Raw genomic sequence first — 72,089 nt, 5'->3', positions numbered from 1 at the left:
TCAAGTGGTTGTAGCTGGTGGCGGAGGGGGAGGCTGCGGTGGAGAATTTGGAATCTTTGAGAAAGAACGGTATTGCAGCCGAACCTTTTCTCCACTTTCAATAATATTTACCAGATACCTAAATAAAATAAAAAACCAAATAAAAAAAATAATCAATTGATCAATTTGCACCATTGATTTTAACCAAACAAATCTGTATGATATACTAACCAGCCATTAAGAGATTGTGAAGTTATGATGGCTTCTTTCCCAACAAATTTATCCGGTGTCCTCCGGTTTCCCTGCACCACCACATTAATAGTTTTAATTTGAGAAGCTATTAATACTGTTCCAATGATGTAAATTGTTTTTATAGATTTTAAAATAGAATGGCATAAATAGAATAAATATGAAACTTGCCATGCGTTGTGGGCGGCTAGGCGCCATGGTGGGTTATGGCGCCCCCAAGAGCCCCCCCCCCCCCCCCCCCCCGGCGGTGTTATGGACCAATTTGGGGTCCCCGGCGCGACGGTGATTGCGCCCCCTTGGTTGCGGTTTTCAACAAGGAAGGATTGTATAATGATTGAAAGAGGATTATGGGGCTTTATACCATTACACCATATTTTGTCATAAAGCCCCTTGCTGGCGTGGCCGACACATGTCGCGTAACGCCCCACAAGAGGGGTTATGACTACACATGGTCTTAACATTTAGTGATTATTCTAAAGTATGAGGGACTATGAAGAAAAAGATTACTAAATAATAACAAAGTCTTATAATTGTTTCATTTAGGTTTTTCAATTTAAACTACGAAAAATTTCACAATTATATGACAATATTAAAACTTGATTGAATTTGTTAGTCAGAAAAAAATATATATATGAGTGGATTTATGGAAACAATATTGAAAAATGGTTACTGTGTCATAATAGTCTCTCTTTTAAAAATTTTAACATCTCTAAAACAGTAGTAATTAGAAACATCATACCTTGATAAGAACTTTCTCGTTTACTGAAAACGGATACTGTACACATCTTTGGGACCCATTTTCAGGAGTAGCGTCCCCATTTATCTAATTTGTTCACACAATGTTGTTTGTTAGCATCGCAATCACTGTTTAATTCTTAATATATATTTTTAGACAAATCATAACTACGAAATATTGTTTCGATGAGTTTTGGGCCCAACCCACCAGAAGTGTAAGTCGGCTTGGGCCAGTTTTGGGCTCAAACCGAGTCAGAAACCGAAAATTTGGGTATTTGGTTTTTGAAAACTGTCCAGGTTGGTTTTTTGGCTTTACAATGGGTTTCATTTGGTTTTGATTTTTTTCCGCTTTAACATTTGGGCTAGGAAACTTTGGGCCTAAACTTTTTTGTTAACTAATAAATTAATTGATTATTAGTTTATTACAAATTTTAACCTAAAACTTTTAGGCTACATATCTAACACCATTTATTCATTTCTTATAAATTACTTAAAATCAGTTTTTTCAGTTTTTTTTTGTCCAGCTTGGTTGCAATCGGTTTAGTTCGGCTTGTTGCTGATAGCAAAACCAGACCAAAAAATTGGTTTACTAAAAAAACCGAAGCATCGGTTTTGATTGGGTTCGGTTAATGTGGTTTGGTTACGTTGGTTAAACTGGTTATGATGGTTCAGTTATTTCGGTTCCGTGCACACCCCTACAGCCAGCCATTGAGACATACCCAGCGGTCACCAACTTCTCTTCTTTGTTTCCTCATAGCAGCATTGTGAAAAAGCCTTCGGTCATCGTCGCGTTTAACCGCTGCTGCTGCAGCTCTTAAAGCTGTTAAAAAATAATCAAAATTAAAAAACTAGACCCATTTTCATATAAACATTTTCATTGAAGGGGTAAGAAAGAACGGAAGTGAAAAATGTATGTTACCATGATTAGGTATTAAAGATGTAGTCCCAACTTCAGCATCGCATGCGCTACATCTTCCCTGTAATGTAAAGGATGTAAATCCTTTTTGGAAATCATCTTATTCTCGTAAAAGAGGTTATTAATTTCAAATTCAGACATTTTTGCATGAATGAAATCATAACACATATTTTGTATCTGTGGTTAATGTCAAATATATAAAGAAGTATCATTTCACATACCGTCTCTATGACCCTCTTGAGCATCATGCCACCAAATGAATGCCCACATGGAGCAAACATAGCATCTTCAAGAAAAGCACCACTAAATAATATATAAACCGCATTAGAATCGTTTCTATTTTATAAAAAAGTAGTTGTAACAAGCATTTGTTGATTTGTTGATAATAGCATTATTGATCATGTGCATACACAAGCTTAATATAAGAACGCCCATATTTAAGAAAAAAAAAGAACTAATTTACTATAAAAAAGAGCAAAAATGATAAGTGAGCTTACGACAATGAATCAGAGAGAACACTTCTTAATGATGGCTCTTTATTAGAATTTTTCCAGCCCGTCTGCAATGCAGTATCCACTGTAAGACTTTTACTTTTTAACAGCTCAATAATCTTGAATAAAAACAAATAATTAAAAACTATGCATACTAGAAGATTTTTCACATAAACTTTTACTAGAAAAAATGCTTATCTGTTACAAAATTACGAAAATTGGCAGCAAACTAGTTCATTAAAATAATTATATTGGCTTACAAAAGCATTATCAGAGCCGTTACACGGTACATCCTCGTCAGCAGAAAGATCATCCATAAACTGGCTAACAGAAATTGGTACATAGCTTTGAGGGATCACGTGGCCAGCTGTTCTAATTGGAGAACAATCTAATATAGCATTACTTTGTGGCATAAGCCTAAATGCTAATGATGATCTACAAAATATTAGTTACCAGTTACTCAAAAGATTAAAATAACAATCTATATGAAAAAAATCGTATTACGAGTATATAACTTTGATATACCTCCCAGAACTAGAACTGGTGGGAGTGTAATCGGTTGCAGCCCTATATGAAGCAGCTGGACGAAGGCCTGCAGTGGCATGACTGAGTGCCTTCCCTGTTAATAATAAAAGATCCCCAGGAGCAGAACCATAATCTGCTAGGTACCAACGACCATTGGGATCACGAACCTAAATAAAAGAAACAAAATAACTACAAGATATGATTCAAAGAACGACAGTTCATTATTTAATCTTACAAAAGATACAAAAGTCTACCGAAAATGAACTTTACAAGCCCATAGTAAAGTTGAAATTGGATGATGAAAATTTACCTGAAGACCAGGTGCGTCTGAACAAATTAATGTTAATAATCCCTTTTCACTTTCACTATTTGATGTTATGTTGCCACCACCAATGGCGCCTTTTCCCTTTTGCAATGGCGCGTGCAAGTAGGATGCAACAAGTACCGATGATGATGCCTCGTTAGCAGGTAGCGGGTTGTCATCAAGTAAATGGTTAAAAGCACTGAAATTTAGTGTAAATTTAAACATATCTTAGTAAAACATATGGGCACCAAAAGAAAGATAAATAAAAAATAAAAAGAGTATTAGCATTTTAAGTGCAATAAAAAAAAATAGTTACTCGCTTCTTAAACGAAGATGTCTAGCAATGGCATTTAAAGCAGCACGCGCAGCCTTTCCCATGCATCTGAAAACATCTGCCATACATGGTGGGGATGAATCCATGTCTTCTAAAGCCCTGTCACATATCACTTATAATATCATCCAAATGCGCCAAATACATACAGTTGAACGACTAAAAAAACATTTATAACTAATACAAAACATGAACAAAGCCATGTTCTTTAACCATTATCAGACATTCATAAAACAGGGTTTGTGTATAAAACATATTCATTCCTGAAATGTTACTAATAAAGATGCAGCGGGCAATAATTTGCATTAGCAGGATCAATGACTACCCATAGAAATACTAACCTTTTGATTCAATTAACATCAAAGTTAGTTATAACGGCATTAATAACAGCATCTGTATACTATAAACAAACATCTATATGAAAAGTTTGCAGGCATTTTCTTAGATCATCTAGACTTATATTATTCAGATAAAACCTCATTTATGTCATTATACGTGTATCCTATTATGTGGGCTCTTTTATGATGCAGCAGGCAATAATGTGCATTAGCAGGATCAATGACTACCAATAGAAACAAAGTTAGTTAAAACTTAAAACATATATCAGCAAAAGTGCACATATACTATAAACAATCCTTTATATGACAGCAACAGTAATACTTCCACTCTTATCAAAATCCATACCAACTTATATAGTTTGCAGGCATTTGTCTTATATCTATGTTTATACTACATTCATTCCTAAAATGCTACTAATAAATATGCAACAGGCAATAATGTACATTAGCAGGATCAGTGACTAGTTGACTACCAATACAGGTTAAATAATATTCCTACATCAGAAACTATGATCAACGAAGACCGAAAACACATACCGTCCTGCTCTATACTTATAAAATCCATTACTACCCCCATTCTGAGCCCTAGTTCTAAAATACAACCTCCCTGACTCCAATCCACACTTCATTAAACTCCCATCCTCAAACCCTAACTCAATCACCACCGCGTTATGCCTCGTAAGCGAACCGGACAACGCCTCCACCGCTCGCGTATAACACTCCGTCGCCACTCCGTCGTAAGGTACCAAATCCGATAACCTAACTCTCGCCACCGGAGACGAACTAGGTACGATCACCGCCGGCTCTCCGGTAGGATGCGCGGCGGATATCGGCGTCACGAATTGATGCTTCTGTTGCATATGATTATTATTATTATTAGCTCCGCTGGTGGTTGTTGATGGAGAATTGATTGGAATTGATGAAGCAGATGAGATTGAAGGTGTGTGATTATGATTATGGTGATGTATCATGATGATATTAAATCATTAATTGTGTTAATTTGGTGGTTTGAGAGGTTAATTGAAGGATTTGGGGATGAATTGAGTGAAATTAGGGTTTTTGTTTACAGTGGTGACACAGGAGAAAGAAACCAAATGAAAAACTAAACGGGCAAACGGAAACCGCGACAAACAGAAAACTAGAATGAGGAAGTCACGTTCTTAATGACCCGGCGAGTCGTTGTTAGCCGTGTTTAGTTAAAACAAAAACTCACGAGTGGTTGCCATCTTGTGGAATCGCGACCCTTCTTTTCTTACACTGCATTCTTGGGTTTAAAATACAAGAAAAAGAAATGATAAGATTGAATAAGGGAAGAAAGGAAAAGAAATTATATACTTAAAACACATTCTCGAGTTAAAATAAAAGAAAAGAAAGTGTTAATTACATTTTTGAGTTAGATAGGAAGTAAGGGTTTATAGAAATCGGGTCTACCCGAAATTAGCCGAGAACCGGACCGAAAATTAGCCGAAACCGAACCGATATCACACACTCAGGTTGATCTTCGGTCCTTATATTTCACACAATTCGGGTTTGGGTCGGTCCTCGGTTATGGACCGAGGATAACCGACGTAATCAAGGCAGGATTCCATATATAGCATTTATGTGCTAGACCCACCGTTTTGACTTTTGACCAATTATTCTGAATATATCTTCAATTGGGCTTATCGGAGAAAGAGTTTATAGCCTATAGTTCTAGAAAATGATGAATCACTATCACTATATAATATATAAGTTATATAATATTGCATAGATATACAGAGATAGAGAAGAGAGGCATCATTTAAAAAATTACACACAATTACAATGGTTTTCCGGTCATACATTTCATCAAACAACCGGTATGCATTTGTCAAAAACATTTTAAATTTGTTAAATTAGTTCAGTAGAGCCTTAATATCATAATTTCAAACAAGAATAGTCATAAATTGAAGGAAGCATGGTTAAATTTCAACTTTTGCAATTGAGGATCAAAATACCTGCAACTCCGACATGGTTAACGGTGGTGGTTGTAGCAGTGTTTGGATTGCATCTTCGGTCTCGGTTCTTCAACCGATACCCGAATAGTGGAGACCGAGATTAACCGATACCCGTAATAAACTTCATGTCCTGTCTTCGGTCCTTCATATTCCTTATCCTCCGGGTTCGGTCCGGGTCAGGTATTTCACGGGTCGGGTCATATCAAAATGCTCACCCCTAATAGGAAGAAAAAGATAGGAAAAAAAATTGTAACTTTACAATTATGCCCTCATTTTTGAGTTAGATGAGAAGGAAAAGATGGGTAAATTAGTAGTATATAAAGTTTCCTTCACAATCAGGCCATATTTGACAGGAAAGTTTTGGAGGAAAAAAAGCCTAATTTTTCTTTCCATTCTCTTTCTTTTCTTTTAATAAAAAAAACTCAAGAATGAAACAAGAAAAATTTTCCTATTTTTTCTTTTCCAAACCCCTAAATAAAAAATTCAAGAATACAGTGTTAGTGAATTGCTCATTGAATGAGCATTCTCAATATTATGCCTTGAAGAGGACTCGAACCTCCACGTTTTTTAGCACAAAATTTTGAGTCTCGCATGCCTACCATTTCACCACAAAGGTCCATGAGGATATCTATCTAGTGTGATGTATGGAATAGTGGAGTGTTAGTCTTTCTATTGATCGGACTTTTACCCAAAACCTAACCCGAAAAACACATACCCAAACCCGAACTAACCCGACCCGAAAAACCCGAACCCAAACCGAAGTAATTCGGGTTGGTTCTCGGATTTGATTTATAAGTTTCAGGTCAATCCGAAAAACCCGAATAAACTTTTAGTTTTTAGTTTTGAAATTAAGTATATTTTTAGGTATAACATGTTTAGTATTAGTCACTAAAGTTAACAGAATCTCTGAGCCATTGTTATTCCAACTATTATGGATCGATTGCTTATTGTTAATTTATGTTTCTATTTATTACTAATAGCAACCGTAATCGAACAACCAAGTTGTTGATTGAAGATGATTATGGTTCGAGTTAGTTACTTAGTTTTACTCTTCTTTTGAATTGTTTTATGACTTTATCAAGTTATGTTGGTTTATTATTTGATTATTGTAACATCCGTATTTTGAGAATTAATAAATAACGGAAAGTTTTATTATTATCGGTGTGTCGTTAGTTTGGTTGTGTGCGTGTTTGTATTTGGATAAGATTGGAATGGAGGTGGATGGTGGGGCCCATGGCTCCCTATATAAGGCCATCCCCCATCCTTTTATTATTTCTTTACACAACACACACACACTAGAAAACACACACTTTCTCTCTAGCATTTCGGATTCGGATCCAAGCAAAAGTGAGGAAGATTTTGGTGTTCAAGTGCCTTCGAATAGCAAGAACACGTCCAGATCCTCGTATTGTCCGGATCTGAACTCGAACCCGAAGCAAAAGGTAGGTTTCGGTTTAAATGGTTAAGTTTTATGGTTAGAATAGGCATGCAAACAGATATAATGGTAGATCGGGTTGTGAAATGTAAGAAAAATATAAACTTGGTAAGTTATAACCTCTTGGGTGCACTTTAAGGTAAAAAGGTGGCGTTTGGACTATGAGAGATGGGTTCAGGATCAGGTGCATGGGGTCAGAATGTGTCAAAAGTTGAGAAAGAGTAAAAATCAGGTCCTGAGGAGGAGCCACGAAGTAAAATGGCTTTAAAATGGTAAAAACGAAGAAAGGATGGCATTTCGCTTCGCTCAGCCATGAGAAGCGAAACAGGCATTTCGCTTCGCTCAGCCTTGAGAAGCGAAACAGGTTATGCGAAGCGAAATTCTATGCGAAATTCCTCCCATGCGAAATTGTTTAAGTTGTTATTAAAATGTGACCCGATTAATTTTCTGATGCGTTTTTGTTAAAGGACTGTTAATGAAAATAAATTTTTTCTGAGCTGACCTGGCAGCTCAACCCCAGCCAGGGGCTCTGCCCCTTGGACCCTGCTAGGGGCTGCTGCCCCCGGACCCCGCTACCAAGGGCGCTGCCCCCGGACCCCCGTTAGTTGAGGGTCTCATTCAACTAGATGTAAGAAGTATAAGTGATAGATAATTGATACCCCTTGTTATACAGTTAGCCGTGCGCAGCTAAGGAAGGGCATTACACTTAACTCAGAGAGAAACAGGACCCAGGTGAGTTTCTAGCCCCATTTATGTGTTATATTTTGGGGCTGTGTGCATATTCAATGTGATTAGTTAATACACTTACCTTAAGTGGTAAGTGTATGCCGTATGAATGTTTATAAATATACCTAATTAGTGTAGAAAGAGTTAAACGTATGTGTGAAGAGGTATATGAGAACAGATATAGCTAATGAAAGAAAGGTATGTACGATATGTGTAGTGTATGAATAGTATGTATGATATGTAGAGTTGAAGAATAAAGGGTTGCCTACCCTAATAATATAGGCGAAGAATGAAAGGGTTGCAGACCCTAATAATATCTGCGAAGGTTATAGGGCGAAAGGCTCTTTAAAACGTAGAACGATATGTACGTATGAAATAACTAAAGTAAGAAGAAGTATGAATGTATGGAAGTAAGAACGTAAGAGCGAATGTAATATGTGTCTTCGGATATATATATATATATATATATATATATATAAATGTGTAAGAATGAGAATGAGATGTATGTTACCTGCTTAATTAAGAACTCACTCAGCGTAGCTGACTTTTAGTATGCACGCAGGCAAATAGGTTGAGGCAGCTGGCTTGAGGAGGGACACATGGCATGAGCTAAAGAGACTGGTATCTATGAAGAAGTGTTATGACTATCTTATATTATGTCTATGAAAGGATATTTTGTATGTTAAGACAAGATTCGATGTTTTGTAATGTAATGTATGAAGTTTTTAAACTATTCCGCAAAAGTTTTAATTAACTCTGATTTTAGAACTGTGTTTATGAGTAAATCCAACGCCAAGGTAGGGTTTCCGGGATCGGGGCCTTACAATTATTTGCTTTACGAGCAAAGAAGAATATTTTGTTTTAATTTTGGCGTTGAAGTTTTTAAAAAACAAAATTTTGTTTCATTTTCTAGGATACTCGAAACCCGATTAACCCAACCCGAAAAAAACTGAACCCGAATTACTCGAACCCGAAAAACCCATGAGAAATTTGGGTTGGGTTTCGGGTTAAGATTTAACCTAAAGAACACCCCTACCGGCCATTGTAGCACGTGTGTCGCCCAGGGCATGATGACTTGACGCCATCCTCACCTTCCATTGGCTTATCACCGGCAGTTTGTTCAAGGTTCCAAACTCAATGATAGCAACTAAACACAAGGGTTGCACTCGTTGTCGGACGTGTTCCCAAAGGCACCCCTCTCTTTCAAGAGATGTATCAGTGAAAACAAGAGCGACACACCCAAATGAACAAAAGGAAACTGAAATGAACAAATGAAAACCACAGCAAACAAGAGAAGGTTGTAAGGGAATCACCTTCTTAATCATCTCATGAGTCGTTGTTAGCCGTGTTTAGCATAAATAAAAGCCCATGAGTCGCTGTTAGTCGTGTTTAGTGGAAATAAAAGCCCACGAGTCGTTGTAGCCGCGTTTAGTGGAATAAAAGGCCACGACTCGCTGTTAGCCGCGTTTAGTGGAAATAAAATCCCACGAGTAGGTGTCGGCTCCGTTTAAGTGAAAACAAGATCGACACGTCCAAACGAAAACCACAACGAACAAGTGAAAATTAGGAGGGAATCACCTCTTTAATCATCCCATGAGTCGATGTTAGTCGCTTTTTGTGGAAACATAAGCCCATGAGTCGTTGCCAACTCCTTTTCAGTGAAAACAAGAGAGACACGCCTAGACGAACAAATGGAAACCGAAACCGCAACAAACAAGAAAAAATTAGGAGGAAATCTATAAGGCCCCTGAACCCGGGTGCCCTACTTTAGCGTTGGATTTACTCATAAACGTGGTTTGCTATAGCGAAAGTCTATACCAATCATAGCAAAAATTTAAAGCATTTATAAAACAACTTCTTTCCATATCTATTCTTCAATATGGATAGCCTCGTATGCGTCTCAAGCTTGCCACGTCGTCAATAATACCTGCATGCATACTGAAAGTCAGCTACACGCTGAGTGAGTTCTAACATTCTTTCTTTTCATAAAATTTCGAGTTATAATTAAATCACATTCTTTTCATACGCAACATAACACTCGTCTATAACTAGTCCCGTACGTACTTGCTCGTAGTCGAGCCTTCTATTCTTACTCGTTACCGAACTATATCCCATTAAGGGGATTTGCCATCCTAACTTGTTGCGCGTGCATGACACCCGAAGGCTCTACGCACGAACATGCAATCATTCATTCACATCAATATACATATTGTCATTCTACACAGGTATTTGATAGGACTTGTCCCCTACATTCTTTCTGTTCTATCCACTGACTTTTATCCGTACAAATAGTATCCATAGCTGGACCATACATTCACACAATGTATATCTATGCATTTGAAATATCATACCATGCAATTGTATACCTACACACATAAGTAATACCTACTGTACTTAGTTTCCATAATTGGACCACCTATTCATTGTATCCATAACTGGGCCAGCCATTCATTGTATCTATAACTGGACCACCTATTCGTTGTATCCATAACTGGACCAACCATTCATTGTATCCATAACTGGACCACCTATTCGTTGTATCCATAACTGACCACCTAATCATTGTATCCATAACTGGACCACCTCACCATAGTATCCATAACTAGACCATATTATACATATTATTCTAATCAAGCGATTCGTTGTATCTATAACTAGACCACATTACTATCACAACATGTGCCCGAACACAATATAGGCTTTTAGTCCTTTATTATGCTCATGCATGTGCTTTATCGTCCATACACTCTACACAAGCATTAGTAGGGCTTGGTCCCTAACTCTTTCGATTCTATCAACTATCATTCAAAGATTCAAATATATATTAACAAATTAATATATAAACACGTTCTTACCAGATATATATATCGTTAACTAAAGTTGCATATATCTTATTCTTTCACATATGAGTATGCATACAGCCCCAAAAACAGTTAAAGGAAAAAGGGGGCTAGAACTCACCTGTAGACGATTCCTTTCTGATTTAATCGTAATGCCTTTCTTCAACTGAGTTCGACTAACTGTTAATAACGTATACATATTAATCCTCTACATTTGTTTATTATTTTCTTAAGCTAACGGGGTTAACTGTTAAGTTAACCGAACCGAACATATATCCTTCTTAAACCGAGCGTATTAGTTTAATGTACTTCACCTCTTTTTATTAATGAACCGACTTCCTTAATTTGTATGCTTAAGGATCTTTATTATTGTCATATATACACACACACACACACACACACACACACAAGTTAACATTCGTTTGCGAATTCCTTTCTTAGTGAGTTGGTTGCTCAGTTCTCCTTCTAATCGTATTCTTTGTTGAAGGCGGGTTACGGGTTCTAAACGAGTCGGGTCTCGGTTTCGATTCGCGTTCGTTTTAATTGGGTTTGGGGTCTCACTTAACCTTTTATTATATTCCTTTTTATTATTATTATTATTATTATTATTATTATTATTATTTAAAGTCTATTGATCAATTTACTAAATTGCCCCTCACCTATCTCCCTATTTAAACCGTACCCAAAACCCACCCCCCTCCTCCCCACCTTCCCTTCTCTCTCTTCCCTTTTAACTTACGCCACCACCGCCACCCCTCTATCCCAACTCCGGCTACACCTCCGTCGCCACTGCAGCTCTATTCCGGTGACCATCTCGACGAGGAACAGAGAGAAAGGAGGCTATCTTCACAAGATTCCATTCGCGAAAAAGGATTCGCACGTGATTTTATTCGCATCGGTTTTTCGCATGAAAGTTCGCTTAGAGTTTCGCATCGGGTTTCGCATGCCGGGATTCGCACGGGACGCGAAATCCACGGGCTTCGAACGGGATGCGAAATCCACGGGATTCGCGTCTGTGATCTAGGTTCAGGTCTGGTTCGCCGTTCCGCTTGGGTTCAGGTCCTGGTTTGGATCTGATTCAGTTTGGTCGTGCCTCGGGTTTCCGGTTCCGCATGAACTCCGGCCACCGGAGAGTGCTCAGCAAACATACGGACAGGGTATAGGCTTTTCGGGTCCGATGGTTCGAGCCTCAACACTGTAGATCTGGTTCGGGTTTGTTTAAACATTCGGGTTTCGTCTGCTGAACTGTTTGGGGTTCGGGTCTCGCGGAAACCCGTAACACCATATTATCGTTATTCTTTGTATTTTTGCCAATCTCATGTTATTGTTATTATTAGTAAATTTGAAGCTCGTTTATATCGGTTCGTTTATGTCGGTTTGACTCGGTTTACGTGATAATAATCTTAACAAGAAATGACACGAAATGAATATAATAGTTGCCTTCTTCGGTGTGGTAGAATACATGTTGGATGAATGATAAATGAACTAGATTTGGAATGTTTGGGTAGAAGGTTTTTGTGTGAGTATGGGTATGATAATGATTGGGAGATAATAATGGAATGAAGAGGATAAGGATCGAATTAGGGTTTAAATAGGCAAGCCCAAAAGCTTTTAGACCCATGTTTATTTTCAACTCCAAATACAATCTCCTAATTTTATATATTCTCTTCAAATTATTTAATTAATTAAATGCGTAACGCGATATTTAATTAAACGAAAACATATTTCATCTATTTCGTCATTCGTAAAATAAGGACGTTACAAAATTGCCTCGTTAATCATCCTGCGAGTTACTGTTAACAGCGTTTAGTGGAAACAAAAGTCCACGAGTCGCTGCCAGCTCCGTTTCAGTGAAACAAGAGCAACACACCTAAACGAACAAATGGAAACCACAACAAACAAGAGAAAAAAACAGATGGAGGGAATCGCCTCGCTTATCATCCCCTGAGTAATTGTTAGCCACGTTTAGTGAAAATAAAAGCCCACGAGTGACTCCTTACTCCGTTTCAATGAAAACAGAAGCGACACGCCCTAACGAACAAATGGACACCCAAACGAACAAATGAAACCACAACAAACAGAATGAGGGAATCACCTCTGTAATCATCCCACGAGTCGATGTTAGCCGTGTTTAGTGAAAAAAAAATCCCACGAGTCCCTACCAGCTCCATTTCAATGAAAACAATAACAAAACGACCAAACGAACAAATGGAAACCCCAATGAACAAATGAAAACCACAACAAACTGAACGATAGAATCACCCCTGTAATCATCCTACGAGTCGATGTTAGCCATGTTTAGTGGAAACAAAAAGTCAAAAGAGTCGTTGCCAGCTTCGTTTCAGGGAAAACAAGATCGACACGTCCAAACGAACAAATGGAAACCTAAACGAACAAATGAAAACCACAACAAACACGAGAAAACTAAAAGGAGGGTATAACCTCTGTAATCATCCCACGGGTTGATGTTAGTTGTGTTGAGTGGAAACAAGATCCCACAAGTCGTTGCTAGCTCTGTTTCAATGCAAACAAGAGCGACGCGCCCAAACGAACAAATGGAAATCCAAACGAACAAACGAAAACCACAACAAACAAGAGAAAGCTAGTAGGAGGGAATCACTTCCGTAATCATCTCACGAGTCGATGTTAGCCGTGCTTAGCGGGAACAAAAGCCAACGAGTCACTGCCATATCCGTTTAAGTGAAAACATGAGCAACACACCCAAACGAACAAATGGAAACACAAACGGGCAAATGAAAACCACAACAAACATGAGAAAACTAGAAGGAGGTTATCACCTCCTTTTTGCAAAACTAATCGTTGTGCATACAACTACCTAATGAATGCTGTTGATTTACTTTCCTTGATTAAGATTAGGGATTGTCATTGCGTAATGCATTCAAGAAGAAAGTGTTGCAAATTGTTTTGGTTGCTTGTTCGAGTTATGATATGCTCGTATTGAGCTTATCTTTTATAATAATTCTGAAAAGATAATTGACGAGGCCAAATAAATAGCTTTCCTTTGGCTCAAAGGTAGATCTAAGAGTTGGAATACAGATTGGGACAGATGGAGGAGGTTTGAATTGTAATTGTCCTGTTTTGGCTTGTGTAAGGTTGGTGAGCCTCTCCCGCTAGCTTCTTGTTAGCTGGATACTTGGTCTCTTTTTGTGTTAACGAAATTCGTTGTTTGAGAAGAAAAAATTATGAACTATTTTGTATGTGTTTTGATGATTCTCTTTTGTGTTGAAGTAGCGCTTTATGTTTTGTACAAGTCTAAATGCCACTTAAAGTAAGCTATCTTGGTATTTGACTCAAGTAACTCTGTTTTCTAGATTTAGATACATATTAGTTTATTAACTCTTTATGGGCATTCTTTTTTTCTTTCTCTATTGTTTAAACTTTATTTACATGATCTTGGAAGGAGTTAATGCAATATACAACTAATCATTATTAAATCTTGGCTGATAACATGAACAAATTGTTATGTGACAACGTGGTTATTTACGTACTTCACATCAATGGGATTCGCATATGCTGTCAACCACGAACCACACGAGGGTTCAAACTTCAAATACACAATGAAGTGAAAGGTAAACATGCTAACAAAGTGAGTGATTTAATGGAGTAAGGCAATTAGTTCAAAATAAAAATGGTATTTCTTAAGAATTGAATGTTGAAGATGTAAGGGGTGTGGCTTCAACAATTTTTTTTGGTGATGGCACGACATATGTTTTGGATTATTGATTTTTTTTTATGTTGTGGTTACTAGGATTGTGTCGTATGTAAGGTTAATGGCATTGAACATTATGAAATTGACATTGATGGTGGAATGTGGTGATTAATCGAAACCCTATTATGTGTGGAATGTAATGATTAATCGAAAATTTCGTTGTTTTTAAAAGGAAAATTAACTCCAGGTTGTTTGTTGTTGATTAAATTGAACTTCATTATGATAATTTGCTCTGCCTTTTGTGTTGCTTATCGTTAAATCTACTTTTAGAAAACCAAAAACAGGTGGAGATTCATTTCAATAATTAAAAGGATGACAAGTGTTAAAAATATTTGCATGTTGATCCAACCCAGACCGTGTATTAAAAATGGCATGTTTTATCCGAGCCCGTGTTAACCAGTTACCTAACCCATTTATAATGGCACCTCAAACCATTACATAGAACTACACACATATATTACTGAAATTCAGCTCATAGTTATTTAATTGATGGATTTGCACTCACAAGTTAAGTTAAAATTGTTTATGCTAAACGTTATGACAAGTTGAAAATTAAAACGAATCAGTGCTCTTAGACATATAAAATAATAAGTTCAAGTTCAGTAATTATATACTAAATATATTGTATTTTTCTAATATAAATTACACATGTAAATAATGTTAAAGTTGGATAATTAGTCATCTATGTAAATTAATCAAAGTTAAACACTAAATATGAACTTACAAGTTAAAAGTAATAAAATGAGAGTATTGTTTTATTTCTAAGTAGCAAGTGATGTCTACAACTTTAAGTTTGTAACGTCAAAATAACTCATTTTAAAAAAGGTTTTTGGTAATGGTATAACGTAATGGATAATGGTGTTCTCATTCAAATGACAAAAATTTAAATTATGTGCTTTTTGTCAATTACAAGATTTGAACCCTCACCATTTGTATAAGAACACCACTATCCAATACCTTATACCACTAGACCAAAGACCGTTGATGTTCTCTTTTTGTTTGTTAATAATTTAAAATACTCATTAGCATTTTTTTTTACAAAAATATCTACTAGGAGTGTGTTTGAAACAAAAAATGTATTAAAAAAAAATACAAAATCGAAAAAACCGAATCGATACAAAAACCAACGGTTTAGTTCTCTGTTCTTATAATAACCAAACTTACAGTAGTTTTGCTTGCGTATATAGCAAAAATCGAAACCGAATAGAACCAAATTTTAATATTATCTATAAAAAAATCGAATATATAACTCAAATAGTTTAGCACATATATATAACACTCAATTAGTTATTAAACAACAAAATAATTTCTTCCCAAATCCATTATTTTATGCCAAATATTCATTTTTCCAACAAAAATTTCAAGCTCAAACACCAAAACTGAAAAAAACGAATTGAACTCAAACAAAAAATATCAAAACCGAACAGTTTTCAAAAGTTAAAAACTGAAGTTTCAATTCGTGGTTCGGGTTTAGCCCAAAACCAACAAAACCCGAACCGTGCACATACCGAACCGAAGAACATAAACAGTTATAGCGTGCAAGTAAAAGCCAGATATTAACAGATTGCGTGACGCAAATTGTGGTTACTGATATCAACGGTTATGATCACTTCACTTCACTTCACACCTTCACCACATATACATATATATATCCTTCTTCCGTTCATTCACCACCGTACTCTCGATTCAGTTCTCCGTTCAGTTTACTGACCTCCGGTAAGCTTCGTTCTCATCATTCTGCTCTAAATTTTGTTTAAATTGATCCTAAATCTGTGTTAATCGATTCTGTTGAGGAAATTTGTGTTAAATCGAATGTTTATAGATGTTAGCGAGTGAATGAATGTGATTAATCGAGAAATTAGGAGTTAGGTTAACTGTGTGAAGGTGCTTAATTGAGAAATTAGGAGTTAGGTTAACTGATTACTTTACATTCTGAAGAAATTGAATGTTTATGGATGTTAGTGAGTGAATGAATGTGCTAATCGAGAAATTAGGAGTTAGGTTAACTGATTACTTTTCATATGTTAGCAAGTGAAAGAATGCGCCTAATCGAGAAATTAAGAGTTAGGTTAATTGATTACTTTTGATTATGAAGAAATTGAATGTTTATGGATGTTAGTGAGTGAATGAATGCGCTTAATCGAGAAATTAGGAGTTAGGTTAATTGATTTACTTTTCATTCTGAAGAAATTGAATGTTTATGGATATTAGTTAGTGAATGAATGTGCTTAATCGAGAAATTAGGAGTTAGTTTAACTGATTACTTTTCATTCTGAAGAAATTGAATGTTTATAGATGTTATAATCGAGAAATCAGGAGTTAGGTTAACTGATTACTTTTCATTCTGAAGAAAATGAATGTTTATAGATGTTATAATCGAGAAATCAGGAGTTAGGTTAACTGATTACTTTTCATTTTGAAGAAGTAGAATGTTTATGGATGTTAGTGAGTGAATGAATGTGCTTAATCGAGAAATTAGGAGGTAGGTTAACTGATTACTTTTCATTCTGAAGAAAATGAATGTTTATAGATGTTATAATCGAGAAATCAGGAGTTAGGTTAGCTGATTAGTTTTTGTATGCTAGCAAGTGAATGAATGTGCTTAATTGAGAACCTAGGAGTTAGGTTAACTGTGTGAATGCACTTAATCAAGAAATTAGGAGTTAGGTTAACTGTGAGAATGCGCTTAATCGAGAAATTAGGAGTTAGGTTAATTGATTCCCTTTTGTTTTGAAGAAATGGAATGTTTATAGATGTTAGCGAGTGAATAAATGTGCTTAATTGAGAAATTAGGAGTTAGGTTAACTGACTATTTTTCATTCTGAAGAAAACGAATGTTTATAGATGTTATAATCGAGAAATCAGGAGTTAGGTTAACTGATTTATTTTTGTGTGTTAGCAAGTGAATGAATGTGCTTAATCGAGAAATTAGGAGTTAGGTTAACTGTGTGAATGTGCTTAATAGAGAAATTAGGAGTTAGGTTAACTGATTATTTTTCATTCTGAAGAAAATGAATGTTTATGGATGTTAGCTAGTGAATGAATGTGCTTAATCGAGAAATTAGTAGTTAGGTTAACTGATTACTTTTCATTCTGAAGAAAATGAATGTTTACAGATGTTATAATCGAGAAATCAGGAGTTAGATTAACTGATTAGCTTTAGTATGCTAGCAAGTGAATGAATGTGCTTAATTGAGAACTTAGGAGTTGGCTACTTTGTGTGAATGCGCTTAATCGAGAAATTAGGAGTTAGGTTAATTGATTACCTTTTGTTTTGAAGGATGGAATGTTTATAGATGTTAGCGAGTGAATGAAGGTGCTTAATTGAGAAATTAGGAGTTAGGTTAACTGATTACTTGTCATTATGAAGCATTTTGAATTTTATAGATGTTATAATCGAGAAATCAGGAGTTAGGTTAACTGATTACTTTTTATTCTGAAGAAATGGAATGTTTAGATGTTGGCGAGTCAATGAAGGTGTTTAATCGAGATATTAGGAGTTAGGTTAGCTGATTACTAATTAGGTTAGCTGATTACTTTTCATTCTGAAGGACTTGGATGTTTATAGTGTATGCTAGCAAGAGAATGAAGGTGTTAAATCGAGAAATTAGGAGTTAGGTTAACTGATTACTTTTCATTATGAAGAAATTGAATGCTTATGGATGTTAGCGAATGAATGAAGGCGCTTAATTGAGAAATTAGGTTGGCTGATTGCTTTTCATTTTGAAGAAATTGAATGTTTATAGTGTATGTTAGCAAGTGAATGAAGGTGCCTAATTAAGAAATAAAGAGTTAGGTTAACTGATTGATTTTAGTTCGGCAGAAATCGAATGTTTATAGTGTATGCTAGCAAGTGAATGAAGGCACATAATCTAGAAATTAGGAGTTAGGTTAACTTATTATTTTTCATTTTGAAGAAGTAGAATGTTTATAGGTGTTAGCAAGTGAATGAAGGTGTCAGGTTAGCTAATTTCTTTTCATTGTGAAGGAACTGGATGCTTATTGATGTTAGCGAGTGAATAAAAGCATTTAATCAGAAATTAGGAGTTAGGTTAACTGATTACTTTTCATTCTGAAGAAATTGAATGTCCATAGATGTTAGCAAGTGAATGAGCATGCTTAATCGAGAAATTAGGAGTTAGGCTACCTGATTACTTACCGCTCAATTGCTATAGGCAAATGCTTGTGTAGATTTTGGATCTGAAAGCTGCTAGGTATGGTGTGAGAATTCGCGATTGTAGGTGGAATTTACGAACTCAAAAAAGTTAGGTTGATTTTGATGTACAGTAGGATAATCGATCACTAAGTTTTCGAAGGTAATTTTTCCTGAGACGTTTATAGTGTGTGTGTGTAGATGGTAGCAAGTTAATGAGGCGCTTAATAAAGAAATTAGGAGTTAGATTAACTGATTACTTAATAAAATACGGTGACTGTTTAATTGCAATAGGCGAATGCTTGTGTTGAGTATGCAGCATATTCTGTGTAGATTTTGGATCTAAAAACTGCTAGCTGTGGTGTGAGAATTCGAGATTGTAGGTGTAATTTATGAAATCAAAACTACTTCTAGGATGAATATGATGTATAATGGGATAATCCATTACTAGGTTTTCGAAGGTAATTTTGCCCTAGAGCATGTGTAAGAATAATAGAATAAAAGTTATGATGAATATATGACCCTGAATGTGGATGTCAATTTTGACTTACATGGTCAAATGTTACGGATTTTGTATCCAAACTTTATATAAAATAGAGACTTTAAACTTTAAAGAGGTTCAAGACTGCTGCTAATAAACATTTTCGCTTTCCAAATGATAATAAAATCACATCAGTTTTGGGATTTGGAAAAGGGTTAATACCTTTTATTCAAATCTTGATATATTGCAGTCCCCAAACTTGTCTAAAATGCGTGTTCATGTGAAAAGAATGTTATAAAATTACTTGATACCACTTAAACATGTCAAATTGGTGAGGTTGATAATTTTGTATCATACAAGTATAAATCAATTAAAATTGATAGGATTGTGTTCTAGGTCAACAAAAGAGTCTACTTGACATCCATGCCAGCAAAATAACCATATACATAACCTCCACAAATGTAACAAGTGTGCCAGTAATCGACTTTTATCATTAATTTCACAAATACCTACAATTTAAGTGAGTTCACGTATTTAAATGTACCAGCGTTGCATTGTCTTTTCTTGCAAAATGAAATAGCATGAAGATAAAAAAAATGTTTAAAAGATAAAAAAAACTAATAGCGGGATTAAAATGATGAATGCTTTTATCACCTTCAAATTTCACCAGAACTTGATGAATAATCCATGATGTTGTTTGCAGAATATGGTAGGTGTTCAGGCCAGTCTTCCTTGTACGTGGTCATTTGGGGGTCATGAGTATGTTTCGAGAGGACATAATCGTAATTTACCATGCTTGAGTGATTCAGGTTTAGGTCCTTCTGGCAGTAAATCAGTAATTTTCCAGAGGCAGTACACTGTACATGGTTCTTGTATAGGTAAACGTTGGCATCATATATGTTCTAGTAAGATGGATGATGATGCAAAAAGAAATGATTCTGATGACAGTGCAAATGAAGACGAGTCTTCTGATAGTGAACCTGAATCAGTAAGTATATATTTTGTTTCAATTTTATAGCCTCTAAGTATAGTTTCACATTATAAAGAGATGGCTGAGATCTTTTGTAACTTTGAGGGCACAAGAATACTATTATCAGGCATTGAATAATATTATTACCTTTTCTTAATAGAGTTTGTTTTATGCACCGTGTTATTTACTTCTGTTCTGTGTTATATGATAGACATAAATGCATACATAGATACTGTATCTTAGCTGCAAAGATTGACCTATAGCTTACAGGTCAACAATGAACTCCTCAGAGAGAATCTAGAAAGACTTATCGGTGCAGACGATTCTGCTTTTTCTGGTATTGATTTGGCAACACTTATTAGGAAGAAATACGGACGATCCTATGATGTTCAACTTATAAAGAAGGTACAAGCTGTATTTGCAATCTTTCTTTAGTTCTAGGATTTGATATTTATCATTCTTATTCCATCACACTTGAAGTTCCTACTAAAACCTTCAAGGGGGTGAAGCAGTGGTAAGTAGGCCTGTAAACAAACCGAACGATGTTCGTGTTTGTTTGTTTACCTTTTAACCAAACAAACGATAAAACACGAACGAGGTTTTCTTGTTCATGTTCACTGAAAGTATAAATGTACGACTCTCACACATAAATGAACGAACATAATTGAGCTAAAAAGTTATTGGAACTAGACAAAATTGTAATGGGCGTAAAAAAATTAGATGAATATATTAATGAACTTAAACAAACGTAAGCTAACAAACATAAATGAACGTAAATGAACAAACGTAACCGAACATTCACGAACATAAATGAACGAACGAGGCATGTATGTTTGTTCTTTTAACTAAATGAACATAAGATTTTGTTCATTTTCGTTCGTTTATTAAACGGTTCACTGAGCGTTCTGATGGTTTACATGCCTGGTGGTAAGCGCCTGTGCCCCTCTAGCATAGGTCTTAGGTTTGAATACTGGTTTTCTGCTTTTAACCCCCTTAGCAAGGTATTGGTTGGTCCCGTGATTGCACGGTGTTTACCCATAGGGTTCTCACGGTTACATAAAAAGAAACTTATTGCTTCAATATGGTGCAGGATTTCATGGGTAAAAATCTACTTGCAATGAATGTCATGTGGAAGTACATGGAGCAGGTAAGCTATATCTTTTGATTGAAGTTTATGGCTGCAAACATTGAGCTCGGATATTTTGTTTATTAATTTGCGTCACAGAGATCCTTTCCTCTGACTGAAGAAGAGTACTTGTTGAGGCTTGATGACGTGGCAAATACATTGAAATGCTGGGGAGCGGTCTCTCATATTCGAAACAGCCTGGAAAAAGTGAAAGAACGGCCTCGAATTGGAAAGGTACGTTTATTTCCTATGTCATGTGTGTGGCTCAAAATGGGCTGGATCGGGCCACCCTGCCAACACTGTTTTTGTCTTTGTGAATATAAGATTACAAAAACTATATTATCATATTAATAGTATAAGTACATTTAAAAAAAGATTTAAAGTATTAGGCAGTTATTGACCGCTTAACCATTTTTTTCCATTTTTCTTTTAGCTAATTTTGCATTTTGACCCGTTATCACAATACAACCCAAATTGAGCGACTTACTCTTAATTGGGTTTTAAGAGCCGAAACCGCCATCTCGAGGGCAAAGCTATTAGCTACTACAGCGAATATTTTGTTTATAGATATATTTTTAACTAAACTGATTTTTAATTGATAGACTATTTTATAGATTTTAAAATAGTCTTAAATGAACTAATTTTAAATATATTACATAAAAAACCAAAAAAATCAATTTTATATTAAAAAGGTAAATGTAAAGTTGCAAACTTTATTTATCAAAAAGCCTCGCTTTAAAGGCCCTAAATCTCTTGAAACGGCCCAGGCTGTATATAGTTGTTTCAGTTTTGATAAATTCTGATTATGTAAGGATTTACATATAAATTGGTCTTATATAATCACACAATCATTACTAGTTTCACTATACCGAAACGATTGTTTTCAACTTGCAAACACAATGGCAGACACCCGTTAACATTTTAATTCACCATTTTATGCGTGCGCCACACAACATAAAAAGCCTTGTCATCGTGCAGGCGGTCAGCATCTTTATAGACATGGATGAATCAGGAGGGCGCACAAATGAATGGATATACAAGTAGATAACATGTTAAATAAGTCATACATGAATCTAGCGATCCCGAAAGCCAGAAGTATAAAAGGTAACCAAGGGATGATGTTTATATATTTTCCTCAACATCTTTCTAGGTTTCAAAATTTAAAGGTAAAAAGCAACGAGATTATGTCATATTCTTTGTAACTAATATATGGTCTCTCGTGTTCAATCTAAGTGTTTGTGCGGTTGTCACGAGTTTGATAATAGTACCTATTTCCGCAATACGTAATGTGTAAACTTGTTTTTTTCTTCTTTTTCTAAATATGTAATGTGTAAACTTGTCGTTTTTCTCCTTTGTGTATTCTTACAAGGTAGCGATTGAATTGGTGTTGGACTTGCATAAGATAATTCTAGTGAATTCTATAAATGTGTTGGTTACTATCGGGCCGAAGCTTAGTTCCCCCCCTCCTTTTTTGCAGCGGTGTAAATTTACTTGTTTTCGTCCGAAAATTTTTATACGTAGTGTAGATTTACCCGTTTTCGACTTAAACTTTGAGCCTGCCCACCTGCGTTTATGAAATTTTTAATACATTTTGAGTCTGACCCTCCTGACGAACTCGCCCAAGCTTCGCCACTGGTTACTATTATAATGTCTTGGCAGAATCTCATATCGGTTATAGACGAAAGAGATGGCGAGTTCATAAGAATTTGATCTTAAATAATAAATACCATCAACGCGTTTTGGGCACTTTGGGTTTCGACGAATAGGAGAGTTATGCATAGTTAAATTTGCTTGGGTGGGAATCATCTCCGTACAAGTCTCTGGCAACGAGTCCCATAGTGACGGATCCAAAATTCTTTACAATGTTTCAATCATCGGATGCGTTAATGGATAATACAAATAAATGAATAATATTGATTAATGTAATGTAAGATATTAAATATGCAACTATCACTGTAGTGATGATTTAGCAACATTAAATTAGTCCATTTAAATATCTTGCCGACATAGATGACTAGATAAAATCTCAAAGTGTATAGTCAGATAAAATCTTTCTTTTTTATTTATCTATTTTTTAATTTTATGTCTTTTAGAAAAATAAAAACGTGTGAAAAAAATCTTTACCAAAAGCACAGTATATGAATGTAATTTTCGAGATTAAGTTTGAAAAATGTTTATTGGTTTTTTTAAAAAGTTAGGATTTGAGGCTTTTGGAAAACTATTTTTAAACTCTTTCAAAAAGTTAAAATAAAAAAAAATTTTGTGATTGTCAAACACATTTTAACTTATTGGCTTTTTGAAAACGTTAATAAGCCAATAAACATTTTTCAGACCCAATCCCAAACATGCTTTAGAAGCTTGTAAATCTTGACATTAGTCCCGACAGTTTTAAAAAGTTGAAATTTAAACCCTGTAGTTTCATAACATTATTATTCAAAGAATCTTGGTGTTAAATTTCTACTTCGATAAAAGTCGATTGTAAAGATCGTGGCAACTCTTAGCCATTTATTGGCATGACAAGGTTTCTTATATATGTAACAACTAATATAACACGACTTACATTAAGTAGTTGAGATTGTTAATGGTATCTTGCACATTATGCGTAAAGATGGCAAGCCAAGTCTAGATCAGTTGAATTGAAACCAAGCACATTAAACAATTCCGTTGAAATAAACCTTTTGAAAATAAGATATTGGATTTTAATAATCTCAATTTTGACTAATTGTGCGGCGTTACACCCAACTTATTAAATATATCAGGACAGTCCTAACTTTCAACATATTTTCCTTTACCAAGCCTCTTTCAAACGGAGGCTAACCTCGTTAGTTTTTTATGATGTAACTGCTTGTGTGAACGATTACATGTAAAAAAAATATTTTCTTATTAACATTAATAATATTACTGATAACATGGATGAATCGGGAGGGCGCACAAATGAATGAATATACAAGTAGATTGACATGTTAAATTAGTCATGCATGAATCTAGTGATCTTGAAAACCAGAAGTATAAAAGGTAACCAAGAGATGATGTTTATATATTTTTCTCAAAAATTTTCTAGGTTTCAAAATTTAAGGTAAGAAGCAATGTGATTATCTCATATTCTTGTAATCAATATGTGGTCTCTTTGTGTTCAACTTTAGTGATTATGCGGTTGTCACAAGTTCAATAACAACACAAAATTCCAATACGTAATGTGTAAACTCATTGTTTTTCTTTTCTTTTTTAGTGTGTTCTTGTAGGGTAGGGTTTGTATTGGCACTGGATCATATGTGTTGGTACATCAGATAACTCTAATGACCTTAATCATTTATGTGACAAGTAATATCGTATTATCTTAGTTGAATCTCACATAAGTCGTGGATAAAAGAGATGATGGGTTCATAAGGTATATTTGTCCTTAATTATCAACATGTTTTGGACGTTTTGGCTTTTGACAAACATGATAGCTCCAAGTTAAATGTTCTTAGGTGGGACTCATGGGAGTATTATGATAACATCTCTTCATTTGGTGCCATAATTTTTAAGTCCCGAGATGCGCGAAGAAAATTTTTAATCGCATCAAGTCATCGTAAGTAACCAAAATCAACCCAAAACAATATTGTACAATTAAGAAACAAAAAATCCACCTAATGGTAATCACATAAACAATGTCCGAATTCAATTCATGTCAAAGTCAAAAACAACTTCAAAATCTTCACACTTCTTTCTTTTGGGCTTATCTATCGTGTGGTTGTTTATATATGCTGTCCCCAAGATCAAATACACAAACACATATATAACATATAAAAACGTGTTGAGTGTCACGCCAGCATTTGTCCACTCCAATGACCTAAAACAACGTTGTGATCTTGGTAACGCAGAACACACGAGAGTAGATGTTAGTATGTTACAACTTATAGTATTGTCTATAACAACATATGTGACATGCACAACACGACCAGGTAAATATTAGTAAGGGTATGGCCGGACAAATCTATTTTTTTAATTATTATCATTTATATGTCTTCTAGAAAAGAAGAACATGTGATAAAAATCTTGACCAAAGTACATATGAATACAAAGTTTTACCAAAGTAATAATTTAAGATGCTTCTGAATTTGACATCAGTCCTGGCCATTTTAAATATATAGGTGTGAAAAGACAATTAAGTGCCTAAGCTTTAAAATATTTGCAATTTTGAACCCTATAGTATTAAGATCTATTTCGTCTATTAAAAAAGGAAAATTGGATGGTAATAATCCAAACTGTTAACCTTGGCCATTAATAATCCCAACTTATATTATGACTAGTGACAATCCCAATTTTCAGCTTTGTTACCCATAACAATCTCAGTCTAGCAAATCATTAACTCCGTTAGTTTTGTTCTTTAAGTTGTTGTGAAATTACCCAAATACCGATACAACCTCCGGTAGAAATCGGTGTCTCTGTTGTGACTGGTTTATTTTTCTCAGTAACATAGGGAAGATAAATGTTGATGGCAAGAATAAGAATTTCAAATATGCATATGTTGACTTGCAGTTCGATTTGGTGTGTTTGTTGGAAGCGGTTATCTTTGGTGGTGGCCGGAATAGTTGTCTACTGTGGTGGTCACCACCCACCGGTGGAAAGACGACGGGACAATAGTTTTATAAATTATTTTAGTATAGATGTGGGTCCAACTAATTAATTTGTATTTCTTTTTTATTTAAAGAAGGGTATTTAGGTAATTTCATAATAATTTAAAGAACAAAACTAACGGAGTTAGTGATTTATTAAACTAAGATTATTATGGGTAATAAAACTAAAAGTTAGGATTATCAATAGTCACATTGTAAGTTGGGATTATTAATAGCCAATAGTTAATAGCTTGGATTAGTACAATCCAATTTTCCATTAAAAAATACATTTGTGTTTGGGTGTTATGAGTAGAGGTGCATAAATCGGTTTAAAACTCAAAACCGGTTCGGTTTGGTCAATAAAAGTAAAAACCGGTTTATGACCGGTTTCGGTTCAGGTTGAAACCGGTTGCTTGACTAGGTTATCATCGGTTTCAGTTCGGGTTTTGACCGGTTATCGCCCGGTTTCTGTTCGTTTAACCGGTTTAGAATCGGTTTTGGTGAAGAAAACTACAAAACGGTTCCGAACCTACGGTTTCAATTGGATATAAACCGGTTTCTACATAATCAGTTTCAAACCGGTTTGATTTTCGGGTCGGTTCGGTTAACCGGTTTATTTGCCCACCTCTAGTTCCGAGCAAGAAACAAACCCTAACAAATCTTGAGAGCCACAATAGCTCTAGGTCGCCCTAGTTGACCCCAATTAACCACCAATTACCTTGATCGACTATTATTCACCCTAGTTAACCATCAATGACCATAATCAACCCAACCTACCCATCAATAACCATAATTAATGGTCAAAAACCTAAGTTATTTTCAATTACTCTAATCAACTATCATTGACTCTAAAGGCATAGACTATACATCATAGTATTCAACCATTCACGCCGTAAATCTAAATAAATCTTTACTATAGAAAATTCAAGGTAAAAGTCAAACTATAAAAGTATATTCTCAAAAGGAAAATTAATTTAATATAATTGAAAGAATCCTTGTGGTCTAAATTTATATTTTAGTAAAGTAACGTGGCCAAGTTGAGTTTGCCACAAATTTGGTCCAAATTGTTTGTTCTATGGCATTGAAAAAAAAATAAATAAATGTTCAATAAAAGGGTTATAAGCAAACTTGGTAGGGCCAAAATGAAATTAATGTCCATCCAACATCAATATGACTACACATATTGTATTTAACTAGTAAATAATGCTCGTGTTACGTGGCAAGTTAAATACATAAAAAGAATCGTATAAAGTTGTGACAACTCTGTTTTAAAGATTGAAACATACATGTTATGTCGGTAGTTTAGAAAATAATCGAAAAGACAAAACCCAAATTTAGCATTTCAAGCTTTAGCCTGTAAAAGAAGTTATGAAAATTCAAACAAATAAAATAGAGAAGAGATAAAAATTAAAATACAAAGGTAATCTGAAACGAGAAAAAAATATGTCGAACGTAAACATTGATGGTAATTATTAAAAAATCGAATAACAAAAGGCACTAGTTTCTAAAAAAATTTAGAAAATTTAAACAAATTAAAAAAGAGAAGAAAAAAAGGAAAGACAGCAAATTAAAATACGAAAGTAAGTTGAAATTAAATATAACCTCTTTTTTTGCTATTCATATACCTATTTAACACACATTTTCTTTTTTACATACACCCTCTCACTCTAAATAACAACTCCCATAAATAAATATCAACAAGGGCAAACCCACACCAACAATTAAACTGGAAAGCGAAGGGGAGACTCGAGCTTGCGAGTTTGATTGAATTCACCGAAACATGAGTTTTTTAACGTAGTCTTATCACTGAAGCAAGTGGCATTTCACATATCATCAACGCAATTTGTTTAGACATGAAAGGTGTGTTGTTAAATTGACAATGTTAAACATGCTTGACTCCCTCTGGTACAGATCTCGAGTTTAAATTCAGTTTTCACTAGTTTTTTGTCTTTAGTCTTTAGTCCCATAAAGACCATATGTCCACGCTCCAGCACAAACCGTGTTGGACATGATGACATTGGCTAGCAGCATACTGGTTATAGTAAGTTCTTGAAATTACAACTTTTTTTTTACAGAATATTATGAATTAAAGTTTATCATTCTTATTTCATCAACTTTGAGTTATTACAGAATTCTTCAATAAGATAGTACAATGATAAGTGTCTCAATCTCTCTTATAGAGGTCTCAACTTCGAATTCAACTTACATTAACTTTTTAGTACCTTAAAAACTGCTTGTCTAATGGATACTATATTTTATCTGATCTCATTGATTAACACGTTATTAGTGTAATAGGTTCTTGAAGAGGTAGGTCCCAGCAGAGCCCAGTTGGACCCGCAAGACTCACCTTAAACAGGGAAGTCTGCGCAGAGACCAACTGGATCCGCAGAACCAACCATGCTCAGAGACGTGACGTCCTTACGCGCAGTACGCAAGCTGGTCCCGCAGGAAATGCCTCCCAATGGTGAAGGACTCCGCCTGTCCCCGCAGCCTCGGATACAAGCCATTAGGGAAGGCCACCCGCGCAGCATGGCTACACGCACAAGGCACTTAGCTCTCGATCATTCAGTGTCACCTGAAGGAATGAGCCAAGCCGGGAGCAATCCCGCACAGAGGCGGGAGGGGGAATACTCCCGCCCAAATAAGCCAGTCCGTATACTGAAGGATCTTTTACTGTACCTGACGAGGTATGGGCGAAAGATCTGATCAGAGATACGACAGCTCACTGATACAGTATGACGAGCAGCATGCTCCTGTACTGTATCACTATTAGCCGCTGCCTACTCACCAACTACTGTCATACCACGTGCATAGCCGGCAGTTGGTGGAAAGGGAATAGTACGCAGCAGGCCTGGTCACTATCAGCCGCTGCCTACCCACCAACTACCAGCAGGGCACGTGCGTAGGCTACTGTTGATGAACAGGAACACTGTAGCAGCCGGCCATACCTCCTTGGAAACCTACCTTCGGCTATAAATACCCCAAATGGTATGATCATCTAAACACATTACATTATCACATTATCATCATAATATACCTGATATCTGCTCTAGCAATCTCTTAATATACTTTTATATTTAAAGAGCAATCTAGTCTGATTCTCACGCCGGAGGGTGGTCACAAGGAGGAACCCCCCCTTCTCAGTGACGAGCTCACGGTGTCTGTTTTGCAGGTTATCAGAAGAACCATCTTCTAAGGGTCTAACCCCTCGTGGGAAACATCTATCTAACCCCCAGGTTACCAGTAATCTGCCCGGGGTCCGGTTAGTGTTTCTTCATTGGCGCCATCCGTGCATAAAGCTAGAACTACAATTTTCTCCAGTTTTTTCAAACTTTTACAAAGATGGTTAGAGAAATTCCGGTAACCACAACCCCAGCTACTAGGGGGAATACCGGCAACACAGTTTTTACGAACACTACCCCGGCTACCGAAGCCGGGGCAAGTGAAGTAAATTTTACGAACACTACCCCACTTACCAAAGCTGGGGCAAGTGCAGTAAATGATCGCCTACTGGGATCCACCGATACCCAGTTTGAGAAACGAAGACTCCCCCGCCAGACTCTCGATGAAGTTAAGGCATGGGCGGAGGCACGACAAAAGGAATTCCAGGCTGAGTTGGACGAACGCTTGCGTTCCGTGCAACAGGCCGACGAATTCGAGTACTGGGAGGATGACTCGGAGGAATCCGACTCCGACGCGAACCCTCGCCATAGGGCAAAAGGGAAGCGTAAGGAAACGGAATCCCAACCGAAAAGGCATTTTGGACAAGCCTTCAAACCAAAAAGCACAGGTGGAAGTCCACGAGACTTCTCCAAAACGTTCAGACCAAACGTTGCAAATGCAGGAATGTCCAAGTTTGCAAGGGACATTGCGGAAGCAATCGCCCCAAAGAGTGCCAAACAAATGCCTAACATAGGCACATATGACGGTTTATCTGATCCAGACGATCATTTGAACAGGTTCATAGCGGGGGCAACCGTCAGCAATTGGACGGAACCCACGTGGTGCTACATGTTCCAAATGACGCTTGTTGGGGCTGCTAGAGCTTGGTTTGATCGTCTACCGGTCAACCACATCTACGACTGGGCAGACTTCCAACAGAAGTTTAGCCAACACTTCAGCCAGCAACGGAAGTATACCGAGGAGCAATGGACAATCCTCAAATGCTTACGAGAGGAAGATGAATCTCTGCCAAACTTCATCACTCGCTTCAACTCAAAGAAGCTAAGTTTGGGCAATATCAGCGAAGATCTTGTTCGCGCTGCCTTCATCCAGGGCGCACATGACCCAGAGCTCATCCGCACCCTAACGGGTAAAGATGGCATGCCATCCACATGGGATGGCATCATGACAGCAGCAAAACGCTATGCGGAAACAGAGAAGCAACTGGGTAGAGATCTCCCACAGAGCACACACCTCTACACTCAGAAGACGAGAGAAGACAACGTTCTCACCGCCAGACTAAATAAAAAGCGAAAGCTAGGCATTTGGCAGTCAAGGGTAAACTTTGACACCTCATCCGGCTTGCAACATCGAGTGGGCGGAAGGGATAATGCACAGTCGCACCGGAACTCCAGATGGACGCCACTCACCAAAAGCGTCACTGAGATATTCGCCACTGAAGAGCTCCCATGGCCAAAGCCTCCAATAATCCGACATCGTCACGATGCTGATCGGAGCAAATACTGTGACTTCCACAAGACAAAAGGCCACAACACTGAAGAATGCATAGACGTAAAGGACATGGTCGAAGCATTTGTCAGAGATGGGACGCTCGCGCACCTCGTGGCACAATAAAGGCTGAGCAGGCGGGTGCGTATAGAACCTCAGCTGGGGAAGACACGAATCAATTCCAGCTTCAAAATCGAGACTACATGCTGCGTAAAGAACGAGATCCCGAACCAGGTGCGTATCGGCTCGATGGCACTCCCATCCCAACATGGAAGGGAGCTCATTTACACAGTCTGCATGTAAATCAATTCCAATTTGTAAAGAAAAGGCCAAGAGCCACTTCTAATGGAAATGATTCTCTTTAAGAACATCGAAGCTGATGATTTTACATTCATACTTTTCTGAACACTAATATGCCGGTTTTCACCGCATAATTACGTGAAGTCATTGCATGGGAAGGCGGTCCTACCCGCACGAACCCAATAACGTGACAAACCTTCACGCAGGTCAGTTTGGGAAAAAGTTCAGCACCCAAAAATGAAAGTGCCGGTCTATCCGCATGAATCATTAAAGGAAACTGAATAATAACCTATCAACAACCGCGCGTCGAACGGTTAAACTATGCAACACTGGTGACGGCGTTCACATTACGTGAAGTCGTTGCGTGGGAAGGCGGTCCTACCCGCACGAACCCAATAACTTGACAAACCTTCACGCAGGTCAGTTGAAGGGGAAGAGTTCAATTATCCTATTAAATGAAAGTGCCAGTCTATCCGCATGAATCATGAAAGGAAACCGAACACTAACCTATCGACAACCGCGCGTCGAACGGTTCAAAACAAAATTCTTAAAGGATAAGGAAAACCTACACGCAGGTCAGATAAGGGTAAAGTTTTGCCATCCTACTAAGTGCAAGTGACGGTTCTACCCGCACAATCACGAAAGAGGAAGCAAGACTTCCTGTTATCAACCACGTTCAAAGGTTAACTTATCCTCAAAAGGTGAGAAAAACCTACACGCAGGTCAGATAAGGGTAAAGTTTTGCCATCCTACTAAGTGCAAGTGACGGTTCTACCCGCACAATCACGAAAGAGGAAGCAAGACTTCCTATTATCAACCACGTTCAAAGGTTAACTTATCTTAATGCCTTAGAAATTTCGAAAAGGAAAACCTACACGCAGGTCAGATGAAGGTTAAAGTTTAGCCATCCTACCAAGTGCAAGTGACGGTTCTACCCGCACAATCACGAAGGAGGAAGCGAAACTTTAACACATTATCAACCACGTTCAAAGGTTCTTATTCTAAACACTTGGAAAATTGCTAATTTAAACTAAGTATGCAAGTCATAAGTTTATAAAGCAAGGAACCCAAAGAAGGAAATAACAATCTTATACGCAAAAAGATTAATATTTCAAGAATATATTACAAGAATGGCCGGGTAACTACCCGCCTAAGAGAATAAAACTATACAAGTCTTAGCAATGGGAAGGGATCTTCAGGATCAAGCTTCAGGGCCGCTTCTACTTGGACCCGCTCCGTCAGAAGAACGGGGTGGTTCGAGGAACGCTTTGAGGACAGCTAACCCATCATCAGCAGCAGCTACTTCGTCCACCTTTTCCACCACTGGATGCGGGAAGGCGGCGTATTGGTTCAATGCTTGGTCATAAATGGCTTCGGTATCCACATCGAACAAAGGGAAGTTGGAAGGCGGGACGCCTTTCTCAACAAACCCTAGACCAAGCAGGAAGCCGGCCTTTTCCCCATCCTCATGAGAAGCGTTGAGGGCTGCGGTCATAGCATCATCGTAAGAGGTCTCTGAAAAGACCCGACGCACAACCTACAAAGAAAAAATACAAGTATTAGAACCTTTTCTTACAAAAGAAAAGCGTGAAGATAAAACTAAACATACCTGAGGCAACGCTTCTCGAAGAAGCCATTGGAGGGCAGCTTGAGCTTCGTTATGGGCGCGTTCGGCTTCGCTCTTGTTAAGGTTGGCAAGTAAAACTTCCTTTGCGGCAGCCTCTTCGACGCCCTTAAGTTTCCGCTCGGTGTGGTCAAGCACCCCCCTCTGGTCCAGGATTTCCTGGAGTTTCTTGGCATCTTCCATTGCCAAGGCATCATGAGCACGTTGGAGAGCCTCTAATTTGGCCTTGAGCTCCTCATTCTCCACACGCAAAGGCTCAGCAACGGCTTCAGCCTTGGCAGCCCTCTCGGTTGCGTTTCGCGCAGTCTCCCTGGCCAGCCGAAGCTGTTCATTCACAGCTTGGGCAGCCTTGGAGCGGGCCTCGAGTCGCGCCTGAACTTCAACCTCGAGGGCCTTGAAAGCCTTCTCCTTGTCGGCGGCAGCTGCCGCCAGCTGTTGGTTCTCCTCCCGAAGAGCACGCGCCTCAGATACGTCCCTGGCGCGAGCTGCTTTCAACTTGTCGTTTTCACGACAAAGCAGCTCGACGCGCGGCTGCATCCGGGCTTGGAGAACCCGAAGCTCATTGGTTAGCCTACCCTCCTGGTAGCTAGCCATGGCTTCCCCCAACGCACCATGAGGAGCAGCGTGGCGAGCCCAGTCCACGCACTCCACAGGGGTACGAAGGGTTGTTCCTCGGCGTATGTTCCATCGCGGAACATACACTTCATTGGAATCCGACACTGCAAAAGAAACAAAGGCAGTAAGGAAAAGATGATGAAAAACATAAGGGAAAAAGAAAGGAACCCTACGCACCTGTAGGGTCAATGACAGGCCGATAGCCGCCAAACCCATCACCTGAACCTAAAGGAAATCCATCCAACAGGTCAGGCAGACGGGAAGGGGGCAAAGATCGGCGGGAAGCCCTGCGCGTACCTGATGGTCCGGCCGTAGGTGCCGGTGGCGCGGGCATGGTGGCAGCCGCCGTGGTCGCCGTTGTGGTCGCCGCCGCGGTCGCCGCCTCCTCAGCAGCAGCAGTAACCGCCGGCTCCGTGAAGGATGCGGTAAAAATCGCACTCACGGCCGGCGGTGACGTCATCTCGGCAGGAACAGTTGGCTCAAAGGAACGAGCAACTGGACCAGCGGATGCAGGCGCAGGCACCTGGGTCGACGCCTCAGGAAGGCTGACCGAGCCTACCGTCATTGGCGGGGAGGTACTCCCCTGCGCTTCACCCCGGAATGCGTCAACATCCACGCCTGCACAAAGAAGAAAGTGTTAGATAAATTTATGAAGTAATAAATCTGCAAAGACAGTATGATTGTACTTACGGGTTTTCTTGACCCTGAACGTACGGACGGGCGGGGAGGAACCCGATGGAGCCGGCCTCTTGGTACCGGTCACCGTCGTCTTCGTTGGTTCTCCGGAGGTAACGGTCGTAGCCTCCGGAACAGTGGTCTTCTCACCACCGGGCTTCCCCGCCACCTCTTCACTATCTGACTCCGAGTCAGATAGAACCACTGGATCAGCTGTGGAGGCCTTCTCCTTCCCCTTCACGCCGGCAGCAGCCTTCTTCTTCCGCACCAACGGAGGAGCATCTGAGGATTCCTCAGAAGAAGACGGGTCAGGAATTCCAGCAGCGGGTACAGCATTGAGGGATTGAGGAAAGAATATCGCCTTACCTGGCCGCCGGTGGCTCAGGATCTCGTGTCCCGGCGGATAGACCTCCACAAAACGATCCGCCGTTTGCTCCAGGATGGGCAACTCGCCCTCGTCCAGAGCACGAGTACCCATCCGCGCGGGACCGTCGGTTTCCCGCGGGAACAGAAGCGACTCCAAATTATTTCCCTCTGAAAGAAAAGAAACAGTTAGAAGACAAACTTGTATCAAAAAGAAAGACAAGACATACCATAGGGAAGAGAGTTCAAACCGTATTCGAGAAGGATGGGAACCTGAGACGCATCCTTCCACACCCGGCTCTTCCCTAACATGACCATCCCGGACTCCGCAAACCGGTAAACCGGAGATTGGATCCGGGATGTCTTCGAAAACCATTCCGCCTCCTGGTAGTTGGGGGCGTGAAGGCTCGGTATCGCTTGGCCATTTTTAAACTTCATGGCAAGGGGGATGGCGCGGGCAGAAATATAGAAGAATTCCTGCTTCCACGCGCGAAGACTGCGCTCGGTGTCGCAAATCTTCAGACCCTTAATACGGGTCGTCAAGGTGTACCACCCTTGGATGCACCTCCAGGTATAGAAGGTCATCAGGCGGTCCACATGGGGCTCGATGCCCAAAATCCGGCACACCCACTCAAAATGGCGAATCTTGGCGATCGCCATGGGGTGCAGCTCGGTCAAATGAACACCGTGCCTCTCAAGGACACGGTAAACAAATTTTGTCAACGGGAATCTAAGATTCCCATAGACAAAAAATGCAGCATAAACCCCGATCTTGCCTCTGGGGGCATCATACACGGTCTGGTGGGATTCAGGAAACTCAGGCTCGAGATGATCGAGCATGAACTTCCTGACAACATACCGGTACTGATCGCCGGGCAGAGCACACTGGCACTCGCCAGCAGTACCCCTGTCGTCAGATATAGCTTCAGCATCAGGAGAAGACATCTTGCAGAGAAAGAAGAGAACGATTTCGAGAGAATGCTCGATTGAATAAAGGAGTATTCGCCGGAAATCGCCTTAAAGATGAAGAGAAGAAGTGAAAAGTGTGAATTGCAAATAACCCTCTCCCCCTTTATATAGTAATCGCAATTAATGCGGTGAATTTAATGCGGAGGAGAGAGAAATCGAATGTGCAATGAAACTATGACACGTGGCAAAAAGCAAGCTGGCAACAGCTGTTGAAAGGACGTGTGCCAGTAATTTCGCGGCCACGCGCCCGAAAAATCGCGCCCACGCGCCTGAAAAAGCGACTGGAATGACCATGTTCTGTCACGTCACCATAACTTCCTGCACGTCCTGACACAGTCAGAAGAAACCGTCGCACGACGTTTCAGAGGTTTGGACTGTTCTGATCTTTTCACCAACTCTTCGAATTTCAAAATTCAAAATTCGATAATATTAAAAAGTAAGCGGGAAAATACCCCTTTACCACTTGGCAAACAAGTAACCGTAAGACGGATGCGGGTACAGTGTAAAGGCAAAACCCTTCACATACCTAGCACCCGCAGGGAATTGAAGCCAAATAAACCTTGGCAAACAAGTAACCGTAAGACGGATGCGGGTACAGTGTAAAGGCAAAACCCTTCACATACCTAGCACCCGCAGGGAATTGAAGCCAAATAAACCTTGGCAAACAAGTAACCGTAAGACGGATGCGGGTACAGTGTAAAGGCAAAACCCTTCACATACCTAGCACCCGCAGAGAATTGAAGCCAAATAAACCTTGGCAAACAAGTAACCGTAAGACGGATGCGGGTACAGTGTAAAGGCAAAACCCTTCACATACCGAGCACCCGCAGAGAATTGAAGCCAAGTACCTCGGCAACCAAGTAACTATAAGACGGCTGCGGGTACAGTGTTCAGGCAAAACCCTTCACACACCTAGCACCCGCAGGGAATTGACGCCAGGAATACCTTGGAAGTAAAGTAACCGTAAGACGAGCGCAGGTACAGTGTTAAGGCAAAACCCTTCACATACCTAGCGCTCCGCTGGGAATTGAAACCAAGAAGGATCTTCTGGGCAATGCTTGCGGAAACGGAAATAACATCCCCGCATAGCGGGAACGTCGAGAACTACGTTGTTTGAAGCTCCAGGATGGAATTGGTGGTCTTAACATAATTGATCACTATGTTCAAAACTACCAAAACCTCATGGAAAATCCATACAACTGGGACTCAATGCTCCTGACTTGCGAGGAGGTTACAGACCTACCCGCATCATACCCAAAGACCAAGCAGGAAACTCGGGCATTTCTGCAAGTGACAAGGACTTCCGCGGAAAGAATCCCCATGGAAAACCTTACAAAACCCTTTTCAAAACCCTTTGCTCAAGTCCAAAAGTTCACCTCACTTTATTAAACACTCATGAGAAGAACATTGGACTGGGGGGACTTGAAGAGGTAGGTCCCAGCAGAGCCCAGTTGGACCCGCAAGACTCACCTTAAACAGGGAAGTCTGCGCAGAGACCAACTGGATCCGCAGAACCAACCATGCTCAGAGACGTGACGTCCTTACGCGCAGTACGCAAGCTGGTCCCGCAGGAAATGCCTCCCAATGGTGAAGGACTCCGCCTGTCCCCGCAGCCTCGGATACAAGCCATTAGGGAAGGCCACCCGCGCAGCATGGCTACACGCACAAGGCACTTAGCTCTCGATCATTCAGTGTCACCTGAAGGAATGAGCCAAGCCGGGAGCAATCCCGCACAGAGGCGGGAGGGGGAATACTCCCGCCCAAATAAGCCAGTCCGTATACTGAAGGATCTTTTACTGTACCTGACGAGGTATGGGCGAAAGATCTGATCAGAGATACGACAGCTCACTGATACAGTATGACGAGCAGCATGCTCCTGTACTGTATCACTATTAGCCGCTGCCTACTCACCAACTACTGTCATACCACGTGCATAGCCGGCAGTTGGTGGAAAGGGAATAGTACGCAGCAGGCCTGGTCACTATCAGCCGCTGCCTACCCACCAACTACCAGCAGGGCACGTGCGTATGCTACTGTTGATGAACAGGAACACTGTAGCAGCCGGCCATACCTCCTTGGAAACCTACCTTCGGCTATAAATACCCCAAATGGTATGATCATCTAAACACATTACATTATCACATTATCATCATAATATACCTGATATCTGCTCTAGCAATCTCTTAATATACTTTTATATTTAAAGAGCAATCTAGTCTGATTCTCACGCCGGAGGGTGGTCACAAGGAGGAACCCCCCCCCTTCTCAGTGACGAGCTCACGGTGTCTGTTTTGCAGGTTATCAGAAGAACCATCTTCTAAGGGTCTAACCCCTCGTGGGAAACATCTATCTAACCCCCAGGTTACCAGTAATCTGCCCGGGGTCCGGTTAGTGTTTCTTCAGTTCTCTATGTCACAAAGATTTCGATAACTTTAGTTTTCAAAATACAATAATATGAAAGAGTTGGACCCAAATAACAATACAACAAAACTTAATATTTTCTCTCTCACTGGGATGTTCACGAGTCGAGCCAGGGACCAGGGTAGTTTCGAGCTTGGGCTCTAGCTAGGCCACTTAGCTAGCCTCTAGCTAGATTTTGAAGTTAAACGAGCATAAGATCGAACCAATGAGCCGAGCTATGACTCGAGCCGAGCCTATGTCGATTTTGGCTCGGTTACAAAAATGATCCAAATCAGCTCAGGATTTTTCAAGTCAACTTTTTATAGCTAGTTTTATTCGAGCTTTTATCGAGCAAGCCCGAGCTTCAAGCATCGAGCTTTTTGAACAGCCGCTCACTCCCATAGAATATACTATTTGAATTCAATACTTGAATATAAATAAAAGAAAAAGAATTCCATAACTGACCCAACCGAATACTAAAAGACACTTTTTGATTACCAAATGTCCATGCTTATTGATAAGAACAAGTTTGATCTGATGTGTATATAACTATATATGATAATATGAAAAGGATGGTTTGTATAAGCTAACCACCTTATGTATATGTATATTTCCATATGTATATCATGACGAGTTATAACTTATAATAATCCAGTAATCACTAGAAAACCCTTTCGATCATCAAGTTTTTCTTAGAAGACAAATTTCTTTTACTTCTTAGAGGTTTGAACAAAGGGTCCTTGAGTGTTTAAGAGACTTTGACGCTAGACCATCAACCCCAAACCTTGCCATCAATTAGGCTAAAGAACTCGGCCTACAATTAAGTAAAAGGAGTATTTTGTTGGGTTTAAACAATTTAATTTTGATATGGGCTTACTTGGTTATAATTTAGGTTGGACTAGAACCCATAACCTTTTGGTTGGAAGTGATACCTTTTTAGCACTAAACCAAGCTAGTGGTTATATAATTGAGTTTAAACACTAAATATACATATTGTTTTAATAAAAATATATATAATTTTAAAAAAAAAATCGGGCCTAACGGGGTGTTAGGCCTGTGGCCGTCGACCACCCGACCACCCGCCATACCTAATGGCCGGCCCTCCCAAACCTTACTATCAATTAGGCTAAGAAACTCGACCTACAATTAGAGTTGTGAACTTAAGCATTCTCAAAATATGAAACTCGTACTACGTGAGTTTTAATTTAAACTTGAACTTTACTCGATTTCGCTTAGCTCAGTTTGAACCGGTTTTCCCCCTAATCATACATGATTTTCTTAAGAAAATTAAATAAAGAGATGAAGTACGCAACAAATATTATAACTCCCAAGCAAATCTACGGATTTTTTCTATTTTATTTATACTTTTAAACTGAAACACCCAAATATAGATAAGCTAAGGTTGAAAAAGTCTTTTAACAGAAAGAAAAAAAAAGGAAAAGGGAAAAGAAAATTAAAGAAAAGAAAAAAAAAACTTGGAATTTCTTAAACTTTTATCAACTCTCTGTAAATGGAAGTTTTGTTGCCTCCCGATTGCGTATGTCGATAAACGAAAGTATTTTTGTACGTTGTGTTCGCGGCAGTTGGTGTTGTATGGTTCTTATTATTAGCAAAGCGTGGCGCGACTGGGAGGTGACTTGTCTTGATTGGACTGTTAGTATAGCTCATTTTTTGAAATGTTTAGAGATCATAATTCATAATTGTGGTACTGATTAGATAGGATTTGAGATTCCTTTTTTTTTTTTTTTTTTTTTTATGTATATACAAGCATGAAACTGCTTGCCGATGGTGTTACCAATTACCATCAAGTTGTCGGGTTTTCTAGGTTCATTTTAGGGGGTGTTTGGGATTGCTTATTTTATCTCCTTATGACTTATAAGTTACAAGGTGTTTAGGAAAGTTAAACGTTGTGAGTGGATAAGTTATAAGTTACAACTTTGTCACTTATGACTTTTATAAGGAGGTTAAATAAGGAATTCCAAACACCCCCTTAGGTTCAGTGATGAATCCGTTTGAGTTTGGGTTGAAAGGAGTCGTTTTATATTCAGCCATATTGGGTTAACCTGCACGAAATTTTTGTAAGTAATTCTCATGTTAACTATGATTGAAAAACAGTTTATTACAATGCCAAAATATTTGTATAAGAAATTGTCACTTTATATCATATATTTATATTTATATATAGTGTGTATGTGTGTATGTGTGTATGTTTACATGTATGTATATTAATTTGCTTATGAAATCATATATGGATGTATAACAATCATCAGTCTTGATGGATCAGAAGCCTGGCTATGGCTACTCTTTAGAAAACACTACAAGCAGTACCAGGCCACCTATTACAATATACTGCATCATCACATACAACAGAACCAATAAGTATAAACTCGGGTTGTAAACACTTGTACGAAACAAGTGCAAATGCATCGATATTCGTTGTGTAGGAAAAACAAGTTTCAACTCTAAGGCTATCAGAATCGCTCAACGCTCGCTCGAAAAATGCTTGGAAAATGCTCTTTTGGTTTTGGCTCGGTTTCTAAATGAGCCAAGCACGAGCAAGGGTGCGCCTGGTTCGGTTTGATTCGGTTGGCTTAAATTAATTAATATATATACACACACAACTTTTTAATCAGTTTGTAAACGAGCCAGTCTGCTGGGCTCGTTTTGTAAACGAGCCATTGAGCCAAGCACGGGCAAGGGTACGCCTGGTTCGGTTCAATTCGGTTGGCTTAAATTAATTTATACACGCACACACACACACACACACACAATTTTAAAGAACTTTTAAAATTTCACTGACTCCATCAATTCACAGTTTCATTTGCTCGCTTCAAGTTTTCAGGATAATAGAAGTTTGTTTTTATGTACATTATATCCAACTTCAAACTTTTTACAGAGAAATTTCAAAGTGCAAAAATAAATAAGTAATTCTCAAAAAGTCGCTCGACGCTGATAAAAAATGCTCAGAAAAAGGCCCATTCGATTTTGGCTTGGGTCGATTTGGCTCGGTTTGTAAATGAGCCGATTGGCTCAGTTCGGTTTGTAAACGAGCCAAGCACAAGCAAGCCTTAGATCGGCTCGGTTGGCCTTGTGAACAGCCCTAGTCCACTCATTAAATTGGTATGATCTGATCCACAAGACATCAAATAATCAACATGACCAATTTGTTGACCATCAAAATAAGTCAACTTACTAGTATATTACTTGAAATAATTTCTATCACCCTAATATTCGATTACCTACTTTGCATTAAATCGATAACATAATAAACATTTACTTAAGATCAAAGACAAACCTTGACGAACGGCTTTTCGGTCAGTATTATCGTCGCCCAACCAACATATGGCAAAAAACTGTAAAAATATAACACTAAGAAAATGGTGATTTTGACTTTGACTTTTAGCCAATAAGTTATTGTAAATGTTGAATATAGAGGATTTATTTACCGCATCACCTTCCCGGTGATATGATCCTGTTTCAGCCACATTTGATCTTGGGCATACAAAAAGAAGTCATCTCCATAACTATTGTTGTCTCCTAATAACAATCAAGAATTATTTAAAAAAAAGACTTGTTAAAAATAATAACCTTTTCAAGGTTCTGATTTCTGAATATATAAAAAGTAAAACAAAATCATATATAGAATTAGTATATGAAATGCACTATACCTTTTGTAAGGACCTCAATTTCTCCAGTATTGTGATGCTCATGAACCTGTTACAGAAATAAATTGAAGGTATGATTAACATCCAAGTCACTTAATTAAAAAAATATATATAACTTTTTAAGATGTCTATTTATTTTGACAATAATTTTCTTTAACACAGACTTGTTTTTCCTAACAACAATCTTTTTGAGACAACATATGTCTAATTATCAACTTTTGGTTAAGTTTATTGGAAGAAATAGCTATAAAATAAAAAAGATAGGGATTAAAGAAACCGCATATACCGTAATCACTCTATGAACTATTGGAATTTCTTGTCCCTGTGTTTAAACAAAATATAAGCATAAACATACTTAGCAGACTCAAAATTACCGAGAATCAACAGTAATGTTTCCTTTAAAATCATTGGTGCTGCCTTTCAAAATATTAATAACTTCAATAAGAATTTACATATTGAATTGAAACATTGATAAAAACTGAAAGAACGAATGAAACTAAAGAAACTCACTTCGACAGTGAACGACAAAATTTCACCTACGCGAACTGGATCCTTGTTCATATGCATAAACAGAATATCACCCTGCAACACATTTCAAAGAGTCATTAACAAAACTAAAACTTTATTGTAAACCCAATGATTGTTCATACATTGTAATATTGTATATACACTAAGCAAACTTGATTATTAAATTACAATATCAGCGTCACAGTTGTATTGAATTGAAAAATATTACTTCAATGGATTATGTTATAAATCTCGACACTTACTCTTCTAAATCCGGTTCCATGCTCCGGATAGCACAACTACAATAGGTGCTTCAGTTCCTGTTATACACATCAGTCCTTTCCATATCATCAACGCTGATGTAATAACCATACCTGAAAAGAGTAGTCATAACTCATAAGTATGAACCAAATTAATAAGTTATATAGATCAAATCTTGCACAGTCAAACACAATATGAACAGTTATGGCTGGATGGCTGGATTCAATGTTCTAGGTTCATAATTCCATTCGATCGTTATACAGTAAGAAACAAGGATGATCAAGCAAGTGAACTATATACTGAACTAAACATACAGCATATTCGGATCTACAAATTTAGCATCCGAATTGAATCAATCGATACAACTTGAGAATTAATTCTAGTAGTAACTAGGAGTCATTTCAAATAGAAATTTTCAAAGAATTTCCGTAAATCTCGAGAAATTACAATTGGGATGAAAACGAGTCGAGCCCGAGCTTGACTCGTTTCGAGCTCTTTTCTAAAGTTGAAGAAGCTAGGGCTCAGCACGCGTAATTATTTATTAATTAATTAATTTAAATAAGCTTTTTTGTATATATTTCTAAAAACCTTAAATGAGCCAAAGTTCGGCTCGAGCTCGGTTATACAATGTGAAATTAATAAATTGACATTTAAAAAGTTAAAAATACACAAGGCTTGAGCTAAGGCTCAATAACTTGAGAACTAATTCTAGTAAAAACTAGGAGTCATTTCAAATAGAAATTTTCAAAGAATTTCAGTAAATCCCGAGAAATTACAATTGGGGTGTAAACAAGCCGAGCCCGAGCTTGACTTGTTTGACTTACAAGAACTCGAGCTTGGCCAGTTTCGAGCTCCTTTTCTAAAGTTCAAGCTTGAGCTTGACTCGTTTTGAGCTCTTTTTCTAAAGTTCAAGAAGCTAGGGCTCAACACGTATAATTATTTATTTATTAATTAATTTATATACGTTTTTTTTGTATATATTTTTAAAAACCGAGCTCGGTTGTGTAATGTGAAATTAATAAACTGACATTTAAAAGAGAGAAAAACTTAAAAATACATAAACAAGCTTCCCATACAAGGCTTAATAACTAAACAAGCTTTATTCGAGTCTCTCTCAAGCTCAAAAAAGCTCTGGTTTTATCGTTTCAATCTCAAATAGCTCACAAGCTACTCGTGTGCACAATCAACCTCGAAATCAACAGCAACGCCTTAACTCTATATTCAAAACTCAATTCAATCAATACAACACACAGTCATCAGCAAGTGAACAAAATCAATCGATAGAGAAGCGAATTATTATAGAGAAATTATTATTATTATTGAATTAACGAACGAACCGACGGTTACGAGATGAGTAATCCGAGTTCTGAATCTGAAGTGTAGTGATGCTGACGTCATGCTTGTTCGTTCTGAATCGGGAAATAAATGGGGGTGGGTGGTTCATGCGTCCGTTGCTTATTATATATACCCAAACAACTTCCCGGCAAATTGTGGAATATAGATAATATAATATTGGTTTTGAAAACAGAATCTTGGAAGCTGTTATACGTAAAATACAATATTTCATAACGAACCGGTTACACTGGCCGAACAACTTTGACGAGTAGGCTGAAAAAAAGATTTTTTAAAAAAAAAATATTTTTTTTTCTTAGTAAACCTGTGCAACTGGTCCGGTTTTCAGGTCGGACTGATTGAACCGGTTTGGATCAGTGGGAGCTGAGCAAAGTACACAGAACCAGACCGATCAGTGGACCGAATCCAGGTCCGGTCCGGTCTCAACAACATTGGTAAAATATGAAATGATAGTTTTCTTATGTATAGGGATGTTTACGAGACGAACCGAACTGAGCAAAGACTTGTTTGTGCTTGCTCATTTACAAAGTGAACCGGGCCAAAATCGACCCAAGCCTAAATCGAACAAGAATTTTATGAACATTTTTCGATCAACATCGAGTGTGTTTCTAATTACTACTTATTTCTTTCTACGCTTTGAAATTTTCTAAAGTTTGAAGTTGAGAGTATGTTTGGGATTGAGTTTGAAAAATGCTTATTGGCTTATTGGTTTTTTCAAAAAGTCAGGATTTGAAGCTTTTGAAAAACTGTTTTTTAACCCTTTCAGAAAGCTAAAATAAAAAAAGATTTTTGTGATTGCCAAACACATTTTTGTTAGGATTAAACGCACACACGAAACTGAACACACATGCGAAAGCAATAACGAACACGAGGATTTAACGTGGTTCGGTCTAAACTGACCTACGTCCACGGGTGGCAACTAGGTATTCTTTATTGAGTGACAATGATTACAAGTACATAATGTTGTTTATATAGAGACTGAACTAGGGTTAGTAAATTATTAAGCAAGAAATCTAAACCGGGTCGGGCTTCGGTCTGGCCACCCTACACCCGTCTGCCCTTTGGACTTCAAATAATAAACCGGGCCAACAAGGCCTACGAACCCAACAATCTCCCACTCGGAGGCCTTGAATATTCTCGTCTGCACTCCTGATTGTACTTATGTAATATGAACATTAAACTTCTTCTAGTTGCCACCGCCTTCTCATCAATGAACCTGAAGGCCCGTTGAAGCTCCCTGGAGCTCCAACACGTCAGTCATGGCTAAAACTGGCCCTGACCTGTTCTCTGTCCCTACCGGCTCCCATTGTAACGAACTACCGGATCCTGAGATAACCTGAGAACAAACACTCTTCATATTCAGCAAGTAATTCATTGGATAGATTTTTACAGCTGGAATACTGGCTTTCTTAATCCACTGTCGACCTGGAACTGTAACTGAAATACGACCTGTGCTCCCACTGTCACGATGTTCCCCAACTGATTTAACCATCCTTGCTCGTTCATCCTGAATCTTCACTTTGGCTCTGGGTTTGTTACTTGCAAAACGAACCTTCTTCTGCCCACGAGATTCTGTGAACCAGATTTTGTCTTTCACCAAAACTGGATCCACTCCTTTCGATGACATATCGACCATATACAACGAACCCATTTTCTTGCCACGAGCAACCACGAGATTCCCTTTGACTACCTTCCACAGCCCACTCCCGAACTTAACATTGTGCCCCTGGTCATCCAACTGCCCAACAGAAATCAAACATTTCTTCAAACTTGGAATAACCCTCACGTCTTTCAAAGTCCAAGAACTACCGGCTGAAGTTATCAAATCAACATCTCCCATGCCCGTAACCTCTAAAATATCATCGTTCGCAAGTCGAACCTTTCCAAAATCCCCAAACTTTAGATTCTTCATCGTTTCACTACAGTGAGTGGCATGAAACGGTGCACCAGAATTCATCACCCAAGCATCAACGTTACTCTCAACACTGCAAACCAAAGCCTCATTACTACTGACCCCGTCATCTATGTCGTCTTCTGTAACGTTCACCTCTTTCTTACCATTCGGACACTGATTTCTGAAGTGTCCCTTCTCTTTACAACCCCAGCATTCAATATCTTTGCGAGTCTTAGACTGACTCCTCTTCCTACTCCCACTGCCTCGCTGTTTTCCCCTACCTCTACTTCTGTGACTAACATATTGCCTGATGATTCACCTGAACTTCTGCGTCTTGAATCTTCTCCGAGAATCAGGTCCCGAATCCCATCAAAGGTAATTTTTGTAGACGAACTACAAACCGCGGTCACTGTTTACGACCAACTGTCTGGTAAAGAGGATAATAACAATAGGCCTTGAACTTCATCATCAAACTTAATGTCAACTGACACTAAGCGGGACAAGATTGAATTAAGATTATTGATATGCGTTGTAATTGAACCACCCTCTTTCATTTTTGTTGTCACTAACTCTCGATAAGATAGACCTTATTTGCTGCCGAAGGCTTCTCATACATGTTGGATAGTGCCTCCATCATACCACGCGCTGTGGTTTCTTTCATGATGTTAAACGCCACATCTTCCGACAACGACAATGTAATACAAGCCCTAGCATTCTTGTCTAACTTCTTCCAATCTGCTTCTGACATCTTTTCTGGTTTTTCATCCTTAAGCACCACATCTAAATCTTTCTGACAAAGTAGCGCTTTTATCTGCATCTTCCACCAACCAAACTTTTGTCCAACAAACTTTTGTATCGAAACCTTTCCGTCTTCTGCCATGACAATGACTAAAACGAAAAACCTGGATAAAAACAGAGATAGACACAGCGATGGCACGGGCCTAAACTTAACGACTGTTCTACTGAACTCGGTTAAACAATCAACCTATTCAACGCAGCGGAATAACGAACTGAAAATCAGAAACTGAAACTTTAAACTAAAACGATAAAATCTGACAAACGCGGTTGGCACTGGCTTTACGTTTCTTTAACCCTTCTTCTAATTAACAACGGCTCTTCAACATAAAATAGGATCTTGATTCACTTTTCTTGGTTCACGCTTTGCAAAATAGGATCTCAACCCTTTTTTTTTCTTTTTTTTAATTTCTTGTCAAATTTAACAAAAGAGAAAATTCAAGCCAAAAAAAAAAAAAAAAAAACTTATCTTGGGCTTCTGACCTTGTTCACCGCCCAACAAAAAAGTGTATCATCCTTTTCTTTTCTGCATGAATACTACCAGCGAAGTGGCGGCACACGGTGGTGGTTACCTAGGTATTTGCTTTCACACAGAACCAAATTCAAACCTTCAATCGATGACGGATCCCGGCTTAGACAAAATCAAGGTGTCGGTGGCGGCGATTTTCTGCCGGTAGCACACCAAGAACGAACGGTCTGCTGCCCAAAACCCTTCTGATATATTTTTGATCGATTGACGTGACGGAAAGCGGAACTGGTGTATAGTGGTTGACTGAACCCTAGTCGCGATCGCCGGGCTGGGTTTAGCAGGGGCGAAACAACCGCGGTGTATACCCTAGAGACAATCGGAAAACCGTAGGCGGCGGCGGAACCCTAGCGCAGTAGGGTGGCGGCAGCGGAAGGTTCGGCAGCGAATTGTTGGTTCCCGTGTGTTCTTCGTGTGTAACGGACCTAAGCTCTAGATACCACTTGTTAGGATTAAACGCACACACGAAACTGAACACACATGCGAACCGAACTGAACTGAGACGAACCGAACTGAGCAAAGACTTGTTTGTGCTTGCTCATTTACAAAGTGAACCGGGCCAAAATCGACCCAAGCCTAAATCGAACAAGAATTTTATGAACATTTTTCGATCAACATCGAGTGTGTTTCTAATTACTACTTATTTCTTTCTACGCTTTGAAATTTTCTAAAGTTTGAAGTTGAGAGTATGTTTGGGATTGAGTTTGAAAAATGCTTATTGGCTTATTGGTTTTTTCAAAAAGTCAGGATTTGAAGCTTTTGAAAAACTGTTTTTTAACCCTTTCAGAAAGCTAAAATAAAAAAAGATTTTTGTGATTGCCAAACACATTTTTGTTAGGATTAAACGCACACACGAAACTGAACACACATGCGAAAGCAATAACGAACACGAGGATTTAACGTGGTTCGGTCTAAACTGACCTACGTCCACGGGTGGCAACTAGGTATTCTTTATTGAGTGACAATGATTACAAGTACATAATGTTGTTTATATAGAGACTGAACTAGGGTTAGTAAATTATTAAGCAAGAAATCTAAACCGGGTCGGGCTTCGGTCTGGCCACCCTACACCCGTCTGCCCTTTGGACTTCAAATAATAAACCGGGCCAACAAGGCCTACGAACCCAACAATCTTAACTTATTGGCTTTTTGAAAACACTAATAAGCCAATAAGCATTTTTCAAACTCAATCCTAAACATGATCTGAATATAATGTACATGAACACAAACTTCTAGTAGCCTGAAAACTTAAAGCAAGCAAATGAAGCTGTGAAATTGACGGAGTGAAGGAAATTTTAAAGGGCTTAAAAATTGTAAATTATCTGAACCAACCGAACCAAGCTTACCCTTGCTCATGCTTGGCTTATTTACAAACCAATCCGAAATCAAACGAGTATTTTCCAAACACTTTTCGAGCGAACGTCAAATAATTTGAACAACCCTACTTAGGTATGTGATTAATATGAAAGTTTTACCAAATTTATTTTAGAGAAGCTTTTTTATATGAGGTGAAGTAGAGGTTTAAACAAGTTCAAGCTTGAGTTTAAGTTTATTAATAAACTAGGTTAGATCCCGTGTTATATACGGACGGAAAGTATATAAAACTTCATATATATGTGTGTGTGTGCGCGTGTGTGTGTGCACACGTGCGCGTGCGTGTTATATCATTTTAATGAATTGTAAACGTCAGATAATCTAGCATTATTATTATTATTATTATCACATTGTTGTTTTAATTAAAAGAACCCAGCATACAAAAATAAATAGAGAAAAATAACAATTTAAAACATAATTCTAAGTTAGGCCACATATTTCTAACTTATACCATGAAACAAAAAAGACATATTAATTAAAACTTCATCATCTACTGAAATCATATGTTGTAAACTATGAAGCGTAAATATATAAATGTTGTAACATAAGTTGTGCGTTACAAAACTATTTTTATTAAAATAATAAAACATTTAAGTGCACAACATAAAAAATGCTAAAAATATGAATATAACAATGAAATATAATTATAATTTTTGTTAAACCGTGCATTTAATAAAACAACAGTATAATTCAAACCTCGTGACTTAAACCACCATTTCAATCTAAACATCTATACATTTAGTCCAAACGTTCATAATAATTTCCCAAAATCCAAAAAAAATAAAATAAAATAACAAAGTCTCAAATTTTTAAAAAAATAACAACGAAAATAATTAATTGTCTTTAGGAAAATTTGTTTTTATTGATCCCAACTATTTCATTTTTGTCGGGGCTGGTCCCAACTTTCATTTTTGGCTGGCAACGGTCCCAACTTTAATACTCGTTTCTTCCACCAGTTTGCGACTAACGAAGCACTAACTCCGTTATGTTTTTGCTTACGTGTCATTCTGAGTTGTCAAAAAAACATCTTACGTGGCAGCCACCGTGGATTATTGATTTATACTTAATATAACCTCAAAATTTAGGGTCTAAACTGAAATTATAAATTTGAAATATATTAAATTAATAGAAAATAACCCAACCCCCCCCCCCTGTAGCCCGTATTCCCGGTGAGCCGCCGCCGGCAACGGCGTGAGGCTCCGACCACCGAAAAACACCCCCTTTCAGCTGTTCTTAACCCGTTAATTTAGAATAACGTAGTTAGACAGCAATAAACAACAATAATTAACATTCTAATTATATTTTAACGCCTTAACCATCGAACTAATTCCCGTAACCTTCACCGGAAAATCGGCCATAAGCAATTAACACTGATTAATGAACTTCATCGCAATTACTAGTATAAATAGGACCCACACACCAATCTAAACTTGCTCATCCTCTCAATCTCACTGATATATCCTCTTTAACCCCATAATCCTTCCTCCAAGCTCGGAGCTTCGGCCAACTTCGTTCACCCCTTTCCCGGCATCATTCGAGGTAATTAAAACATGGTTTTGAATCATTTTAATCCACTAATCAAAAACCCTAACTTAATTTTAACAAACATGGATTAGATTAATCAATTGGATTTCTAGGGTTTGCAGAATTATGGATGAACCTGTATTATTATATACAATAATCCATGGTGGCTGCCATGTAAGACATTTTTTGACAACTCAGATTGACACGTAAGCAAAAACATAACGGAGTTAGTGCTCCGTCAGTCGCGGACTGATGGAAGAAATTAATATTAAAGTTAGGACCGTTGCCAACCAAAATGAAAGTTTGGACCAGCGCCGACAAAAATGAAATAGTTGGGACCAATAAAAACCAATTTTCTTTGTCTTTATTACTCAATAAATGATAATTATAATAATTTATTTGAAACTTTCTTCAACTTAGGAGTTAATGTTTAAAATTAATGTTCAAATAAACATTTGGAATGTATATAAATGGAAAATTGATGAGTTGGAAGCCTATGTGGACATACTAGTTGAAGGCCATGTGAAAACCTTGTATTGCTTGAATAGTATAGTAAGTTGAGTTTGAGCTTTACATTTTGATTTTGACTAGCCTTGCAAGCCTAAGCAAGTTTATTTGTATAAATATAATCACTTTTATTATATAGTATACTAGGATAGAGCCCGTGTGATACACAGGTGATAAAACAAAATGGAAGGTTGTGAAACTATACCAATTAAGAAAAAGAAAAGGCTAACATCAATTTATTCTAGTTGAGTTGTAAGCCACAAACATTTTAAATGCAAGGTAGTGAGTTCGATTCTCACCAACAACATATTTTTCATTTTATTATTCATGAAGGGAAATTGTAAAAATGGAAACGTGTACACTTGGAGGGTCTAATTGAATGACATGTGGAAAGTTATGTTGCTTTAATATATAGGTAGATATGTTTTGTTAGATATAGAAATATATAATTAGTTTAAGTATTTTAAGAATTCGACAAATTAGGAAAGAGATGGGCTCAAGTTTCGGACATGAAACTAGAAACATGTCGAGCTTTAGCTCTAGCTCTTTAAAATCAAGTGAGAATTCGAATATAGATGAACTCTAGGTCAGTTAGACTCGTTCATGTCCTTAATTAAGTTTTTTTAATTAAAAAAGAAAGTTAACATTTTAAAAATCTTGAATTATATGTGTCATTTGACGCATGTCAAGTTAGATATTCAAATTTTTAATAATATTGGTTTTTAACACTTCTAACTTTCACTCGCTGATTAATAACACTCCCAACTTTTGATTTATTGTCCACCACTCCTAACTTTCCCCCTATTTGTTTCTGGCCTTCCGAACTTAACAGTTCTAGCTCTGTTAGTTTTCTTGCTGATGTGACATGTTTTTAATGACATAGTATGTGTATGTGGCATTTTTTAAAAAGTTGTGGATCCCACACCACCAACATATATTAACCACCACCACTAGCCACCTCCACTAGCCACCTCCACCCTTAGCCACCTCCATCACCACCAACATCCGGCCACGCCAACAACCTTCGGATACCACCAATAACCAAGTGGCAGTCGCCACCGCTCCTGAAACCTAAACCAAGTGGTGTTTGTGTTTAGGTTAGGGTTTATGAGGAAGATGATGAAGTGATGGTGTGGGATCCACAGCTTTTTTTAAAACCACACACACATGCCATGTCATTAAAAACATGTCACGTCAGTAAGAAAACTAACGGAGCTAGGGTCCGTTAAGTTAGGAAGTACCAGAAACAAATAGGGTGAAAGCTGGGAGTGGTGGGTAACAAATCGAAATTTAAGAGCGTTATCAGCCGGCGGGTGAAAATTAAGAGTATTAAAAACCAATATCTCATATTTTAAGTATTTAATTTGTGTTCTAAGAAATATGGTCTTCCAACTAAATATAAAATGTTAAAAGAACGACTAATTTACACACTTTTAAATGTACTCTAAATCTACAATCCGTAGGCTACAAAATTGTAACTTATACACATTTAGACGATTCTCATAGGCCAATAACTAAATTACCGATAGAAATGTGGAAGAATGGACAAGCCAATATTATTTTTAACGATCAGCTAAATAAATTTTATTTAAGCATAACTAGTTTTTATTTTATTAAAGCTCATTTCTAATGTTTTGAAACAACTATGATATCTTACTATTCTAATAAAAGGCTACTTTATGTTGCCAATTGTCAAGCTCTCATCACTCCTCACTTTTTTTAACCCACGTTCAATAATAAATTGGTATTTATTTCGGGTCAAACCCGCTCAAATAATGATTTCCGGATCCATATATTATTCAATCCATTTCTTTTCATTCAGCACACACCTTTCGCAAATAACAAACTCTAAGTTCCTAATGCTGCTATTAGTTCGCTGCCGTTCATCCCCACCGTTGCTATCGTTCATCTCCACCGCTGCTTTCGATTCAGACCTACGAGAGCGTTCATCCCCACAGCTGAGTCAGACCACTACTCCGATATTACCCCTTTGTTCAGGTTTGTATTGATTGAATCTTATATTTAGAGTATCGATTGATTGAATCTTATATTCTTTTTGTTATATTACAGCTTATAATCCTATAATACCCTTCGCCTCAATTTTGGATCTTGAAATCTATGACAAATTCTTAGAAATCGAAGTAAATACATTATTCATCACAATTATTATTATTACTATTATAACATAAGAAAAAAAAAGATCTTCATCGAAAGTGGATCTATTGTCATCTGCGTCTTAACATTGGCACAAACCTTAACGAATGCAAAGATTATTTTCATCTTAGAAAATATTAAATTGAAATCTAGAAAAGAAAACTGTTTTTCATAACGGAAATCGTTTTGCCTAATTTTGTTTTAGAAGCATGTAAATAGATTTACCTAATGTTGTAAATTGTGTTTATGATAATTATATATGGCTGTCATTTCATATATAGTCCACTATTGCTTGATTGTTCGATTATAATTATGTTAATTCTTAGTGACATTGTAAAAAAAACAGAGGATTTGAACTTACTGCACATACCATTGATAATTGCAAATTGATTCTTAATTTTCCTTAAGAGACGAATAGCATCTGGGTCTCTCTCTCTCTTGTGCGCGCGCAAGCTCATGTATTCAGAAATTGACCACCGAATTTGGTGTTCACTTGCAGTTGAACCCACGATTTAAAATTATGAGCCATTAGAGTACAATTATGTGTTTATGATGCAGTTCTATTATAAAAATAGGTTAATCAATTATTGTTAGATGCTCACAGTTTTTTTCCCTCTTGGTGCATAACTATAAACCTTTTTTTTTATTTTGATTTGATGCAGTACCGTAACATGACTACAATTTTGCTACTTGAGAATATTTAGATGCACGTCCTGATGGCTGGATGGACCACGCATCAAAAAGAATAGCACAACTGTAAGCTTATTTTCATTTTCTAATAACCACATAAAGGTATGGTGTATATAATATTTTCAATTTTTTACATCATTTACTTGGTTGAGTGGTTCAAACTTGATAATTCCCATTGGTTCTTTTCTCACTTTAATTTTTTTTTTTCTATAACCCTAGAGGCGCAAAGGATTGTAGCAACCGAACACTTTGTGAAGAGCACCTTAATACAATTTTTCCAGCCACCATTTCACCCTCCATAGTTTCACAAATGTGCTGTTGTTGGAAACTCATGTGATTATTTTACCCTGTGTAGTGTGTAGGTTCTAAACTAAGTAATTGCAATCAATTTGCTTATGAGTTAACTCTATTGTTCGTCAAAGAAACGCAATAGATTTTGAAATGTAGTTCTCACCAAATTTTTAAAACAGTGTAATTAAATGCTATTTATATATATTTCTTTAGTTATTGTTATTTATAGAATTCTATAACTTGGTGATCTCTTTTATAATAGCATTACCTGTTTATTAGTACATAATTAAGGTGTTTAGTATGGCTTAATTGCAATATGTATATTTACGTTTATTGCCTATTGCCCATTACCGCGACCATCTATTATTTGACTATTTAGTTTGTTGTTTTAGTTCAAGTGTTTTTATTGTTTTCAATTTGAAATTGAATTGTCATCGCACTTTCTTCATCCATATCATCTATTGCCTATTGCCCATGGGGCTCGTGTGTGTGTTCCGCCATTTTAGTAATTAACTATCTAGATGATGCATTAAACAAAGCATATATGAAAGAAGCATATGATGTTAAGTTTCAGGGCATATTCTCTTAATTTCAAACATCTAATACCTTTTTTAAACTATGTGTTATTTTCCTTTATTATAGAACTAAAAGCAATTCAGTTGACTTATAACTGAATCACGATGCACTAAGAAGTCGTGGGAAATCACATGTTAAATATGTTCTATGATATTGCATCTTATCGCACTATGTTCATCATCCATCTCATCTTATAGGATTATTTGATATGTTTTTATGACCGCGCTAGCATTTATGAACTTAATTTTACATGATTGTTGATTCCGCCATTTTATCAAAACTATGATATGATATGAACTTAAACAGATTTATCATTTATGAACTCAATATGTGTATTTACATTGATAAATGTGTGACTTTTGTGATTTAAATATGTGTATTTACATTGATATTGAGGCTTAATTTCAATCTGTATATTTACGTGTGTTGCCTATTATCGCGTCCGTCTATTATTTGACTATTTAGTTTGTTGTTTCAGTTCAAGTGTTTTTATTGTTTTCGATTTGACCGCCAACATTACCTTCACATATATATCTATAGTTGTCAAGTGGCATCATATTACGGATTAAAAGGTATGATATATTATGGGTATATTGGTTTTTAATGTTTCCAACTATTGCCTTTTGGTCACTACTGGTCCCAACTAATAAATTGGCTATTGATGGTCCAAACTTTTAAAGTATTTGTTCCTAATGGTCCGCGACTAACAAAATCCTAATGTCGTTAGTTTCAGGTCGTCGGGAAAACATTTTTGGCCGGAAATTTCAAATTTGTTGCCGGAAAACACCACCTGAACACCGCAAATTGACTCACCGTTAACCAACTACCACCACTTGAGCACCATCAACCAATTTCGATGATGGTTCTAAGGTTTCCGGCGACCTCAATAATTGGGCTTTTACTAGAAAAAGGTTCCTAAAGGTCTGATACGAAGTTACCAAGATGTTTCGGACGAAAATGTTGAGTTTTCGGGAAAAAAGTTGAGTTTTCCGGCCAAAACCGTTTTTCCGGCGACCTGAAACTAATGACGTTAGGATTCTGTTAGTCGCGGACCGTTAGGAACAAATACTTTAAAAGTTGAAACCATTAGTAGCCAATTCATTAGTTGGGACCAGTAGTGACCAAAAGGTAATAGTTGGGAACATTAAAAACCAATATACCTATGTTATGTGTATGAATATTTTTTTGTAAGTTTTATGGATATATTATCATTTATCTAGGGTTGGAATGTACTTGAAAAACTGTGTTTGTCACACGGACAGCAATACCTGGTTATATCAAGAGTTATAAGCAGACCTATATGTTACGTTATCAAGAGTTACAAGCAGACATGAACTAAAGATTTTGATTTTTGATAAACGATGTATACCTACCAATAGAATCAGAAATGTTGTGTACAAGGAAGTTTTTAGCTATTTGTAACATATTTATGTAATCTTAGTTGTGTAATTTCTGTAATTTTAATGTAAATTGTAATTGTATTAACAATATATGATCATTTTGTTAACTGTGTTTCACTTAATGATTAAAGATTAAATTTTTTGTCAATTACCGTGTAATACACGAGCCTCAAACTAGTATGGTAATACTCTTCCCATCCCTCTCACTCAACCACCACCGCCTCCACCTAAACTCCGGCCGTCGGTGGTTATCACCACCGTCTCCTCCCTAACCTCCGACCATCCCCAACCAATACTGCATCGACCATCGAAACTACCATCCGAAACCATCGCTGCACCCACAATCTCTACCAAATAACCACCGGTGGCCGCAGTAGTAACAGAATTACCAAGTCAGATTTGGGCACCATCTTCCTTCCATCACCTTCTCCAATCAGATCTGCGACCTTCTTCAGGGTTTACATTAAGTCAGATCTGCGACCTTCTTCAGGGTTTCCGAATCCAACATCGTCTCTCACTCGTGTATCACCGGAAGCTATCATCTCCGTCAATCAAACCGTTCAAATCTCACATAACCTCAGTGTTCTAATTGCCATAAACTTCAAGAAGGAAGTGGTAAAAGTTCTCAACTCGAAACTACCGACACCGGATCTGTTTCTGCCCTTCTCCTGCAGAATCACCGGATCTGTTTCTGTTTCTCCGGCAGAATCACCTTCGAAACTACCGTATAAGCTTCCTCGGGCAGTGTGTTAGTGTCCACGGGAATAAAGTTATTATTATTTTTTGCTTCCGTTGGGGGTCCCAAAGCAAAAGAGTGAGCTTCTTGTAACCTGGCTGCCGTTGAGCTGTATTCATCATCTTCACGGTATACTCGTTCCTTTCTCACTATTATTATTATTAGTATTTATTATTATTATCATTAGAACATACGTGATCCGGATCTTTGGAGTTTATTTTCATTTTAAGATCTCTTGACTATTATTGTTATTGCTACACACTATTATTATTATTATTATTATTATTATTATTATTAGTTTTTGTTACTATTATTATTATTATTATTATTATTATTGATTTGGTGCTCTGTTGCTTGTGTTTGTGTGATTAGTTGCAACCATAGAGTGTAGGAACCATGACTATTACTTGAGACCATGTCTTGAAACGAGGGGTGTAGGATAGAGTAAAGATAGGGAGCGTATATTGCGTTTGGCTTCTTGGAATGTAGGAACATTAAATGGTAAGTTGCTAGAATTGGTAGATGTGCTTAAAAGACGTAGGGTTCAGATAGCATGCCTCCAGGAGACTAAGTGGAAAGGACATAGAGGGGATGAGTGTAATGGGTATAAGTTGTGGTACTCGGGGTCTGATGGAGCTAGGAATGGAGTGGGGTTTCTAGTGGCTAAGGAAATACACACTAGTGTGGTGGAGGTGATAAGACATAATGACAGGATTATGGTGTTGAAATTAGTACTAGGAGAGGAAGTTGTGGCAGTAGTCTCCGCCTACGCGCCTCATGTAGGCCTAGGGGATCAGGAAAAGAGAGAATTTTAAGATTGCCTAGACCCAGTGGTAGGGGGCATACCTAGGGGGAGAGGATTTGCATAGGAGGTGATTTTAATGGACACATTGGTAAGGCTAACGATGGTTTTCAGGCCGTACATGGGGGTTTCGGTTTTGGTGATAGGAATGAGACCGGAACAGATCTTCTAGAGTTTGCGGTGGCACATAACCTAGGTATTATAAATTCTTTTTTTAGGAAACAAGATTCTCATTTAATCACTTTTAGCAGTGGCAAACGCGACACGCAAATTGACTACCTTTTGATGAGGCAAGGAGACCGACGTTGGTGGAAGGACTGCAAAGTCATACCTGGGGAGGCAGTTGTGACTCAACATCGACTACTAGTGACAGATATAGCTTTCAGAAATAAGCTGACTGTTCGAGAGAAGAAAGGTACACCGAGAATTCGATGGGGAAATTTGAAGGACGAAAATCTCCTACTGTTTAAGGATAAACTCATACTGCATACGCGGGCTCGACTAAATGGGGACTCAACTCATATATGGGAAGTTATGGAGACAAAGATCATCCAAGTAGCAAAGGAGACTCTCGGGGTCACAACAGGAAAGACAAGTGGGCATAAGGAGTCTTGGTGGTGGAATGACGCAGTGCAAGACAAGATAATGGACAAACAAGGATGTTTTAGGGAGCTAATGAGGTGCACGAATGAGGAGGAGCGAGTGGAATTGAGGGACAACTACAAAACGGCCAAGATAGAGGCGAAGAAGGCAGTGGCGGAAGCAAAGAATGCGGCCTTTAAACGGATGTATGAAAGTCTAGAAACAAAAGAGGGGGAACATGCTATGTTTAAGATTGCCAAAGCCAGGGAGCGTAGAAGGCAAGATCTAGGACCGGTGAAGTTCATAAAGGATACAGATGGGCATGTACTGGTCAAGGAGCAGGACATCAAGCTAAGATGGCAAACCTACTTCCACAATCTTTTTAACAATGGGAGAGCTTACCAAGAAGAACATGACAACACAAACTTTCAACGACAACAATCGAATAACTTCTACTGCCGACGGATCACACGAGAAGAGGTGAAGGATGCACTTAGGAAGATGGGAAGGTCTAAGGCGGTTGGCCCAGACAACATACCCATCGAGGTGTGGAAGTGTCTGGGGGAGGAAGGAGTCATGTGGTTAACTACTCTGTTCAATAGTATTCTCAAATCACGTAAGATGCCAGATCAGTGGAGGAGCAGCGTTGTAGTTCCTATCTATAAGAACAAAGGAGACGCCCAATGTTGTGGTAACTACCGAGGAATCAAACTACTAAGTCATACTATGAAGCTATGGGAAAGAGTGATTGAGGTTAGACTTAGACGGGAAACTCAGGTTACAGTCAACCAATTTGGCTTCATGCCGGGGCGTTCCACCACAGAGGCAATACACCTGATAAGAAGATTAATGGAAAAGTATAGGGAGAAGAAGCGTGATCTACATATGGTGTTTATTGACCTAGAAAAGGCCTACGACAGTGTGCCACGACAGGTGCTCTGGGAGTGCTTGGAGGGTAGAAGAGTGCCCAGGAAATACATAGAGATAATTATGGATATGTATACCAGGAGTGAAACAAGTGTCCGTGCGCCAGTGGGGGATACTGATTTCTTTCCTGTAGAGGTAGGTCTTCACCAGGGTCAGCGTTGAGCCCGTTTCTTTTTGCAGTAGTCTTGGATGAGTTGTCAAAGTCGATTCAGGGGACTCTCCCGTGGTGCATGATGTTCGCAGACGATATTGTGTTACTTGCTGAGAAAAAACAAGATCTAAACATAAGGCTTGAGGAGTGGCGAACAACCGTAGAGACAAAAGGTTTAAAGATTAGCCGATCTAAGACGGAGTACCTCCACTGTGATTTTGGTGGGATAAACGACAAGAAGACGCACAAATCACAATTGAAGGGCAGGTGGTCCCGCAGGTAACGAAGTTCAAGTATTTAGGATCATTTGTACAGAGCGATGGGGAATTAGACAGTGATGTGACCCACCGAGTTCAGGTAGGATGGTGTAGATGGAAAGCAGCCACATGTATATTGTGCGACAAGAGTTTCCCGACTAAACTAAAGGGAAAATTCTATAGGGTGGCAGTTAGACCTGCAGTGCTATATGGAACAGATTGTTGGGCCATCAAGAAGGCACAGGTGCGGAAGCTGGAGGTAGCAGAAATGAGAATGCTACGTTGGATGTGTGGGCACACAAGGCTAGACCGAATAAGAAACGTTGTGTTTCGCGAGAGATTAGGGGTGGCGAACATAGCAGACAAGATAAGAGAGTGGAGATTGAGATGGTTTGGACATGTAAAGAGAAGACAGACGACGAATCCTGTTAGATCCGTAGAAAACATTACTATAGAGGGGAGGAGGGGTAGAGGACGACCGAAATTGACTTGGGATGAGAGGATTAGGCATGATTTGATAGACCTAAACCTCTCCGAGGACATGGTTGAGGATAGGAATTCGTGGAGAAGTGGAATTAAAGTTAAGGATTTTTAGAGAGATTTGAATACCTTAGGGCTTAGACTTAACTTATTTAGGTCACATACCATAATAGTATTTCCCTTACATATATTATTATTATTATAATTATTATTAGCTTTTATATAGCTGTTAAACTGTGATCTTATTATTAATATTATTATAATTAGTAGTAGTTTTTATATAACTGTTAAACTTTGATTTCCTTTATTTTGCTTCATACACATGTACTTAGAGCCGAGGGTCTCTCTGGAAGCCACCTCTTTATCCCTTTGGATAGAGGTACGGTGTGCCTACATCCCACCCTCCCCAGACCCTACTTATAGCTTTGCTGTCGGTGGGATTTTACTGGGCATGATTGATTGATTGATTTTCATTTGAGTTTTATTTATATAAACCCCTCAGTTTGTTGGTCAACATCCAAATCATATATTCTAGTGGAATCAAATATTCAAATCAAACCAAGTTGTAAGAAGCTTCAAACAAGACCAAATAAAACCAAGTACGTGGATACAAGAAAACCAACAAATTCTAGCCTCCATTAACCACAACTAACCCTGAACTCGACAACGGCTAATCGGTTTCAGCATACGGGACGTCAACTTGCGCTTGCTCGGCTTCCTGAACCTCCTTCTCGGTCTTCCTACCTTTCTTACACTTATAATACACGCTCATAAACGTTCCCACAGCTCCATACTTGTTCCTGCACTGCTCGTAAAGCCCTGCATCAAACATCCTCCAAAAGTTTTTCTCGTTCAGTTCAGAAACTGCGTATTGTGGCTGGTACCCGTGGTTCTCGATTAGCCAACTTTCCATTCTACGAACTGCGTCGACTCCATCAAAAACCTCACCTCTTAACACGGGTCCTGGTGCATAGTAGACACCGACGTCTGTGTACATTTGAGCGTAGGGTGTGTCACCTTGTCTGCAATGTTCCTCAAATCCTGGCTCCGGGTACACCATGGTTTTGTATGGGAGCTTGTATAGGCGGTGTGGGCAAAGCCATAGGGGATATACCTGTAGATTATTATAAAAAGAGTGTAAGGGAATTATTATGTAATGTTTTTACATGAAGTAGTGGTGGGTTGGACGGCTTGGATAATGGGTCAAACAGGTCGGATCAAACACAGAATCTTTCGACCCGTTTAGCCGATTTCCCTTTAAAGCTATTTTTTGTAATGTGTTTCACATGAAAGTAGGGTGGCTTGGACGGGTTGGGTGACAGGTCAAATTCCGGTCTGCTCAAATTGGGTTCGAATTAAAACAAAATCTTCCGAACCTTTAGCCCATTTCCCCTTAAAGCTATTTTTTTAATGGTTAGGTGATTTGGGTGAAAGATCAAAACAAGTACTTTTGCTATGGGTCGAACAGGGATGGTGTCCAGTTTCAACCTTTTTATATAGATAATTAATGTCTTGAATAAGACCATTTGTTAAAATAATCATGTAACTTTTTTTAATAAAAAAAATTAAGTCGTTTTGAGCATTTGCAAACACTTTTTTTAATAAAAATTAAGTTCCACCAATGTGACTAAACCAACCATTTTAAAACTTTTATTAGCATGACCAATCAAAATAATGCAAACCAGACCATTTTAGCTAAATGGGTCAATATTAGCACCTCTAATTTTGACCCATTAGAGATACAACTATCCGAACCAATCTGTTCATAACTAAACGGGCCAACCCATTTTAAAAGCTTTTAAATGGTTTGACCAATATTGATAAAATACAGACCAACCCAGGCCGGTCCATTTTAGCCGAATGGTCTGAAATTATCACCTCTAATTTTGACCCGTTAACAAAAATAACTACCCAGACCAGCATATGTATAACTAAACACCCAAATAGCCACCTATAAACAAACAGGCAATGTAAAAAACTAAAAATAATAAAACATTTTACCTCCATCTCGCGATCAACCCATTCCAAAGCATCAGGAACCTTATAGAGAGGAACAAGCATATCTTGAATAACATGCATTTCATGATAATAATTTCTAATCGCTTCACCTTGTGTAGCTTTCAACAAAGAAACCTTTGGTGGCATCAACCATCCGAGTGAATATCTAAACCACCATTGATCAGCAAATGGCAGAATAAGCTTCCCTTCCCAATACAAACACCTTGTGTGCCTATGATAATATTCCCGAGTCGGAATGTACTCAACAAATTCCCCTTTTGTAAGTGCGGTTTGCGCATGCTGATAAAACCACGGTTTAAACCACCACCCGACGCTATTAATCTTGTTTCCTTTTTTCTTTGCTTCTTCTTTAGATGCGTATTTTCCCGTCATGCAAACACCTTCATGAGGATTGTAAATCATAGTTTCCACAAAATCAGGAACTTGTTCATTGTTTTCATCGCCGAAACGTGGAGCAAACGAGTCGATATATGCTTTTCCGAGTTCTTTAACGCTACCGCTAACGGGTGTGTAAGTTAATTTCATGTATTCTTTAATGGGTATGAGTTTGATTTCAGCAGATACTAATAAGCCCAAAGTTCCTTGAGACCATGGAATTGCATAAAACAGGTCGGAGTGTTCGTTATCTTTTGTGGCCCGAACAACCCGACCGCCAGAAAGAACGATTTCATAGGCCACAACGGTATCAGAAAAAAGCCCGCATAGATGAGAACTACCCTCGATACCGTACCCGTTGATCAGCCCACCAACGGTTAGATCATCGAGCTCAGCAACAACTGCGAGCGCAAGGTTCAGTGGGACCGTGGCCCGTGTGATTTGACCCATGTTGACCAATGGCTCACATTTTGCAATCATGCGTTCTTGGTCGATTTCAAGAATGTTGCGGAAAGCCGAAAGGTCAACTTCGAAATGGCGGGCCCGTTTGTAGTCAACGTTTCTCATTCCAACAGCAATCCAGGGTTTTCGGGCTGTGCATACGAGCCCGTCCTTTGATGGGTTTCTTTCTGCGAGACGTTTAACTACTTTTTTGACGTTTTCGTCGTGTTCCTTTTGGCGTTGTTTGTATGACTTCCATTCGGATCTAACGTCGCCGAGATAAGTGAGGAAGTATAGAGTGAAGGAGATTGGAAGTACAACAAAAATGACAATAATCCATCTGAATTGGACAAAATAGTCAACCCAAATCTTCTTTCTTTTGGGGCGGAGCAATGGAGCTTCAAGATCAGGCATTTTGAGAGATCAAAATCTGTCACAATTATTTGTATCTTAGAAAAATAAAAAATGAATGCCTATAGTACATAAAGATAAGGTATAAACAGGAAAGTAGTATAGGTTAGCATAAAACCAAAAAATTACAAAAATATGAGGGGGTGTTTGACATTGAGTTTTAAATCGGTTATTTGATCAGTTTTGTTGCAGATACTTTAAAACTTTATATTTTACCCCTAATTTCCTATATATTATTACTAAATAATATCATTTTAAAAACACAACGCCAAACACCCCTTGATAATCTTTCATTAAATATAAGACCTCAATGTTTTCATAGCTATGTACACGCTACCCTGTTCTGGGCCCAGCCCAGTGGGCTCAGCCCAACCCCTGATCGGCCCAATAAACCGGGCCTAGAAAAGGATACCGGCTAAAAGGTATAATATTTATACAGTTTCATTTTTTTGTGAATCCAAAATAAATTTGTGGTGGTGGTTGGTGTTCTATACCCTTCAGCACATGCTTATATCTTAAGGGGATCCCTCACAACAATACAAGCATCATTTGCAGATATAAATATCACAATGAAGATCTATTTATAATCTACATGATAACAATAGATATATGAAAAAAATGTAGCAGCTGCCTTGGACCACAGAAACACTGAGCTATCCATGTGCACATGTGAAGACAGACAATTGCTTAATAATTGTATAAAGTACTGTTTTATCAATTAAATCTTGTACCCACAAAATATTATTGAAAACAACTCAACTACAAAAATAATAAACAACAATAACAAATAAACAAGCTAAAAACATATATAGTTCAGTTTCTCATTGGAAATCAAGTTTTAAGACAAAAAGAACACTAGTTTAGGAGGGGTGTTTGGATGTGCATTTAAGCTTATTATTGTGATTTAACATTGTAATAATCAGTGTTAAATGTTCAGGAATGTAGAATATTGAAATAAGCATAAAATGGCTAATTATCCTAGCTTTAAACAACTAGTTGTGTATGTTTTTTATTCCATAAATGGTAACAATCACTTTGAAAAGAACACATTCAAACAAAGACAGGGCAGTAAAATTGTTGAAATAAGTAGTCATTAATTGAATAATGTCTTACCAGATAAAAAATTGGATTCTATTGGGGACAGGTGAGTGCTGTCAATCAGAGATATTGCAGTACCAAAAGTCCAAAACTACATCCAACAATTATTCACATTATAGATCTACAGAACCCTAAAAATAGAGCACATGTATCAAAACCTTCAAATTTAGCACAGACATTACACTTAAAATCAGTATCACTACTAAACATCAACAAATTCACTTCAAAATACCATTGCATGCAGCAATCTAGCACTTTGTTTATGTTTGTTCATTAAGCTTTTATCAGACAACCGAACTGTCACGAACAACTAACCATAATTAACCAAACAAAATTTCTTGATCATGTTCGTTCATTAAACAAATAAACTTGTTCGTGAAGGCTTCACGAACACAAACGAACTACAGATGAACACAAACAATGTTTTATTTAATTTAACTAACCGAGAACGGTCAGTGTCAACCTTTCGGTCCGGCTACCAAGTTTGCGATGATATTTTCTCTAATATTCATTTTTGTAGGTGAACTCTACATATTAATTAATCACATAACACTCACATATACTTCCGTTTTACAGTTAATAACTTAGCTGAAATCTATATTTTAAGATCATAAAAGTCATCCAAAACCTTTAATGACCAAACATAAACAAGCACATTATCGCACATTCACGAACACAATGTCTTGTCTGATTTAACCGAAAACAGTCAGTGTCAACGATTCGGTTACCAAGTTTGCGGTGATATTTTCTCTAACATTCAAATTTATATGTGAACTTTACACATTAATTAACCACATAGTACTCACATGTATTTTTCTTTTATAGTTAATTAATGGGTTTGGATCAAATACAAATTAAATTAACGTGCTAATTGTGCGAACCATGTAGTGTAATTATATATACATCATAGTGTAATTACACTACGATGCAATTACATAATTACACTACTTGTATATATAATTACACTACCTGATTTGCATAGTTAACACGTTAATTTAATATGTATGCTAACTTTCCCTTATAGTTAATAACTTAGCTTAAATCTATATGATAAGATCAAAAAAGTCACTATTAACCTTCAATAAACAAATAAACATTCACGAATATAAACAAACACATTATCAAACATTCACAAACACAACCGAACAAACGCAACCTCTGTTCATGTCCGTTCATCTCGTTCACAAACAGTTCGTCGACCGTTCAGTCCGTTTACATCACAGATCTGCAACTCGTTACAAGTTTCAAGCACTCAGATCTAAAACCTAACTAATTCCACTTCCGATAACTCATTAAACCTCATACACTAAACAAAAACAATAAATAATAAGCAAATTAGTATCAGTACATCACTAGTTCAACACGATAAACTTCACCGACCGATGAAACACGTAATAAATGGCAATAGATTTATAAAAATACAGATTATTATTATTATTATTCAACTTTATGAGTGTGCATGAGTGGAATCTTCGAGTTAATAGCTATTAAAATGTTAAATATTATTATTATTATTATTATTAAATGAAGAGGTTATAGAGATTAGGAGAATACCGGTGGATCCGAACGTAAACGGGTCGGACCTTCAGTGGCAGTGGGTGAAGTGTGAGTCGGTGGTTGAAGGTGAAGTAGTTGATTAATTGTTTATATAGGAAATAGAAAGCTGTAAAAGGACTACAATATTCCACTCATTATTGCACCAAATCAGTCACAACGTGTCAATGTTGTAATATTTTTTTAATAAACATAGAGTAGATTATAAATTTAGTCCCCAAAGATAGATATATTATAAAGTTATACCAAGCTTGAGGCTTATTTCGAGTATTTTTTAAAGCTTGAGCTCAGCTTGTTTTTTTATTTAAGCTTGGACTCGGATTGTTTTTTATTTATTAATTAATTTATATATGTTTTTGGTTTTTTTATATGTTATGAGAAAAACATTAAACGAGATTAAGTTTTGCTCGAGCTAGGTTGTGTAGTGTAAAACTAATACATAGAAGCAGTGTTTTGAAGGGTCACGGTATTTGGGCTGTTTTCTAAAAAGTCAGCCGGGTTTTGCGGGTGGCAGTCGGCCTGGACCCGGTGACCCGGCGGGTCAACAGGTAAAACCCAAGTTTTCCTAAAATCCAAAATGAAATGTGCATCCCAGTATTCAAACTTGAGTCATTTTCGAGATAGAAGCTTTAATAATTATCTCATGAGCCAACCAACCAAGCTTCATTGATAACTTTATTGATCAAACATAAATCATATGTATTTGAAACGTAATGTATAAAACATAAATAAACATTAAAGTTTGTTATTATTATGATTTTTGGTTATTATTATTTTTTATATGTATTATATTTAAATTATTCATGACGTCATCCGGGTCAAACACCGGAGCCCTCCCGCGTCGGTGCGACCTTTGACCCAGTAAGGTTTCCGGGTAGACATCCGGGCCAGGTCTGAAAACATTGCATAGAAGTCTAAAATTAGGCCAAACTTAAATTTACACAAGGCTCAGGCTTGACAAGTTGGACCAATGGGTTTGGGTTTTCTCCTAAGAGTGGAATGGAGATAATCAAAAGAGTCAGTGATCCATCAGTAATTCAAATAGCCTTAAAATTATAATAAATTAATAAGCCTACATCATTGATGAGCACATGTTAGTCACTTCACAAACATTTTGGATGTTTCAAGTTTAATAATTCATGATGGTAGTCTTTTGGTATGTTCAAATTCCATATGATATGATCACTTGCATTTTTGCTTTTTGTTGGCTATGATACAAAAGTTTTTGTTTTATCCTAATCATGTAAAAGAAATACACCCTACTATAAGTAAAATTTAACTTTACATGAAAACATTTCAAAATAACTTTCTTTTAATATAATTAAGGTTGGGCTCAACTAACAAAGTAAAACATATCAAAAGGCTTAAACATATTCAAGGTTGATTAACTTATATTGAAGTGGCTATAACATCCTAATTTATTTTCTATAAAATAGTTTACATTATTATGTACATAATTTTTTTTTATATCTATTGCACATTAATCATCTAAAATAAAAAAAGATAGACAAAACAATATTGACCTGTCAAATCAAACCAAATGATTCTTACAACACACAAATATGAAATATTACAAGTTTTGCCCTCATTTTTGGGCATTCATCTCAAACCCTAATATCCAACTCCTCATGAACCGTCTAAACCGAAAAAAGTCGACCAACTTGGTTTGTTTAAACTATGCTACGATGGGTCTATGCGGGATGGACTTCATAAGAAAGGACATGTGGAGTTGTGGGTTGTGTCACGTGACATCGTTATATTTCTATATATTTGTGATTTATATTCAATGTTCAAAAACACTGTAAAAAATTTCAGACAATACCATCTATAAAAAGTTGGATGTCAGAGTCTAACAAATTCAGTACCTTGGTTCAGTGGTTTGTCTCGTCAGTGACGGATCTAGGAATTTTTTTCAGATGGTGCACTGTTTTTAAATGCTTAAATGTCATAGAGTCATATACAAAAAAATTCGGTTCGGTTCGATGGTTCGGTTTATGTTTATATATGAAGTAATTATATGGTTTCTCGTTTCTTTTTATTATATTGACTTCTATGATACATGCGATTTCCAAACTTATGGCAAAATAAAACATGTCATTGAATTTTGAATATGGTTTGGTGTTTTCAACAATCAATTGAGTTAAGTAATCAGTTGAGCTAAACGAAGATTTTAATTTCAAAGTCAATATGTCTAAAAGTGGATGTTGGTTACTATTAAACAAACAGTGAAATGATTGAACAATCAATTGAAAATTAAAAAGAAAAAAAAACTAAACAACCGTTCAGCAGTCCGCCCCTGTGCCTATACAATAATTTCGAAACTCGAGGGTTCCCGTACACCCCCTGGTGCCTAGTGTCAATGCAAATCTGCCCCTGTGTCTCTTATTACATGTTAAATATTGTATGACATGGTACATATGCACTATTTAAGAAAACAGGACTAGAACAAGTCGGTTAAAGTTGAAGGGCATAAGTGCACATGAATTAAAAGATAAAGGATGGAAATGGGCAACTTCCAATTGAGTAGGCCCACGGACGTATCACGTGGTGCATGGTTTCTTTGTAGGGTGTGGGGATTGTGTATATAAAGATCTCGATGTATGGGGTTCATCAATAATTAATTAACTAAATAAATCAATACATGAAATGAATCACATGATAGTGTATTATAATGAATAAAAAAATAAGAGTGTTTTCTCAAATGCAATTTTTTAATTACAAAATGATGAATGTTTTTAGATTAAACTGAGTATTTAATTATTTGTCGTAGGTTTTATAAGAACGGCTACAATCTTCAATATGACTAGGTGGTTGTAGGTCGGTTTGCGGCTGCCCCAGGTGTGGAACTCTCAAACAATGTTTTAAAAACCGGTATTTTATGCGTATCGGATTTGACTAAAAAATGGTACAACCGGTTGAACCGGGTTGTACCGGAAGGTTCAACCGGGTTGTATAGTTTACCCTATAATTTTATATAAATGCAACTTTAACTCAAATATAACCCAAAAATATACGATTCCATTATAAAATATAATCCAAGAATTAATCCATATTCTAAAATAATACAAAAATACTTGTTTTTGAAACAAAGTTCTTTTAAAATAAAGGTATGCAATAGATTTATGGCATCGAAATGTTGTATACATATATGTTAAATAACTCAAAATACTTAGACTCTAAATGATGTTTTTTCCATCTAGAAGATTAGCATCATCACAAAAGCATCATATGTTCATAATAAATCATGAATAAGCCATTAATAAATATCTTTATTGAGCATGAGTATCTTAATTATAGACTATTAATAAATCAGCTTTTCCTGTTATTGATCAATGATCAAGCATACAAAATTATTATAATGGGAATGATGAAATCTCAACTGTAATGCTCTATAATTGATCGATCAAGCATACAAATATAATTATTAAACAAGGATTTAGAATTTTACCTTGGATTTTGCTCTATCAGTTGATTGTAATGGGAGATGGAATCGTTGTTTACTCTTCTGACTATAATCCTTATGTTGGCTAGGTTATCGGTTAAAAAAAAATGGGCCGCAAGCCCGCAACACAGCAGCTAAAAAATATTGGGCTAAAACCGGTTTGATGGTTCAAACCGGTATTTTGGAAAAAACCGGCGGTTCAAAGATCTAGTAAACCGCCCAATAAAACTGAGCTTAAAATACCGGGCATCCATACAAAATCCGGTAATACCGGTTGAACCGGCCGGTTCATACCGGTTTTTAAAACACTGCTCTCAAAAGAGTTGTTTCCGAAAGGCATAACTCCTAGTTTCTGGATCCTCCCGACGTCCACGTCCTCGGAGGAACATTATTTGACCAATGAAAGGTTGTTTATTGAATGAATAGATATGTTACAAAAGAGGCTCATTATATATTATGAGCAACATATTACACTTAGAACCCTCTACTGTAACACCCCGACCAAAGGCGGATTATACATCGGGGCGCCACATATTGTTTCATTACTCGTGACACTATTGGGTGTCAATATTTAATAAATACATTCATTCGCGCACGCGCAAAGTAGACATAAGATAACATAAATCATCATAAATAAATATATTATAAATCATAATATTCGAACAGTAAAAACTTGTCTTGATACATTTTAATCTAGGTCCAAAATAAAGAAAACTTCCTATGTGTCCACAAGCTCCAAAACAGCTACTGCAAACCTGAACATGTGTTAAAATAAACGTCAAACACTTGCGTGTTGGTGAGAAATCAAGTTTAATAGTTAATACATAGATAACAATAAATCTGCGCGCAACATGTGTATGTCTGGTTTTCAACAAGGGTGTAATCTGATCGGGACCAACTCTAAGATTCATAGACTGCCAGTGCTCACAATTGAGCTCACAAACAAGACAAACTGTGCATGTGTAAACAAAAGAGAAAATCATAAACGATAGTTCTCCCGTGTTCATCTAATGGTACCATGAGAACTGCGGAATAGACCGACAAGACGGTTAATGATCCACACATACAAATAAACAGCCAAGTCTACGTCCTCAACACATGGGATACTGCGCGACTAAAGTTCATAAACAAGTTTAAGACTCTAAGTTTGTATGAACACATGAACATCCCAAAACATTAAAAGCAAAAAGGGATTAGGTACGAGATTACTCACTTGATAAACGATGCGGTGTAAGATAAAGCAAGAACCAACTTTAAACAAGCACAAGTTAACCTATAAATAAGATTATCGTTTTAATGATTGGTTCTAAGTCTTGATTATAAGTTAGCATAATTAATAAGTAAATTATATATAATATATATTACCGGAAAAGCAGGGCAGAACAGGGAGGAAGACGGAGACAGAGAGGAAGGCGGCAGAGAGAGCAAGGAGGAGGTTAAATTAAGTGTTTGTGTGTGATGTGTTAGGAAAAATACTATTATTATTTATAGAGAAACCCTAGGGAACACAATCCCTAGAAAAGGGGAAAAAGATCTCAAAAAGTAAAAGATTCCAAAAGCAAAAGATATCAAAAGATATGGCAGCAGGGAAAAAGAGAAAAAGGCTGACAGGGAACAGTAAAAAGCATGGGCGGTTCAGATAAAGGTACTGGTCAAGCATGGAAAAAGCAGATCTCAAAAGATAATGTCAGTCACTTTTTCTGCCAACCAATGGGGTTGGTGCGCATGCTGCGCCGAAAGTGGCTTTTCAGACATAAAGCAGATTAGGTCAACAGCACAAAGATAAGACAACACAAAAGCAAACGGCTAGATTAAACAGAAGAAAACTCAAAGGGTTAAACGTGAGAAGGCAGACACAGAAGGTCAAGAGAGCGCGAGCGCGAAGGCAGACAGAACCAACCTTAACGCGTCGCGGGAAGAACTACATTTCTAAGCGCGCCGCGGGAAGAATCACATTTCTTAGCGCGCCGTGGGAGGAACTAAAATTCCTAGCGCGCCGCGGGAAGAACTATAATTCTTCGCGCGTCGAGGGATGAACTACGATTCTTAGCGCGCTGCGAGAAGAACTACAATCCTTAGCGCGTCGCGGGAAGAACTACCGTTCTTAGCGCGCTGCGAGAAGAATTACAATTCTTAGCGCGCTGCGAGAAGAGTTCGTCTCGCGTATCGCTGAAACAGGTGGTCTTCACGCAGGCTTCCTTGTAAAGAGTCTGGCGCGTGGAGCTGCGCAGACAACCTTAGGCGGGAAGGAACAAAGGACAGAGGTTCAAGGCTTAAGGGCGGGACGGCGACAAGAGGGAAAAGAAGGCGGAAAGAGAGAAGGAGAGGGACGGGACGGCGGAAAGAAAGAGAGAGAAAGAGGCGGGAAGGAAAAGTATATTATTATTATTAAAAGTAAAATATAAGTATAAATAAATATTAAATCATAAAAGAAAGAGATCGGATCAGAGAAACGGGTACCTGGGTCGGGTCGGATCGGGGCAGATGTTACAGTCTCCCCTACTTTAAGAAATTTCGTCCCGAAATTTATCTCGAAGTAGGTTGCGCAGAGAACAGGTGCGGGTACTTGATCTTCATTTGATCTTCCCTTTCCCATGTAAACTCGGCTCCGCGCTTGGACTCCCAACGAACTTTCACGATAGGGATACGACTGCGCTTGGTTTGCTTTACCTCGCGATCCATAATCTCAACAGGCTTCTCAACGAAATGCATAGTTTCATCAACTTGAACTTCATCAAGTGGAATGTGAAGGTTCTCGTCAGCTAAACACTTCTTGAGATTGGATACATGGAACGTTGGATGCACATTACTGAGCGCGGGCGGCAGGTCAAGTCTGTAGGCAACTTTTCCCACACGCGCGAGAATCTTAAATGGTCCAACATATCGAGGGGCAAGCTTACCTTTCTTCCCAAAGCGGACAACACCTTTCCAAGGCGACACTTTGAGGAGAACAAGATCACCAACTTGAAATTCGAGAGGCTTTCGCCTGCGATCTGCGTAACTCTTCTGTCGGCTTCGGGCAGTCAGCAGATGATCACGGATCTTGGCGATTTTATCGGTTGTCTCTTGAACAAGTTCGGGTCCTGTGATTTGAGCTTCTCCCACTTCGTTCCAACAAATCGGGGAGCGGCACTTACGACCGTAAAGTGCTTCAAATGGGGCCATACCGATACTGGAATGATAGCTGTTATTATAAGAGAACTCGATCAAAGGCAGGTGCGAATCCCAATTACCTCCAAAATCAAGAACACAAGATCGGAGCATATCCTCAAGAGTTTGAATAGTTCGCTCAGACTGACCGTCAGTCTGGGGATGATATGCCGTACTCATGTCCAAGCGAGTTCCTAGCGCAGATTGGAGAGATTTCCAAAAGCGAGATATAAAACGGCCATCGCGATCGGATATGATGCTCAAAGGAGTACCATGGCGGCAGACAATTTCCTTGACATAAAGCTGCGCGAGTTGCTCAACACGGTAGTTTTCACGAATGGGCAGAAAGTGAGCAGACTTAGTCAAACGATGCACTATTACCCAAATGCTATCATGTTTGCTTGCTGTCAAAGGTAACTTGGTAATAAAGTCCATCGCTACACATTCCCATTTCCACGTAGGAATTTCTGGTTGTTCGAGCAAACCAGATGGGCGTTGGTGTTCAGCTTTCACTTTAGAACAAGTCAGACATTTAGCTACGAACACAGCAATGTCCTTTTTCATACCGGGCCACCAATAAGTAATGCGCAAATCCTTGTACATCTTATCAGCGCCGGGATGAACGGA

At 37.9% G+C, this 72,089-nt stretch overlaps 3 protein-coding genes and 1 pseudogene across 3 annotated transcripts in view; 1 reads left to right on the top strand and 3 right to left on the bottom strand.

The window, feature by feature from the left end:
* The window catches only part of LOC143590594 (uncharacterized), a 4,814-nt gene extending 85 nt beyond the window's left edge, over positions 1 to 4,729 (bottom strand). The window contains exons 1-12 of the mRNA XM_077071029.1: positions 4,406 to 4,729; positions 3,516 to 3,632; positions 3,206 to 3,398; positions 2,896 to 3,062; positions 2,631 to 2,805; positions 2,377 to 2,438; positions 2,101 to 2,182; positions 1,883 to 1,940; positions 1,683 to 1,783; positions 968 to 1,051; positions 211 to 281; positions 1 to 118 (exon numbers count right to left, since the gene is read on the bottom strand). The exon at positions 1 to 118 is cut by the window's left edge and continues 85 nt beyond it. Of these exons, the coding sequence (XP_076927144.1) occupies positions 1 to 118; positions 211 to 281; positions 968 to 1,051; positions 1,683 to 1,783; positions 1,883 to 1,940; positions 2,101 to 2,182; positions 2,377 to 2,438; positions 2,631 to 2,805; positions 2,896 to 3,062; positions 3,206 to 3,398; positions 3,516 to 3,632; positions 4,406 to 4,728 (1,551 nt within the window). The 5' untranslated portion in view covers position 4,729. The remainder of the gene's footprint in view (positions 119 to 210; positions 282 to 967; positions 1,052 to 1,682; positions 1,784 to 1,882; positions 1,941 to 2,100; positions 2,183 to 2,376; positions 2,439 to 2,630; positions 2,806 to 2,895; positions 3,063 to 3,205; positions 3,399 to 3,515; positions 3,633 to 4,405) is intronic.
* An 11,427-nt stretch (positions 4,730 to 16,156) lies between these two features.
* LOC143590593 (uncharacterized) lies at positions 16,157 to 22,611 on the top strand. Its single transcript, XM_077071028.1, has 6 exons — positions 16,157 to 16,291; positions 19,913 to 20,197; positions 20,450 to 20,584; positions 21,270 to 21,326; positions 21,405 to 21,539; positions 22,284 to 22,611. Exons 2-6 carry the CDS (start codon positions 19,916 to 19,918, stop codon positions 22,347 to 22,349), a joined length of 675 nt encoding a protein of 224 aa, XP_076927143.1. The 5' UTR covers positions 16,157 to 16,291; positions 19,913 to 19,915; the 3' UTR covers positions 22,350 to 22,611.
* A 17,207-nt stretch (positions 22,612 to 39,818) lies between these two features.
* Positions 39,819 to 43,318, bottom strand: LOC143590592 (uncharacterized; annotated as a pseudogene).
* Positions 43,319 to 59,613: 16,295 nt separating this feature from the next.
* LOC143590590 (delta(24)-sterol reductase-like) lies at positions 59,614 to 64,932 on the bottom strand. The gene is made up of 3 exons (XM_077071026.1): positions 64,871 to 64,932; positions 60,974 to 62,237; positions 59,614 to 60,086 (listed from the first exon to the last, which is right to left on the bottom strand). Exons 2-3 carry the CDS (start codon positions 62,219 to 62,221, stop codon positions 59,643 to 59,645), a joined length of 1,692 nt encoding a protein of 563 aa, XP_076927141.1. The 5' UTR covers positions 62,222 to 62,237; positions 64,871 to 64,932; the 3' UTR covers positions 59,614 to 59,642.
* Between the last annotated feature and the right edge of the window lie 7,157 nt (positions 64,933 to 72,089).

This window comes from Bidens hawaiensis, unplaced genomic scaffold (genome assembly GCF_021521415.1).
Source record: "Bidens hawaiensis isolate Kalapana, Puna unplaced genomic scaffold, B.hawaiensis_p1.1 tig00038674_1, whole genome shotgun sequence".
In the NCBI taxonomy this organism is placed as follows: Eukaryota; Viridiplantae; Streptophyta; class Magnoliopsida; order Asterales; family Asteraceae; genus Bidens; species Bidens hawaiensis.
Note: the sequence above shows the minus strand (reverse complement) of the source record. Positions and strands in the feature narration are given on the sequence as shown.

Bases quoted from the DNA above. Each gene is read 5' to 3' on its own strand.
- LOC143590593 (XM_077071028.1), top strand. From the start codon at position 19,916: ATGGTAGGTGTTCAGGCCAGTCTTCCTTGTACGTGGTCATTTGGGGGT. The intron at 20,198-20,449 runs GTAAGTATATAT...TATAGCTTACAG, and splicing joins CTGATAGTGAACCTGAATCA to GTCAACAATGAACTCCTCAG. The intron at 21,540-22,283 runs GTACGTTTATTT...GTCATCGTGCAG, and splicing joins AACGGCCTCGAATTGGAAAG to GCGGTCAGCATCTTTATAGA.
- LOC143590590 (XM_077071026.1), bottom strand. From the start codon at position 62,221: ATGCCTGATCTTGAAGCTCCATTGCTCCGCCCCAAAAGAAAGAAGATT. The intron at 60,087-60,973 runs GTAAAATGTTTT...AATAATCTACAG, and splicing joins GGGTTGATCGCGAGATGGAG to GTATATCCCCTATGGCTTTG.